Here is a 72089-nt window from a genome sequence, read left to right on the forward strand (position 1 = left end):
CCGATCGCCTTACGACGCTCTTCATTAAACCTGCGAAGGTACTGCCAGACCGGCTTAACTTTGGGGTCAGTATTAAGATGGTGCTCAGTGTATTCTCTCGGTACACCTGGCATATCAGAAGGTTTCCATGCAAAGATGTCCCGATTCTCACGGATGAATTCGATGAGCGCGCTTTCTTATTTGGGATCCAGACCCGCCCCAATAGTGAACTGCTTGGTGGAGTCGCCAGGCGTGAAGTCTATGACCTTGGTGTCGTCCGTCGCCTTAAACTTGAGGGGCGGCTCAGAGTCGATGGTTGGCCTCTTGAGCGGCGTCATGTGTGCCGGGTCAACATTAGCTTGGTGAAACTTGAGCTCTTCGGCCGCGCAAGCTGACTCGGCATAAGCTCCGTCTCGTTCTTCACATTCTTGAGCTATCTTCATGTCTCCGCTGATGGTAATAGGTCCCTTAGGGCCGAGCATCTTGAGTTTGAGATAAATATAACATGGGCGGGCCATGAATCGGGCGTATGCCGGCCTTCCAAACAACGCATGGTATGGGCTCTTGATTTTGACCACCTCGAACATGAGAGACTCGCTCCTGTAATTGGACTCTGTGCCAAAGGCCACGTTAAGTTTAATCCGCCCAATTGGATATGCCGACTTACCGGGGACGATGTCATGGAAGACCGTGGATGATAGCATCAAGTCTTTCTCCAAGAGGTTCATCCGTCGGAAGGTATCAAAGTATAAGATGTTAATGCTACTGCCTCCATCCATGAGGACCTGGGAAAGGGTGTACCCCCCGACTTGGAGAGCCACGACCAAAGCCAAGTCGCCAGGGTTATCTACTCGAGGTGGGTGGTCCTCCCTGCTCGAGGTTATGGGCTGCTCAGACCACTGAAGGTATCGGGGGAGCGTCGGTTCGACCACGCTGAAGGTCCTATGTTTCACCTTATGATCCCGCTTGCAGGTGCTGGTGGTGAACACGTGATATTGTTCGCTGTTCAGTTGCTTAGGGTTATTCTGAAAGCCGCCACGATCTTCCTGTCGCTGGGGATCCCCTTGCGGGGGTGGTTGCTGAAACACTCCTGGCAGGTTGTACTGCTGGTAGTGGACTTGGTATTGCCCAGCGTTGGGCTGTGACCCGCCCTGTGGTCCCGGGTTAGGAAAACCCCCGAACGGGATCTGGCGTGTCCCGGGCATGCTGGGTTGCTCCTGTCGCTGGGCCTGATCACCACCCTGACCTCTTCTGAGTGCCTCGGCCCGGAATTCTTGCATCACGTAGCAATCCTCCCAAGAGTGAGTTGTCGATCCCTCTGCCGTGGCATGTTGCGGACAAGGGCCTTTGAGCATCTCGTGATAGTTGCGCAGTTTCTTCCCACTGAAGCCCCGCTTCTTCTGGCGTGGGTTTCCGTTGTCGGTATTGGTATTAGCGACAAAATCTGTAGGACCTTCATGTTGTCTCCTTTTGTCGTGCCCACCATGGTTGTGGTTGCCCCGGTCTTGAAACTGAGAATGGCAAATTGGTAACTCGCCTTTCCTGGCAGTACTAACCTTGTCGTCGTCCTCTCCAGGATCCTTGGTGTCGTCCGACTCAGCATACCTAGTGAGGGTATCCATCAACTCGCCCATGTCCTGTACTTTTCGCTTAAGCCGCCCCAGCTTCAGTACAAGAGGTTCGTAATGGCAGTTTTTCTCCAGGATCAGCACTGCCTGAGTAGCCGAGATGCCTTCTGATGAATGAATAACTTCCGCGACTCGCCGAGTCCAATGGTGGGCCGACTCATCCGGGCGCTGAACGCAGTGCTGCAGGTCGACAATGGTCATCGGGCGTTTGCAAGTCCCTCTGAAGTTTTTGATGAAGCACTCTTTTAGCTCTGCCCAGGTGTTGATGGAGTTAGGCGGTAGGTTTTTTAACCACGCACGCTCCGTTCCTTCGAGCACCATAGTGAAATACTTGGCGCAAACCGCCTCATTTACGTCGAGCATGTCCATCGCGAGTTCGTAACTCTCGATCCATGATCCTGGTTCGAGATCCGGTGAGTAATAAGGGACCTTCCTGGGTCCTTTGAAGTCCTTTGGCATCCGCTCATTGCGCAGAGCCGGCGCAAGACACGACACTCCAATGTGTTTGCCTCCGGTGTCAAGGAACGCGGGACGTGTCGAGGTGTAAGCCGGGTAAGCCTGACCCACCACGGATGTCGTTTTGATCGGACGAGCAGCTCGCACTGCGTCCACGATGTCTTGGGTTCCTGTGTTGGGAATCCCAAGCGGGTTGTTTTGAGGAAGGCGTCGCGGCCCGCTAGTTACCGCGAGTGAGTCCTCGTGGCGACTTCTTGTGTGGCTCGCCTATGGGAATACTGTGCGTGCTGGACCACGGCCGTCTTTAGCATCTCGATGGAGTTTCTCGCTTCTATCTCGGTCGGGGAGTTTCCATAAATTGGGAGGGACTCCAGGTGGCGAGTTGCCGCGAGCACATTATCCACGGGATTCGAGAAGTGACCTCGTGGCGTCTGGAAATGAGTTGCATGGGCATCCATTAGTTGAGGTGGCGGCGGATTAGGTGGTTGCGCCGGTCCTCCCCTCAGAACAGTTTGTAAAGGTCGATCAGGACCCGCCCCAGGGGTGTGCGGTGTGTAGAAAAGGCAAGTCGGGTGTAAGTCAGTCGGGATGCGTCCGTGGTGTCTCCTTTGGTGTACGGCGTCGGACGCATATTGCTGTCTCTCGGGCCGCCAGCTTTCGGTGTTCAGTCGCTCCGTCTCCGCTGCGATCGCAGCCCACTGCGTCTCTACCCTCGCGGCTTCTGCTTCCATGTCCTGTTGTGCTTTGGCCATCGCCTCCCGCAGCTTCGCTAGCTCGGCGTTGATAGACTCCTGATTCTCGGACGTGACATCGGTCGCCATGAGGCTGGCGACCTCCGCCGCCAACTCCGTCATGGTTTGAGATGGGGTTTTCGACATCCCGCCGATTTCGTTGTTGTCGGCCGGGTTTTGCTGAGGCTGTGCCGACCCTGCCATGTAGATGGCAATTTGTCGGCGGGATCTCTCACGGATCTCGGGGTCCATTGCTAGTGACAGCCCTCCGAGTTGTCCTTCGGGAAGAGGATGGATTGAATCTGTCTCGCCCATGGACAACTCACCGTCAGAATTGACGAGGGTAATCTCCTGGGTCGTCGGTTTGTCTTGTACGTCGTTTCCCTGCGTAAAGCCGACAAAGGCGTGGCGACTTCTGTTCTGTCGTGTGATGGGGAGGACGTATCTGGCTGACTCGACGATGTTGGAGGAGGTGTCCGACTCAGGCACGGGTGTCCCAATCATGCCGATGAAGATGTTGATCTTGCCCAAGGGGACTCTGTAACCAAATTCGACCGAATCGGCTTCTGGCCCCCACAACGAGTTGTCGATGTAGTACCTTGCGCGGCGGCTCTTCGTCATGACACCGACCACGTACTTTCTAACCCTCGTAGGGCTCCCTTCGAGAACTCAACTCCACCGTGCGCTAGCCCCACGGTGGGCGCCAACTGTTGTGGTTTTATCAGGACAGATGTCCTCATGAAAGGACTTGAAGATGGAGCCATCGCACCTTGGTGGCGACTTGAAGGGGGTGAGCGAAAGCGAGACTCGGATTTACCCAGGTTCGGCCCCTCGTGTGGAGGTAAAAGCCTACGTCATGCTTTGTGTGGATTGATGATGTTTCGATTACAAGGAGGGCGTAACTCGCCTGGCCTAGCTCTCGATAATCTCTAACTCGCCTGACCTTTCTCCGGGGCCCGTCTTTATATACAGGTCGAGACCCTAGGGTTTACAAGAGTCCTGGCCAGGCTACCTATCGTAGCTTTCCCTATCTCTAAGTCATCGTGTCTTCCAAGATTGGGACCTCCTGTGGTAGTTTATCACCTGCATAGTTTCTTGAACCGCCATCCGGCTCTCGGGCCAAGGGTCGCACTCCTAATGTTGAGTCGCCCCTTTGATGACCCGGCTCACCAAGGGCGGGTTACCGGCAGGTAATATCCCCAACACTTTCAGTCATCAAGAATGAACACGTTGTAGATATTATTGTTAGCTTCATATTTATAGTTCTACTTTTTGTTGTAGTCTCCTCCTCCTTTGTGCATGTACTATCGTTGGATCGACACGGAATAGCCGGACTGGGTGGTGACCAAGATTCGTGAAAGAGGTCGTCGTGCATGGGATAGTTTGGACTTGGAAGAGCGTCGCGCGAAGGCTGAAGCAGAGGAGAAGGGAGAGTGGGAAGAGTACTGTGTGGAGCAGAGGGCTTTTCTTGATGAGATGATCAGGAAAAACCAAGAAGAGAAACTTCAGCTAGAGGAGGTTTACAAACAGCGGCAGGAGGCCCGTGATGCTGAGAGGGAGAGAAAGAAAGATAGGGCTCGTGTGGCCATGGGAGCAGAAGAAGCTGGTGATGGAAAAGGAAAATATCCACGTTGGACTCAGTAGATTTATTTTATTATATCCTAAAATTGTTGAATCTTAATTTTAGCAAGTTGTATCTTAATTTCAGCAAGTTGTATCAGCATGTTGTATCTTAATTTCAGCAAGTTGTATTTTAATTTCAGCAAGTTGTATTAGCGCGTTGTATCTTAATTTCAGCAAGTTGTATCATCATGTTGTATCTTACTTTGAACATGTTAAGTTTTCCGGCCATATCTTTCCTGCCATTTCAATAGAACATGAAATAGAACATATATGAATATGTTAAGTTTTCAATAGAACATGAAATAGACACATACATGAACATGAAATAGAACATACATAAATATGTCTCATACATGAATATGTCTCATACATGAATATGTCTCATACATGAATATGTGTCAGACATAATTAGATAGTCATATCTCATACATAGATAACTATATCACTCTTGGCGACGGCGATGAATCTTGGGCTTCCTCGGACGCGAACCGGTAGGCGATAAGCGCTCAGCCGGTGGATGAGCCTCACGATGACCACAACCATATACCACCTCGTCCGTCACTGTCTGTGTCTCCTACGTCGATGGTGGTGGTGGAGTGACAAGAACTGTCTCCAACAAATCATGCGTGTTTGCAGCTCGGCCATCGTCGTCGCCGTCATCGGATAAGTACGAACCAGTAAACACAGGTCACTGGACCGAAGCCATGAACATTTGTGACTGGCCGCCCACTGCGGTAAAGTAAAACATGTAAAATTGATTTACGAGCCTACAGTTGTTAAAATAATGTGCAAAGTAGTGTTACCTATGTCCATCTGATTAAGCCAAGAAGATCCCCCAGGTTGTGAATGAGGTGGTTGCTGGAAGAAATAGCTCCCTAGTTGTGAAGGAGGTGTCTGCTGTCAGGGTTGTGAAGGAGGTGTCTGCTGCCAGGAGGAGCTCCCTCCGTGTGAAGTAGGTATCTGCTGCCAGGAGGAGCTCCCTGGTTGTAAAGGAGGTGTCTTCTGCCAAGAGGAGCTCCCTGGGTGTGAATGAGTTGTCCGCTACCAGGAGGAGGTCCCTGGGTGTGAGGTTCGAGGTTCTGAATGGCGCACAGAGGTTCGAGGTTCTGAACGCTGCAGAGAGGGGCGTGGCGGACGATGGGTTGCACGAGTGTTAACAACATCCAAAGATCATCTACATGTAACAATTGTGTAAATCCCGCACAGCTTAGCAAGATGACCCTTCAACCATGTGACCTGCTCTCGCGATGGGATATTTTCTCCTCTCTCAAAGCGTTGTACTAAAGCGGAAACCTCATCTACCGCCTCAGATCTCAATTCTCCCTATGAACTCGGAGTTAACTAATTGTATATGTTGAGATTAATGGAAAAAATAACATGTGAGAAATATAGCACATACCACGTGGTGTCTGGTTCCCACAAGTGAGGCAGTTGGGAACAGATCGCTCGTGAGAGGGGCTTCGATATGATCAGGAGCTGATGATGGAACCAAGTAGATCCTCGTGCTATGCCGGTAACGTTGTAGATACAACCCGAACTTGTCCCAGTCAAAGGCTCGAACTTCATCCCAGATATTTGTCGGCGTAGTAGTCCATTCGTCGACATAAGGGCTAATGCTGTGAAACCAAGAAGCCTGGGACTTGTTTCCTCCTACACGGCTGTACCTGAGATTGAAATGCACATTACATGATTAGTTATATGTCGAATGCAGACATGAGAACTGAAGTATTATTACTTACTTGGCACGTTATCTGGTAACTCTGGAATAACGGGAATGTCAGGCTCTTGGCATAGACCGAACTGTCTCATCACCCTATGAAGAGCCATCTCCTCAACCGTCACGTCGAATACCAACTTGGCCTTGGTCATCCAATAATGTCGATCTCTAGTGCACAATCCAGAAATCCCAAATGGACACCTTTCTGAAATAGCATGATCGGAGTACGGCTCCCATATAACTTGACCCTCGTGCAAACTATCAAACTGCGCCGTGAAGGAGGGGTAGCAACCCCTCACCTGGCTATGCGCAAACTGTCTTTGTGCATGACAACAAACATTACTAAATACTATTGAACAGCGAGAAATAAACATTAGTAATTCATATTGTTACTAGTTATGAAAATACCTCTCTCCGCGCCCAAACAAATCCCATAGTAGGCAAGTCGTCGATAGAAGGCACGTAAGTCCCAACCATGTCTTCATAACCAAAAGGTTTTTCAACGCTGACATAGGGTCAACCAATAGGGAATCTCTCATATGACCAGAGCTGCAACAATAGTGGACATCCAACAATAGCAGATTTTCTAGACTTCAACTAGCAAGCTTTACACAGGCCTCTATACGTAGTCGCTAACACAGCAAAACGAAAACTCCTCTACACAATGTTCTCAGGGCAACGTGCATTGGCTATCTTTCGTGCAATACCGATGAGTTGTGCATCGGCAGTGGTCACGTGGTTCTCCATGAACATCGTCTCGCCGAACAACCACAGAATATATGCCTCTAGGGATCGGTCAATTTGTGCCTATGACAACTCAACGTTGGGATATCCTAAGGAGACAATCTGAAACTGGCTCAACCACCTAAAAAGAGGCCCGTGACGATCGTTGTCTAGCACCATAGTAGTTGGCACCGCAGGCAGAAAACGGGCGTGCATCGATGCTAGCCAACCAGTTTTTGCCGCTAAAGGACCTATGGCAGCACCGACCAGAGGTAATCCCAACAAGTAAGACACATCCTGTAAAGTTGGCGCAATCTCTCCCTAAGAAAAGTGAAATGTATGTGTCTCTGGTCTCCATCTATCTACTAAGCAGGTAAGGAGTGACCTATCGTAAGAGAAACGTGTATCTTGCCTCTTGTGAAACTTCATTGGTTCACCTGCCTCATCCAATTCCGGATGATGAACCCACTCATCCAATGTACTCTCAACCAGTCGTGCCAATGATAAAAGTCCAGCCCAACTTAACCTATAAAATAAATAGAATGTAGCATAGAGTTAGCGGCTATCAAAAGGATGTCAAACATAGTAAGTTATTATACTCTCACATACCTATGAACCCATGAAGGGTGTATCATCCAGTTAGACTTTGGGGTGCGAGTGATCAACACGTCTAAGTTCGTGCCAGATTCCTTAAGTGCGCCTCAGTGCCCTCTATCGATATTACCATTAAGAAACGGATACGAAGTCATATCTGCAATTACAACATTTTCACCTATATTAAAATTAACCTACACTAAATAAAACACTAAAAAAATAGAGCTCTACACTAAAATAATCCTACACTTCAATATACCTACACTAAAATAATCCTATACTAAAAAAACTACAGTAAAATAATCCTACACTAAAAAAATCTACACTAAAATACTCCTACACTAAAATTATCTATGTACACTAAAATGACTACACTACATAAACTTATTTTACGTTCAATAAAAAAAGTAACATAAACTTAAAAAAAATTGTATACCTTTGATGCGTGTGTCCCCTTCTTCTTCCTCTCCACCACACCACCTCCTTAGCATCCACACCTCCACCACCCCACCATGGCTCCTCCAAACGAACAAAAAACTATCAAATGACACAAAATGAAACCGTAGGCCGGTGGAGAAGGGTACGATCTATTGTTTGATCCGGATTGAATCGAAAAACGAGTGGACGATGAAGGAGATCGGAGGGGGGAAATTTCGGCTTTGCAAAGAGAGAAAGAGAATGAGGAGAGGAGGAAGAAAGGAGGGAGAAGGAGGGCTGGTCGGTCTTATCCAGGGGCACTTCGGCCTCGTGGAGGCCGACGGCTGTCTCCGGCCGCCACATGGCCGACGGCACGCACTTTGGCCTCTGGTTAGCCGACCAGCCCACTTCGACCACCACCTGACCGATGGGATACTAGTTTTGCGTTTCATTTTTTTGAACAGGTGCTTTTTTTATTTGTTAGAAATTTGGTAGTAGTTTTGAAAAAAATCTAGATTTTGCGACCGCGCGTCATCGCCCATCTTTTTATCGGTGCTGACTGCTGAGCACGAGACAACGTGTGACTCGTAGACACCATATATACGGACGGCCGAAGGACCCGGCAAATCGTTTCGTTGTCTTTGACCAACCAATGCAAGGGAAGCCAACGGCTGGTCGCCGGTGGAATTTTGGATTTGTGCGGTGCGGGCCGGTTTGTGGAAGATTGCCGGTTGTGGCATGCGACTCGTGACCTTCGGGCCGGTTTGTGCGGTGCGGGTCGGTTTGTGGAAGATTGCCGGTAGTATGAGCAGTGTGGTATGCAAGAAGGAAAGCCATCCATGAGGGTTTGTTTAAAAGTCCGCATGCGACCAATGCATTCATATCCAGATTCATTTCCGATCTAGAACTCCTGAATCCCATCGCGCGGACAACCGTCCAAGCAGAAAGGCATGTCGGGGTAGCTACGATTCGAAAAAGATGCACTGCGCCACCATTAGGGCATGCAAAAATCCATGTGGACGGAGGAGTCCTACGATCAAGGGGCGGATCGGCAACCGCAGTTTGTAGGGATGAATTCGGAAACTATCTCGGCAGCTCTTCGTTGGTGGTCGCGGGTGTCACCATCCTGCTACATTGGAAGTCTTAGCTTGCACAGAAGCTTTGGCCCTGGCGGAGGATCTTCTTCTACACCACTTCACCATCTCATCGGACTCCAAACAAGTAGTGGACGATATTGCTAAGGCGAACCAGGCCGCTATGGGGCAATCATCACAGAGATCAAACGTCGAGCATCTATTTTTCATTGTAGTTTTATTTTTAAAAGCCGAAGTGTTAACGGCGAAGCACATGACTTAGCTAAGTATTCTCGCTCTGTCGGGCCGGGATGTCACGTTTGATTGGCAAACTCCCATGATCCGAATTGAATCCCACCTCATGTGGACTATGATCAATAAAGCTTAGCTTTCTCTAAAAAAAAAGTCCGGTGACCTTCGGACAGTCTTCTTCACTCTGTCCGTCATTGTAGAGGCCGAGGCTCTTCTTCTGATATATACTCCCTCCGTCCCAAAATAACTGTCTCAACTTTATACTAGAGCTTGTACAAAGTTATATTAAACTTAAGACACTTATTTTAGGACGGAGGGAGTACAATTTATTTCCTCCGGAACAGGAAATCAGCTGCTAGTGGTAGGAGCATTTGTGACTGCAGTCGGTACGCGCAACTGTCGTGCGTCCAAATCAATGGTATGTACGTACAAGCAAACGGAGCATCACAATAAGTACATGAAATTTCTCAACAAAAAATATGCTCAAAAGATATGTATTGACATGCAAGAAACGATGGAAGCATAGATGATCCGCCGAGCAGCGACAGGCCGAGTCAGCGGCTGGCTGACTCCACTGGGCGCCACGTACGGATAGACAGGGAGGGAGAGAGAGAGACGCGGCGTACACGGCTCTTGAGGAGATGAGGCCCAGGGGTGCTGCTTTCCTTTGTCGACAACAACAATAACAATCTGCAAACTGCCGATATAAAGGCGTGCTCCTCGGCCGCTTCGCCAACTTTTTCTTTTTCTTTGCGAAATCGCCAACTAATATTGTTGCCGTCACAGCTCTCTTTTTTCCTCCTTTTCTGCATCGAGTTGGCGCCAGAGCTCGCAGCATACTCCCTCTCTTACAACTTAAAAGACACGGTTAAATTTATATGTGTTTTTATAAAAAATAAAATATAGGATACATTACATTAAGATACATTATATTTATTCATAGCAGCTAATTACAATTTCATTATATCATTTCTATATCTATGTGTAATGTGAATAATGTTTTTAGACCATCTTACAACTCATCAATAACCATCTACGTTCAAAAGAATTACTAAGCCCCGTTTTCTATATCATGTAGGAGGGAGTAGGTACACCGAGCCTAGTAGTAGGGAGTAGGTTTTCAAACAAGATTGCATATATATCTTCTATTCTTAAATAGTTGTTACCCACTACTTATATCATCAAGTTATGCATTTAGTCATAAGTATTCATTATCTATTTTTTTCCTTCTCATGCGACCTTGTCACATCATCAAGGCATGCATTTAGTCATAAGTATTTATTTTTCTTCATGTAACCATGTCACATCATCAAGTCATGCATGTGTTCATAAGTTATAGTATGTGCATTAATCTACATATTGTTTCACTAATTTTCTTAAGACATAAGAGGTATATACTTTAGAGCAAATATATGTATATCATGTTACACTTTTTTACGCATCTTTTGTCAGATGCTTTATATGAGTTATCGTTCTTACAATGTAAAACGAGAGCAATCTTAATATTTTTTAGCAATAATTTTTATTTTTCAACACCTATTTATACATTTGTTTATTATACTTTTTACAGCAACGCACGAGTCATCATCTAGTATGTATTTGTTGCGGGGAAATTGTGAACGCATGCTCACTGTTTGCACCGACGCTCCCGCCCATCTGCTCGATTGCGTGTTGCCGAGTGTGGGTCATCGGTCTGGTTGGGTATTTGACCATGTGAGAGGCTGGGGTGGAGTCGCATGCAGACGTGTGTCACAGGCTTTTGTGAGAGGACGGAAGTGCCTGCCTACGCTAGAAAACCGGGGAAGGATGCCGTTCCTCGGTTGCCACGACGCTTGGACACAAACACTGAAGATGCGACCGTCACGGGGCATGGCCTCATGATTCACTGCTCGGCGTCGGCGCTCGCGTTCGACGTTTGGTTGAGCTACGGCGGGCTCGCATCGCAGCAGCAGGATTCCTGTGGCTCAGCGAAAATACAAATATTTATTTACAACTACTCCATGGTTGAAACTGGGATGCGGCTTTTGTTGCAATCCAAGCTCAGGAAGAACCGGGAATGTGAAAACGGCCAGGCAGGCTTTACCTCGCCCCCTGTCCCCACCGCCCCTTCCGGGAAGTTTCCCGCCGAGGACACGCGCGCGTGAGGCCAATGCGAAAGCAGCGCCGACGTGCTGGTTCATCTTCATCGCCACAGCGGCATGCACCGCACATGCAAGTGCTGTGTCGTGTGCCTTGGAGTGGAGGACACACCGTCTCACACACGCAGTAGGAGGGCCGAAGGCACAACCTCAAACCCAGCCACCCAGGTGGAGTACAAAAATCCAGAGCGGCGAGCTTGACTTTTATGACCACGGAGCAGAGAGCCAAGGAAGGAGACGCACCTCACGCACGGGGCTCTCTGCCCCTCCCGCACGTTAAATCATCCGTCAAGTCTCTCTGGCAAGTGGCAACGCGCTGGGCTCTGCCGACGGTGTGCAAGCGCGTAGTGGTCACATGCGGTGTAGTCGGTACGTACTAGTAGTAGTAGTACGTTGCCGTGTTGCTCCCTCCTCGACCGTGGACTCGTGATCGATCGATCGATCTGCATGGGAGACGCGCAAGTGCTTCTTCTTTACTATGCCCTTGTTTGATTTCAAATAAGTCATCAACTTATAAGTTGAAAAATACAAAAAGTGATTTATTTTATCAAACAAACCTAACTTATAAGTCATAAGTTGCTTCACCCAAACTTAAAACTTATAAGTCATTCACTTTTACATAAAAAAATGACTTATAAGTCAGATGACAACCAAACAGACGTGACTTCACTGGTTATAAATCACCTGACTTATTGAAACCAAACAGGGCTATAGCCGGTTTAGTTAATACGTACATGCGCCCTTGTTTGCAGTCTCTGCAAGCTGCAATGCATGGCGCGACAACCCTGCGCTTCTGCAAATGTTCATTGATAAGAGAGACCGGAGGGATGACCGTGGCTCGGATCTCGGCGTCTGTGAGGTCGTTTTCTTTTTCCCTTGGTCTTCCCCGGCAGCATGGGTGTTTCGCACTTGGATACAAGAAAACAGGTTCGGAACTGAAAACCTAAAATTTATGAACCGATTTTATTGTCCGGGGTGGTTACACAATTGGTCCTGAAAACGCAGTCGAATTCCAAGTGACACAGTGGCCATCGCTCACGTTCCCTATTGCAGCTTAGTCCCTACCTTTGTCCAAAGTTGAAAGTGCCGATCGACGCCTGCCTTAACAGAAGGACGAGAAGCCGTCCGTGTACACGGCCTGTTAAAAAGGTGCCAAGAGGAGGAGGAGGAGTTATTATGATGATGACACGGTCATCATCCATCCATTCCTCCTGCTACACGTGATGTTCCCGGTGGGCACCCCCTTGGTGCCTGGGTATAAAGTACAGGCAGCCCTTTCCATATCGTCATCAAATGTATCACACGCGCTACCGAAGGATAAGAGGTAATAACACTAGTAGTGCCTAAACTTGCCATCGATGATCATTTTGGTGCTTGAACTTAAAAAATACATCAAACTGATTCTATAACTTGGTTGTATGGTTCAAATACGGTTCAAATCACGTCCAGATACGTATGTACTGTTAACTAGGCATGCCAGCATGACGTGGGGCCATTTGTAGTGACGGACAGACAAACATCATAATTGTACGACTAAATGACCATCAGGTCTCACCTGTGAGTGAACAACTAAAATTAATAAAAAATAAAGATATCTTGGTATTCGAACAAATGACATGTATGCTATCAATGACCCGGCCTAACCACATGACCAAGGTAATTTTATTGTATACTACATACCGCTTCTGTTTATTTAACTAACTCCACCGTGGAGTTAAATGAGTTGCAATGAGTGTCACCCATTTTCCACATGTTAGTTATTTTTCTTCCTTAAAAATTACAAAAGCATTCAAACTATAATTACAATATTAAGAAAACATTAAATTTAATTTAAAAAATAATGAATTTAAATAATAATAATAATAAATTAATAAAATGTTGTCGGAATTTTTAGAAGGATTTTGATATATAATAAAATAATTTTACAATTTCCAAAAGTTCATACATTTTAAAATGTTCATCTAATTTTCAAAATCTTCATCTTTAAAAATATATCCACGTGCTCTCTATTTGGAACTTCAGTTTTTTCCTTTTTATGTGACCCTTCCACATGTGAACTTTTTTCGTTTTTAGAAATTTTAGAGCATATGTAAAATATTGTAATAGTAATCAAGATAAATCTAGAATCTTATTGTCTTAAAATATTTTTTAACTAGAAAAATGTATGCATATTTTAAAATGTGTTAATTTAAATATAAGAATGTATAAAATCCTTGGGGCACACTAGGCTGTTATATATTTTTTTACACATATTTTAAAATTTATTCTCAATCAAAAATATATTTTTTGACAAACACATTTACTTTATTAAAATACATGAACAATTTTACAACTAGAAATACATTTCCTAAAAGCATGAACACTTTATATACTACATGTGTATATCTTGTAATTTCTAAAATAAAAAACAACTAACAGATGTAAAATGGACTGCACTAACTTTACCTTATTTAATTTCACGGTCTCGTCAGGTAGATAAATTGTGCTAGTGATGATGAATAGACAATAATTTTACCTTTTGAAAGTGGTTACGCAGGTCGTTCATGGAGAACAGTCCACTGGTTCGAATCCTAGACTTACAATTTTTTGTTTATTATAGTTGTGTACTAACAGGTGGGACCCGATGGTCGATGAGACATACTCTTTGTGTCAGTCTATCCGGCACTGCAAGTGGGTCCTGCGCCAAGCTGGCATGTCTAGTCAGCAATACATATGTATCTAGACATGATTTGAACTGTATTTGAACCATATTGCCAAGTTTTAAAACCAATTCGGTGTATTTTTCAAGTTCAGGCAGCAAAATGAACATCCATGACAAGTTTGGGCACCGTTGGTGTTATTACCTCGTAGGATAATTGCTACTTGTTCCTGAGTTGTTTGAATCTTTATCTCTTGCATTGTGCTAATTGTCTTCACGTGCCATCCACAATCTAACAAAGTGCAATAAGTTCACCGTTTCAAACTTCAAAATTACACACCCCGTCTATTTCAAGACTGTTATTTTCTGAAATGGGCGCATACTTGAGGTCATGGGTGCCCATATTTAAGCCGTCCTCACTAATTAATCAACAATGCTTCTTAGGGCGCTCCCAATTCACTGGCTTTTAACTGGAAGTTTTTTAGAGATAATCACCGCAATGCATCGCATATTACATTCAATCGGTTTAGGATCATGTTTGAATCTTAACCTTGTGGCCTAATGGGTTCTTGTAAATTTAAAGTGCGATTATCACCGAGGCCCTAGTAGCTCTGTTGTGTTGTAATATTTGCAAATTTCAAACATATTTAGTTAACTCTAATGTTGTGAGACTTGATTAAGCTATATTCATATTCCTCTTTTCGTCAATATCGTATTACTGTATGATGTCGATTTCTTTTGTAGGTGGCCCACTCTATTATTTGTTTCTGGCTCAGCCACTGCCTCGGAATAGTTTAGGACCTGAGAAGTCCTTTACTCCATTAGGCAAAACAATGGAGGACTGTGCAGCCACCCTGCCGACCCCTCCTCCCCATCCCCAACCCCGCCTCCCTTGTCTCTGCGACAGTGGCGCCCAGCAGCGCAGCGCAAACAGTGGTCGCGCCTGCATGCCGCCAAGACCCGGTGGCTGGCCGCCACCGCCAATGGCCTCTCCCATGCTGCTGGAAACGAGGCATCGGCACGGCAGCACCACCACCCAGAACAAGGGCTGAGAGATGCCATGCGTACCTTCCACAATCCCGCAAAAAGAAAAAGGGAACATGTTGGTGGGCACATACTAAGAACTCGGACACTCGCAGAGATTTGACCTGTCCGAAAACAAATTAGCCACGAGCAGATTCTGAAATTAGCAGTTGCAGAGTCTGTGATGTCAACCAGAGACAGAGACGCAAGACGTTTCAGAATTTTCCCGTTGCACAAATTGGTGGGCCTGGGCAACTGTATGCAGCCCAGGGACAGTGTTTACTTGCTTCAGCCTTCAGCTACCATCCATGCACTTATTCTAACAAAAAAAAAAAGCTACCATCCATGCACCAAAAGGCAGGCAGCAAACCTGTCATCCTGACTAACAGACACTGTCACACACACACACACAGAGCTTATGAACAACGGATTTTCCCTCACAAAAAAATAATATAAACAACAGATTTCATCTATATGTCCTAAACCAACAGATTTCAATGTAACCAGGAATAAGCTGAAAACGAATACTGTACGGCAACCTAGACCAACGTCCCAAGAAATGATGGCCGGAAGCAACAAGCTTAAGGATTATACTCATGGGCTGGGCTAATCAAATGTCCTCAGTCCCATGTGCAAATAAGATGGTTTTCTTGTGGTTTTAACCTTTCTTTGCTTGACTAACTTAGAAAATCTTTTTTCGGTTGTTGAGGAAAACCTAGAAAATCTTTAATACTACCAGGAGACTATTCAAGCATAACAGTAATACATTTGAGAAAGATTAGACGAGCCCTCTTTCTTAGGGCAGATCACACATGCTAATTAGCCTAAATGACTTCCGTTAAGGAAAAATAACCCCTGAATAGTTCTCACTTAAATTCTATGCATCAAAAGGGAGATGGGTCATTCCCGAATAGTTCTCACTAAAATTCTATGCATCAAAGTTTTCAGCGCAATTTGATTTGCATCTCTTCCCCAACAAGCTCGAATATTTCATCGATTCTGAAAATAAAATCAAGAGGTCAGCACCATCACAGTTTCACCAAAACTATATGATACAGCTTATTTTCGAAATTCAAGGTGCAAATTCGGGTATCCTTATAGGTTGTAAAATCCAAAAGCTAAAGCAGATGACATAATTACCTACTCGTCTTGATGTTCACATTAGCAAGCCAAGAGGTTAAATAAACCTGTAAAATAATAATCGAAAAGACACAACCCTTGTTAGAAAGCATGCTGACAGGAGCACAACACATTTGATCTAATTCAAAGATGGCGCTCTCATCCTTCAATTACATGAACCAGCTTAATGCCATCTCCACCAAACAAACAATTAAAGATATAAACACCAGGACAGAGATAGTTGTTTCTAAGTAATAAATGCAACACTATTGCAAAAATTGGATCAATACCCGTAAAACCTCATGGGATGGAGCATGGCCAGGTTGCCATGCCTGCAAGACTCAACCCTCCAATTCTCAGGCAGTGGGAAGCTGTCTCCAGAGCCCAGGCCAATACTCTGAAATTCGTACAATTCCCCGTCATATAGCTCATCCGACCATTCTAAAGAAGGATCTGCACCTCCTTTTGAGTTAATTGACAGGAGGTCCAAGACAATCAGTCTCTACATTAAAAATGATTTCCACTGTCAGGAATTTTCCAAAAGATCAGGAGAAACAGGGATGTAAAAAGAAGCATTTTCTAAGAGCACAAGCTAAAACATAGCAGAATTGTGTGACAACATACCTTCAATTGTAGCTCTGAAACAAACATCTCAACAAGCTCTTTGGCAAGGTTCTCTGAAATCAATTCGTGAATAAAAACAAATAAATATATTAGCTGTATCTTGCTGTATCAGGAAGATCTGATCTTGAGTAGCTATTTCAGAAAGAAATTTTGGATGAATCACTTTGAATATAACAAGATATTTATTCAGTTAACTTGATGTAATGTGGCAGTGCTACACTGAACAACTTCAAATTATTTTCTAACTATATAAAACTCACTTGACTTCCTGACCAAGTTGGATCTATTTCCCAAACTATACAGAATTGATTCGAAGAATGCATTTCTTGTCATGCCAAACACAAATGAAAAGAAAGTCCATCTGTCAATCCTACTATTTCAGAACAAAACTTTCTGAATCTCTTAAAATCAAGTAATGCCATGTCTAAAGGAAGGGAAAATAAAGATTATCGAACTTAATCCAGTTTTGCATTAAAAAATGTGAGTAACCCACCAAATTCTAACATGGACACCCATCTGTATACTGGAGCTCCCCCACCATCCCCTAAATCATTCAAATCATCCTGGCAGTCCGTAAATCGGACTAGTGGGCTGCCAGAAGATACTTTAGAGAAACACCGCATGGCATGAGAAGCTTTAACCAAGTCAGACACGGCATAGACCTATTACAGGGAAATAGGAAGAGCAGAAAAAGTCCGAACAACCATTAATGGCTTACAGGGTCCCGACTAAAAGGACATGAACAAGGATGGCCTTTGTATAAAAGCATTACCATCTCCTTGTAGGCTGATAGAAGCATCTCACGGCATTGCACCTGAACCAAGCAAGAAACATGAAAATGAGGGATCAACAAGAAAATTAAGCCATGCTGCTGAGGAGGATTGGCTGAGTTCCTGGCAACAGCGTAGCTACCTCCTTATGGGCCAATTTGGCGCTCGCCCTGTCGCGGATCCTGGGCATGTCCTTGAGCACTCCTAAATCCATCCCTGGCATGTAACTGACAAAGTGACAAGCCCAAGATGCGGTCAGTAACTAGATACTAAAATATCAAAAACTCAGGCATCGCTGAAACACAGAGCCAGAGAGGGGACAACCCACGGGAGAGGTTGGCGTTGACGAGCGCAGCAGCATGGGAGCAGCCATTGGCGGTGGCGGCCAGCCACCGGGTCTTGGCGGCATGCAGGCGCGACCACTGGTTGCGCAGGTTGCGCTGCGCTGCTGGGCGCCACTGTCGCAGAGACAAGGGAGACGGGGTTGGGGATGGGGAGGAGGGGTCGGCAGGGCGGCGTACTGGGGTGGCTGCACAGTCCTCCATTGTTTTGCCTAATGGAGTAAAGGACATCTCAGGTCCTAAACTATTCTGAGGCGGTGGCTGAGCCAGAAACAAATAATAGAGTGGGCCACCTACAAAAGAAATCGACATCACACAGTAATACGATATTGACCAAAAGAGCAATATGAATAGCTTAATCAAGTCTCACAACATTAGAGTTAACTAAATATATTTGAAATTTGCAAATATTACAACACAACACAACTAGGGCCTCGGTGATAATCGCACTTTAAAATTTACAAGAACCCATTAGGCCACAAGGTTGAGATTCAAACATGATCCTAAACCGATTAAATGTAATATGCGATGCATTACGGTGATTATCTCTAAAAAACTTCCACTACCTACGATAATGTGTTAAAAGCCAGTGAATTGGAGCGCCCTAAGAAGCATGTTTGATTAATTAGTGAGGATGGCTTAAATATGGGCACCCACAACCTCAAGTGTGCGCCCATTTCAGAAAAGAACAGTCTTGAAATAGACGGGGGTGCAATTTAAGTTTGAAACTGTGAACTTATTGCACTTTGTTAGCTTGTGGATGGCAAGTGAAGACAATTAGCACAATGCAAGAGATAAAGGTTCAAACAACTCAGGAACAAGTAGCAATTATCCTACCCGAGCTCGTCATCTAGATGGCCTGCCACTACAAGCAGGGTTAAATCATGAGAGTCTGCAAAGAAATAATCTTAACTAGCACAGGCAAAACCACATCTTTCATCTCCCACGAAACACTACCATTATCCAAAACCGAAACACTACCACAGAACTACAATCTCTAATCTAAACACTAGGACAGAGACTACATCGTCTTGTTACAATCAACGGACAGCTAAATCTCACGACAGATACCTCATGTCCCTCATACGGGCAGCTAAATCTCACGACAGATACCTCATGTCCCTCATACGGGCAGCTAAATCTCACGACAGATACCTCATGTCCCTCATACGGGCAGCAAATCAAGCAAAACTAGGACAGAATGAAGCTACAATGTTTCGATGCTAGCACAAGAATCACTCCCACCTCCTCGCTGAAGCCTAAAAATCACATCTTTCTCCCACATACACCTTCCGAAGAGGGGTACAGCTGAACAAATCTTGAAAGATGCAAAAGAGACGCGAGAGAATCCGCCTGGACCCTGCCGCGGCAGCTCTGAGCTCGGAGCTAAGAGGGAGGGGGCCAGGGGAAAGGTAAGTCCACGACAAAAAAAAAATGAAGGGAACAGCAAAGACCAAGCGTCGCGCATCTGCTGGAGCATCCCCAAATCCCCCCACGTCTCCCTCCCCACTAGCAGACGCCCGGATCCCGGAGCACCGAGCAAAGAGCAGCTCAAGCTAAGCTCCAACCAACGCTCGACCACGAGCACGAGCTAAGCTGAGCTGAGCCCAAGCTCGAATCGACAGAAACCACCGCGGCCGTCACGCGCGAATTACCCACCACGCGCCCCCAAAAACCAGCGGCCAATCGAGCGCGGGAGGCCGCGCGGCCCCGAGATCGACCGCCGGGGAGCTCCCAATTGGGCCACCCACGCAGATCCCCCGAGAGGAAGAAAGAAAAAAAAACTAAAACTCCCCACACCCGAGAGCAATTCCCCCGGCTCCAGCGGCCGCCCCGATTCACGCGCGGCGTACGGGCGAGCGGCGAGCGGCGAAGGCGGAGGCCCCCCGCGAATTCCGGGCCGATTCGTGCGAGACCTACGTTGATCGGCGCGTGCGGCCGTGCGGGCGGGCGGATCGGATCGGTGCGCCCGTCGGCCCTGGGCCGCGGCGCGGCGCGGGGGGTGGAGGCTCCCCGCGGGGGAGCGGACGGCGGGTGTGTGTGTGTGTGTGCCGTCGGCCAAATGGCGAGGGTTTGGAGCTCCGGGGCGGGGCGATCCGGGCCGTCGGCCGGCTGTGGGCCCGGTCCGGGGCGATCCGCGCCGTTGGATCGGGGACGGGGAGCGGGTAACGGCGTTAGGCCTCGGTTGGCAGGATGCTTTTAGAGGAAAATCCCCGAGAGGGGCAGAAACCTCACACAACCTCGGACGCCCATTTGATAAAAGGGTTTGCTTAGCCGAATCCCCTCCGCCCTCCTTCAATCCCTTCCTATCCATGTGTTTCAGGATCCTCCTCGAGAAACTGGTGAAAGCAAAGCTCCGAAGATTTGAGAGGATTGGATGGAAAGAAGGGATACATCAAATCCCCTCAAATCCCTTCAAATCCCCTTCTTCCCAAACCTCCCCAATCCACTTCTACCAAACAAAGCCTCAGCGGAGCGCTATAGGAGCAGCCCCTCCGACGCCCGTGAGCCGTCGTGCCTCGGCCTGTGGCCACGGCGCTCCAGGCTGTCACGCATGGCCCCACAACCACCCTCGGATGCGGCGTGGCACGCCAGTGCCGGCGAGACCCGCATTAGGCCCTCCCGAGTTGCCAGGCCTCGGCAGTGTTGGCGGTCGGGCCTCCTCTCCTTCGGTCGCGAGGAAGGAGAAGACGAGCCAGGGGAGGGACGAGAGAGAGGAGAGAGAGAGACGGGGGGCCGCTCGTCGGAGAGAGAGAGAGAGAGAGAGAGTAGATAGGGCCGGTCCCAGTCGTCAGCGAGAGTTAAGATAGTCAACCCGGGCCCAGCTCCTGTTAAGTGGAAACGTATTTGTACAAATACGCTTTCTGACTTTCAAAGCGTACTTGGGTGCAGTTTCGGAGGTAAACACGCTTTCGGTTCACTGAAAGCGTAAACTCTGAAAAGGTGCCTTCTCCTTTCTCAGCCGCCAACCGAACCTACTGAATTGTGAACGTTCACCCGTTAAGGACTAAAACGGATATATTTTTGTATGTTTATCACTTAACGAATAAACGGGCGTATCTTTGCGACCGTAACTCTGATTGAGGTAAAACCAGCGCCCACGCTTTCGTCTCGTTGAGCCCGTTTCAATAGTACCATTTTCGCATCATCACAGTAGAAATGATTGTTTTGCCATTGCCCTCCGATCGAGCCCTTCGAGAGAGAACCCTTCCGACAAACCCTTCCGTGAGATGGTCGCGCTTCTTCCCGACGTATTCATCAACCCCAGGCAAGCCAACCTCTTATCATGAGCTCCAGACTTGTGTGATGATTTTGCTTGCACTCTGCGTGTTCATCTGTATCACCTGTTAGTCTGCACTTGCATACACCTGTTAGGACATCCGTGTTATATGTTAGCATTACTTCTCATCTAATGCCATGTCTTGTTTACATATTACCATACTAATAATAATATTGTTAATAACATTGACATGTTAGTACTAGGGTCTGATCTCATGCCATGATTATCAACACTATTGTTTGCTATGCTATTGTTCAACACTTATATTTGTCGAGGTAATGGAACGATGATGGATAAGTTGAGTTGAAAATGCAACCTAGTTGGTTGATCTTGAGTCAGCTGTCCAGGCTTACCCGTGCAACCACATTTGCCGGTATAGGACGACCTTGAATTGGTCTGATTGCGTCCTCTTTCACCGGTACCTCCAAAGTGCGAGGGTTATGCACACGCGCTACCCTGATCAGATAGGCAGTGATAACCGTGTGAGCTAGTTGAGTTGTTTTGTGCCGGCGTCCCCGTTTGGGACAGTTTAATTTAGCCACGACGGTGGCAGGTGTCAAGGCAGGACTCCGGGGGAGGATGAATGTCGGTGGTATGATGGAAGAGTCACGGGTCAGACAAGGTTCGTTGGAGCAACACTGGTCCACCCAAATGGGATCACGAGGTCAGTGCTCCATGGTGTGGGTAAAGTGTGCAACCTCTGCACAGTGTAAGAATCTATTCGGTATTGGACAGCCCGACCATACCTCACTAGGTGGTCAACCATAACAATGATAACAATGATGGAAGAACTCATCTGGCATGGACATCAGAGGATGTCGGGAACATGATATGTTAGCCAAGATATGGCTATATGATGAGTGGTCAGATGACCATATGATTTGGAAGGGATTTGGATCCGTTCAGGTTGGATTACGAGTATATCGAGGGTTGTGGGACAACCCGGAAGAGAGTAAGTTGACATTCGGTAATAGTAAGTAATTTAATCACTTGTAGTGATCTTTGCCATGCTAGTTATGTAGATTACATGCTTGATCCATGTTTTCCTGTTAATTCCATGCCATGCTTAGAATAATTCTTGTATAACATAGGGCTAGCTTTGTCATCTGCTTGTTTGGATGATATGTATTTGGTTCTCTCGCGAGTATATTCAAAGTACTCACCTGGCCTTGCACGTGGCCAGTTGCACGAGAAGACTCGTCGTGCTCGATTGTAACCCAGCCAGTCCTGCGAGTTATGGAGCCCAGCCAGAGACGTCATTGCCGCTGAATCAAGATCCCTGTTGCCATTTAGTAAGCTCTGGAATTATGTAATATTGTTGTAAGCAACAGTTTGTAATACTCCATTATATTATAAAGCCATTTTTGCCTGGAATTGTTGTATCATGTATTTGCCGTGCATCCAGTCTTATCCTAGGGACGGGTGTGCGTCGGCCCTCTATCGGGGTGCCACAAGACTTGGTAGCAGAGCCAGGCTGGCTATAGGTTACCCTAGCACCAAGACCACCCCGGGTTCGACCGGTAGTGAGCCAATAGATTTGACCCCTCTCTGGCACCCGACATGGTCACTATTGATCAATAGGCGGCGCAGTCGGAATGGACGTGTCCCTACCCAGTTGTCCGCCCACCCAACCACTCTATATTGCACCATGACCCTACCCAGTTGTCGGCCGTGCCGGCGTATCTTCTACCCGACACGAGAAGGATCCACGCCATCTTGGTGTGTTCCAGCCCGACTGCCGATTTAACCCCTCCCACTGGTGAGCCGCCGCTCTCTCCATCTAGTAAGCCAGATCCTTGCAAGAGAACCCAGGCTAGAATCCCCAAACCAGCAGCCATGGCCAGTTCTTCTAAAACACCCACTTTCCATAGTCGAACCTTGCCTAATGGTTATCCTGGCTTTCCGCCCATCCTTTCGAGTATGCTCACCCGAGCCCTTGGCCGTAGTAAGCCTCCAGTGTATTTGGTGTTCCAATCGGAACCCGTTCCCCATCTTTGTCGATTCTATGCAAAGGTGCATATCAACCTAGGTCGTTGCCGCTGAATCAAGATCTCTGCTGCCATTTAGTTAGCTCTGGAGTTATGTAATATTGTTGTAAGCAACAGTATTGTAATACTCCATTATATTATAAAGCCATTTTTGCCTCGAATTGTTGTATCATGTCTTTGGCGTGCATCCGGTCTTATCCTGGGGACGGGCGTGTGTCGGCCCTCTATCGGGGTGCCACAGTAATGAATCATTTTCCATTCGAAGATCATCATATGACATTCTCAACTTCTCAAGATCAAGCTTCCTTTGAAGAAATTCATAGGATAGCTTCTCATGATCAGCCAAGAGTGTAACATGACGATCTTGAAGACTATCATACCTAGACTGAAGACTTTTAGTATCTTCCGTGAGGATTTGAGTCCGATTCATTTCATCATTCAACATGTCATTGCTTTTGTCTAGCAGTTTCCGAAGCTTTTCAATGGCACTTTGTTGTTAGTAGCAATGTTGGCAAGTTTATAGTAACTGGGTTTTGAAATTCATCAGGTTAACAGTCACTAGAATCAGAGGAGGATGAGTGGCTTGGTACCTTTGAACCTTTTGCCATGAAGCAATAGGTGGGAGCGATGTCATCTTCACTGTCATCAGTGTTGTTGATGTTGTCATTTTCTTCAGAGTTGAAGGTGGACTTGCTGACGAATGTAGTAGCTAGTGCAAGACTTCCCACACCAGATTCAGACTCCACTACATAACCTTCTTCTTCCTCACATTCCTCAAATTCTTCTTCAGAATCCATTTCCTTGTTGATGAGTGCCTGATACGTCTCCGTCGTATCTACTTTTCCGAACTCTTTTGCCCTTGTTTTGGACTTTAATTTGCATGATTTGAATGGAACTAACCCGGACTGACGCTGTTTTCAGCAGAATTGCCATGATGTTGTTTTTGTGCAGAAATAAAAGTTCTCGGAATGACCTAAAAATTTACGGAGAATTTTTCTGGAATTAATGAAAAATACCTGCGCAAAGATCCACCGGAGGGGTGAGCGAGTGGGCCACAAGCCCAGGGGGTGCGGCCACCCCCCTGGTCGTGCCATGAGGGCTTGTGGGGCCCACGAGGGTCCACCGCCTCCAACCTCAGCTCTATATATTCCGTTTCGCCCGGAAAAAAAATCAGAGAGAAGGATTCATCGCGTTTTACGATACGGAGGCGCCGCCACCTCCCGTTCTTCATCTGGAGGGCAGATCTGGAGTCCGTTCTGGGCTCCGGAGAGGGGAAATCGTCGCCATCGTCATCATCAACCTTCCTCCATTGACAATTCCATGACGCTCTTCACCGTTCGTGAGTAATCTCATCGTAGGCTTGCTGGACGGTGATGAGTTGGATGAGATCTATCATGTAATCGAGTTAGTTTTGACGGGGATTGATCCCTAGTATCCACTATGTTCTAAGATTGATGTTGCTACTACTTTGCCATGCTTAATGCTTGTCACTAGGGCCCGAGTGCCATGATTTCAGATCTGAACCTATTATGTTGTCACCAATATTTGTGTGTTTTAGATCATATCTTGCAAGTTCTAGTCACCTACTATGTGTTATGACCCGGCAACCCCGGAGTGACAATAGCCGGAACCACTCCGGGAGATGACCATACTATGAGGAGTTCATGTATTCACCAAGTGTTAATGCGTTGGTCCGGTTCTTTATTAAAAGGAGAACCTTAATATCCTGTAGTTTCCATTAGGACCCCGCTGCCACGGGAGGGATGGACAATAGATGTCATGCAAGTTCTTTTCCCTAAGCACGTATGACTACATACGAAATACATGCCTACATTAGATTGACGAACGGGAGCTAGTTACTTATCTCTCCGTGTTATAGTTGTTACATGATGAATCACATCCGGCATAATCATCCATCACCGATCCACTGCCTAGGAGTCTTTTACTACTGGTCCTTGCTATGTTACTTTGTTGCTACTGCTGTCACTACTGCTGTTACTTGCTACTTTGCTGCTACCTGTTGCAAGACTTTTCTGGAGCCATAGCCGGGGAAGCATTATTCTCAAGAATAGTCCCCTGTAAACGTGCTATTTTCTGGCGACATTGATACAACAAGTTAGGAATAGTCTGCCGTCAACAGACCCTTTTCTGGCACCGTTGCTATCATACCACTTTGCTACTGATACTTTGCTTGGAGACACTAATCTTTCAGGTGTGGCTGAAATTGACAAACTCAGCTGCTAATACTTGAGAATATTCTTTCGCTTCCCCTTGTGTCGAATCAATAAATTTGGGTTGAATACTCTACCCTCGAAAACTGTTGCGATCCCCTACACTTGTGGGTTATCAGTGCCCGAGCCTTTCTGAAGCTGGTCTTCTTGTGCGATGAGGACTTTGAAGATGAAGACTTTGAGGATTTATTATTTTTCTTCGAGTCGTTAGAACTTTCATCCTTGTACTTCTTCTTCTTTGATTCCTTCACCCAGCAAGGACAATCAACAATGTAGTGACCGGATTTCTTGCATTTATGGCATGTTCTCTTCTTGTAGTCTTCGGATGAAGATTCTGATTTCCTCATATCTCTTCTTGAAGACTTTACGAATCGGCCACACTTTGTGAACTTCTGGAATTTCCTCACGAGCATAGCAAGTTCGTGACCAAGTTCTTCAGGGTCACGAAGACTGCAGTGAGACTCTTCTTCTTCAGATGAGGAAACAACTCTTGTCTTCAGTGCACGAGGTCTTGAGTAGTTTGGTCCATACAACTCTCTCTTTTCTTATCGTTGAAATTCATGAGTATTGAGTCTCTCAAGTATATCAGCAGGATCAAGCATCTTGTAGTCTCTTCTCTCTTGAATCATCATAACCAGTGTATCAAACGATGGGTCAAGAAATCGTAGCAGTTTCTTCACCACTTCATGGTCTGTGTTGTCTCTAGCTCCCAGAGCTTGCAGTTCATTTGAGATATCAGTGGGGCGATCAAAGGTATATTGGCAGCTTTCATTGTCAAGTCTCTTGAAACAGTTGAAGAGATTGCGAAGAACATCAACTCGAGAGTCACGTTGTGTTGAGACTCCCTCATTGACTTTGGACATCTTGTCCCACATAAGCTTCGCAGAGCCCAAAGCACTCACTCTGCCATACTAACCTTTTCTCAGATGCCCACAAATGATATTCTTTGCTTGCGAGTCAAGTTGCTTGAACTTCTTCACATTAGCACGAGAGATTGTTGCAGAAACTTGAGGAACACCATTTTCCACAATGTATGAGAGGTCGTTGTCAATTGTTGGAGATGCATTTGCATCTTGGTCTTCGAGTAGGGGAAGTCCTTTACTTTGAAGGTGGGACATCCCGCAGTAACCTTGATCATACCTGCGGTCAACATAACTAAAACTCCAGGCGGTTAAACCAAAATCACACATAACAAGGGTGTACCTTTCTCTGATACCAATTGAAAGTGCGTTAAGTTGACTAGAGGGGGGGGGGTGAATAGGCGATTTTAAAAAATTCATCACTCAGGAAATTCCTAACGAGCAAAGTCCTCACTCATGAATCACGTGCAGCAAAAAAAGTACTCAGACAGAAATGTAAAACAAGTTATAGCAAAGTACTTAGCGTGAATAAAACAGTTCGGTTCGCACATGACACAAGTATTGGATAAGCAGGTGATGAATAACTCAAGTGAAGAATTTGAGGTGAGGAAATTGATGAAAGTCTTCAGTTAAATTCTTCAAACACTATAGGTGAAAGTCTTCAACATGCAATAGATGAAATGAAAGGAGTTGAGGAAATAGAACCAGTTGCTCGATGAAGACAGTGTTTGATGACCCAGTTCCAACTGCTGTGACAGTCGTACATCTAGTTTGGAGCGGCTAGGTATTGAAACCTAATGACACACAGTCTTGAGACACACAGTCCTACCATATTCTCCTTGAGATAAGGACACACAGTCCTCGCCCAACACTCGTGGTAAGTCTTCACGATAGACTTCCAAACCCTCACAAACTCGGTCACCCGGCGATCCACAGTTGACTCGCGGATGCTCTAGACCATGACGCCTAACCGTCTAGAGGATGCACATTCCTCAAAGGTAACGAACCTTAGTTCCACACAGGAACAAACTCTTGAGTGATGCTCAATCACTTGGGTTTTGGGTTTGGTTTGGGTGTTTGGGGTTTTTCCTCACTTGATGATTGTCACTCACACACCTTGAGGAATTGGGTTGCTCTAAATGACAAGTGACAGTTTCTCTTGGAGCAGCCAACCAACTAGTGGTTGTGGGGGGTGGCTATTTACAGCATGCGAGCATCCCAAGATGATATGACATAAATGCCCTTAATGATATGACCGTTGGGTGGATAAGATTTGCGACAGGTGGCGCGCGGCGCGACAACGGTCAGAACTTTCAACTGTGAAAGTCCTCGTGTCTCTCATATTCCTCACTAGAGGATCTGGTAGGTGTAGGTTTTAGTTGATCATCATGAGGAAATTTATTCCATAGTTTTACCTCGACCCCCTTTAACAGTACGGTGTTCCTATGACTCAAGAAAGAAGAAAATGAAATGGAAAGAGTAAATCTCCAAGCTTCAAAGTCTTCAGACCATTTTCTTCACGACACACTGAATTCCCCATCTTCAATATCTTCATGAGAAATATCGATCTGTTTGCAATTTATTTGCGGTCAAAGTCTTCAAGGAATAACCAAAGTCTTCATCCGAAGACATTCATTTTTAGGGGTCGGTATTCATCGAATAACTCAAACTCCTTAGTGACTTATAGAGCCTGTGTACACTCACAAACATATCAGTCTCTTAACCTATAAGTCTTCAACCCACCAAAATCACTAAGGGGCACTAGATTCACTTACAGTTCCTAAGTCATTCTACCCCCTCTAGTCATTACTCTAACAACATGATCATTCAGATTATCATTCATTTCAGCATGCAAATCATTTTGCGACTTAGCAACTTAGTGTAATTGAGTATGAACCATGGAAGCATGTTTACCTAGACCATTAACATCATTAGCAATTCTTAACATTAAGTCACTCAAGCAATCAACCATCATGGCATTTCATTATAGTTGATCCTTAACATACATATAAAATATTCTTGCTTAACAACGGAATTATCAAATTCATCCATGCATTGCTCAACAATTTTATTATAAGGTATATCACTTTCATTAATTCAACTGAGAGAATTTAGCTCTACTACCTGTGTAGGTATGTCAAGTCCATGTACCTTTTCAATAGGTGGTAAAGTCTTAACATCTTTATATTTAATACCTTTTTATTTCATAGATCTCTTGGTTTCTTGCATATATTCTAGACCGAGGAATAGAATATATCTATTCTTTTGGATAGGTTCTGTTGGTGGTTCAGGAAGTGTCCAATCATTAGCATTCTTCAATATATTCTTTAATAATTCTTCAGCTTGTCTGATAGTTTGTTCCCTAAAAACACAACCAGCACAACTATCTAGGTAGTCCCTAGAAGCATCGATTAGTCCATTAGAAAAGATATGAAGTCTTACATTTTTCTTAAGAGGATGATCAACCAAAGATTGAATTATCTGGAGAAGCATCCCCCAAGATCGAGGGAGATTCTGTTTTTCAATTTGCACAAAGTTAAATATTTCGTGTAAAGCAGCTTGTTTTTGATGGACAGGAAAATATTTTTGAGAGAAGTAACATATAATATCCTCGGGACTATGCACCAACCAGGAGCAAGTGTATGAAATCATTTGTTAGCATCACATTTTAGTGAGAAAGGAAAACGTTTAAATACGTAAAAGTAGTGGATTTTTTCCTCATGAGAAAACAGGGAGGAAATATCATGCAACTTGGTAAGGTGCGCCACAACAGTTCAGTTTCATAACCCTGAAAAGGATAAGATTATACCAACGTAATTAACTTAGGATCAATAGAGAATTCATGATACTTATCAGTAACACATATAGGAGAAGTAGCAAATTTAGGATCACATTTCATTTTTTCCATCATAATTTTTTCTTTCAATCTGCATAGCAGTTTTCATAAACATCTCTATCATTACTAGCAAAAAACTCTCTAGCTATCTCCCCATCCACAACATAACCCTCAGGTATGTCAGGCATATCATACCGAGTAGGAGATCTAGGCATAATTGGTGAATCATAGTTTTGAGAAGTTTCGCCATATTCAATTTATATAGATCTAGCAATATGAGCATCAAGTAATTCACCAAATGACACATTTTCAGTTTTATCTATCATAGTAAGAGCATTATCATGAGCCTCATGAAATTTAGAAGTGGCATCATCAAGTACTCGCGACATATCACAACAAACAACAAGTGGTGGTGTCGCAAGCCTACTCAAAACAGAAGGTGAGTCAAGTGCAGAGCTTGATGGGAGTTCCCTACCACCTCGTATTAGAGGGTACGATATTGGTTCTGGTATCTTTCAGATTCTTCATAGTGACAATTGGATATCCTCAAGTGTGTCGGTGTTAAAACCGGCAGATCTTGGATAGGGGGTCCTGAACTGTGGATCTTGGATCGATGGGAACACGAGACACGGGAGCCAATATTTACCCAAGTTCAGGCCCTCTCGATCGAGGTAATACCCTGCGTCCTGCTTTGTTTGTATTTTATGATGAAGTATTGAGTACAGAGTACCTCGAGATCGTATGATAAGGTCTAAAACCCTAGGAATATTGATCTTAACATGCCATATAAGCTAAAACCATCTGGTTTATATAGATATGAGGTGTACCTAGGGTTACACAATGTCGGTTACATTAGGGAGGAAACATGCCGAATCTATCATTAGGACTTGGAGTACATACCTTGACTTAGGAGATTTTTGTCGTGGATACGGCGTCGTCTTACAGTTCGGCCCTCCAATGATAATTATACGGCGGACCATGAGTTAGACCGTGAAGATAAGTAAGCGTCTTGAGGACCCCTTAATAACGGACTCCCTCAGTAACCCCCAAACCGGCCTCCAACATTGTGTTCTTCATTCCTCGCTGTTGAGGACTTCCCTGTTTCATAACAATATATGTGACTTAGCCTCGAAGGCCAACTACTCGAGTGTGAACATCACTTCTGTCTAAAAACTTTTTAGTGAAAGGTCGCAGTCGGTCACGACCACTAACCAGTTAAAAAACTCGATCTGTGGTTCATGGCAGTGTTCTCATTGGCACGTCCCATCAATATAGAGACCGTTCTCTACCTTTTAGGGGATATGGTTTATGATTTGGGCTAAACCACGCGGGCATAAATACACGGTTTATCGGGAAGTGGCGAGGTCCGCGGTGCAACAAAGGGGCTCTTGGTATTATATCGGCTTCTAAAAAGGAAACCTGCCACCATAGCCTCCACACGCCTTCCACATCTCACATTTTCATCGCCTTCCCTAATCCTCTGAGCTCCAAGCTCCCAAGTTTCATCCTCCCTCCAATACTTTCAAACCTTTCACCCAATTTGGCCATGGCCGGCTCGAGTTATAAAGGAAAATGGGAGGTCTCCAGCGTCACCAACAATGACATTTTGGAGTTGAAGCACGCCGGCTACTTATCGAAGAACATTGTTCATCGCGCTCCGAAGAAGGGCCAAGTCATCCCCATGCCCAAACAAGGCAAGAGGGTGGTGTTTATCCTCCACTTCCTCCGAGGCCTCGGCTTCCCTCTCCAACCCTTCGTATGTCGTCTGATGTTTTATTATGGATTGGATTTCCATGATCTCCGTGGAACTCCTTTATGCATAGTTCGGCTTTTATCATTGTCTGCGAGGCCTTTCTGTGGTCAAACCCCACTTCAGCTTGTGATTGAAGGTTTTCAACGTCAAGCCGAAGGTAGTTAGCTGTGAGCAGGTACATTGTGGGGGAGTGATGATTAGCAAGCTCCCCCTGGTACAATGGTCGGATGGTTCTTTCATAGAAACCATCAAGATATGGCGGCAGGAGTGGTTCTACATCACCGAACCACGTGATGCACAGCGGGAAGCACCCCGTGGATTTAGATTTGGACATCCCACATGACTGGTGTCATGGACGGAGAAGACGCTTGATTGGGGGGATGCTACGAAGGTGTAGGCTGATGACCCACAAGTATAGGGGATCAATCGTAGTCCTTTCGATAAGTAAGAGTGTCGAACCCAACGAGGAGCAAAAGGCTGTGATAAACAGTTTTCAGCAAGGTAATAACTGCAAGCACTGAAAGTAGCGGTAACAAGTGATGGTGTAGCAAGGTGAAACGTAGAAAGCGAAAAGTAACAAGTAGTAGAAACGGTGCAGCAAGTGGCCCAATCCCTTTTGTAGCAAGGGACAAGCCTGAACAAAATCTTATAGGAGGAAAAACGCTCCCGAGGACACACGGGAATTTCTGTCATGCTAGTTTCATCATGTTCATGTGATTCACGTTCGTTACTTTGATAGTTTGATATGTGGGTGGACCGGCGCTTGGGTACTGCCCTTACTTGGACAAGCATCCCACTTTTGATTAACCCCTCTCGCAAGCATCCGCAACTACGAAAGAAGAATTAAGACAACGTCTAACCATATCATTAAACTAGTGGATCCAAATCAGCCCCTTACGAAGCAACTCATAGACTGGGTTTAAGCTTTTGTCACTCTAGCAACCCATCATCTACCTACTACTCCCCAATGCCTTCCTCTAGGACCAAATATGGTGAAGTGTTATGTAGTCGACGTTCACATAACACCACTAGAGGAAAAAACAACATACAACATATCAAAATACCGAACAAATACCAAATTCACATGACTATTATCAGGATGACTTATCCCATGTCCTCAGGAACAAAAGTAAATACTCACAAAGCATAATCATAATCATGATCAGAGGTGTAATGAATAGCATCAAGGATCTGAACATAAACCCTTCCACCAAGTAATCCAACTAGCATCAACTACAAAGAGTAATCAACACTACTAGCAACCTTACAAGTACCAATCGGAGTCGCGAGACAGAGATTGGTTACAAGAGATGAACTAGGGATTGGAGAGGAGATGGTGCTGATGAAGATGTTGATGGAGATGACTCCCCTCCGACGAGAGGAGTGTTGGTGATGACGATGGCGACGATTTCCCCCTCCGGGAGGGAAGTTTCCCGAGCAGGATCGTCCTGCCGGAGCTCTAGATTGGATTTGCTCAAGTTCCGCCTCGTGGCGGCGGCGAAACCACGAAAAAGCTCCTCCTTGATTTTTTTCTGGAACGAAACCCTTCATATAGCAAAAGAGGGGGGCAAGTGGGCCGTCAGGGAGCCCACAAGCCCTGTAGCCGCCACCAGGGGGTGGCGGCTACCAGGCTTGTGGGGCCCTGGTAGCTCCCCTCTGGTACTTCTTTCGCCCATTATTTTTTATATATTCCCAAAAAAATCCACGTTGATTTTCAGGGCAATTGGAGTTGTGCAGAATAGAGGACTCAGACTTGCTCCTTTTCGAGTCCAGAATTCCAGCTGCCGGTATTCTCCCTCTTCAAATAAACCTTGCAAAATAAGAGAGAAAAGGCATAAGTATGGTACTACAAGGTAATATAACAACCCATAAAGCTATAAATATCAACATGAAAGCATGATGCAAAATGGACATATCATAGGCCCTGCAAAGGTGCATCTCCATCCTGGTGTGGGGACCCCGACTTACGAGTCGAGATCATCGAATGAACGTGCTCAGTGATCCTAGAGACCAATGCTCACCGAACACATAGATGCTGAATATTAAGAGTCTTATACCCAACATACCAAAATAATACAACACATGACCAACAAGGTCAAGTTCACATAGGCACGACCTACAAGGCCAACTCACATCGATACATCTAATAGCGAAAAATCTTGGGGCTAAGAGGGTGCCCATGCCACGTGCCTACACCAACATGCATTCTGACTGGGAAGCGTCCTAGTTCGCAGGTCCGTCTCCAATGACGTACTCTTCTCCAAACTCCGGTCCTTCCATGTCTGGCCAATAAAATAACCAATGACGACACATAAATCCCGCCACTAGTAATGTGCCTCTTTGCTAGCACCAATCAAAGTAACCAACAAAGCCCCGTCCCATAAAGGGGTATTGTGGTCGTACATATAAGCTTGGGACGGTCGACACATCATAAATCTAATCCCATTTCCGAAACCACTCACACCAAATATACCCGGTGCACTACTTCTTCATAATTGGCCACCTAACTCATCATCACCCTCGGGCATTAGTGGCACCCGACGGGGTTTTCATAAACCTTTCATATTTACCATCACCATGCTCATGCTTCTACTAGGCTTAGCTTTACTTGTCAACATGATATTAGCGTGATCCTCATAGGTGGTAGGATCATGCTCAAATGCAAGTGCTCCGGAGGAGCCATCAGAAACATCGTATCGATGATTTACCGAGTATTCATGATCATATGCAACGGGAATAATTGCTCTACTATCATGCAATATAATATTTGCTCAAACATGGTCAAAGGGCTGCTTTCCTTGATCACCTAAGTATCCGGGGTCTACGGGGTCTTCAAGTCCAACTCCTTCGTCACACGTGGTATCTATCGTCGTAGTAAATAATAAAGTAATAAGTAGCTCACTCAAAAACAGAGCACAAAATCACTTTAAAAATGTTACTCTATTCTGATAAGTCTATATTATCATTTTGGAAATATTTGGCTCTACTTTTGGTGAAAGGACTATTTTAAAAATCATTTGAACAGAAGCAAAAAAATTCAACATGGCCTTTTTATTTATTGTTATACAGAAAACTTGTGTCAAAAATTTGTGCAAATGCTCTATTAAATTCTAGTCATTTTTAGAAGAATTGTGGTGGAAAAATAATTAAATTATACTGGATAACAAATTTTTCAAAAATCCTTTAAAACTGGATTAAACAGAAAAATAAAAAGGGCTATGGTTCAGGCCTGGCTCGGCCTGAGGCTTGGGCTGGCCTAGCCAGCCAGCTAGCCAGCCAGCCAGCCCAGGCGTGCGCGCGACCAGGTTCAAACCTTACGCGCGGGCCCGTGTGGTCAGCGGGAGAGAGGAGAGAGGGGAAGAGGGAAGAGCCACCAACAGGTGTGCCCCACCTGTCGGGGTCATCTTCCACCTGTGGACAGAGAGGAGGGATGGCACGCGGGCGACGCTACCGATGCCCTCGAGCCCTGCTGATGGCAGAAATGGAACCAGTGCACCGTCACCTAACAGCTGGTGGTCGAGGGGTGGATGGGGAGGCCCTGGTTCACCGGCGAAGAGGTGGCTGCAGCGGAGCCGATTCGGGAGGTTGCAGAACTAGGTGCTATGGGAGGGATTAGCTTGGGGAGGTGATGGAGAAGCTCCGTGAGGCTGCTAGGGTCACGGAGAAGGAGAGAGGAGCGTCGAATCTGGCCCGTAGCCCGAGATCGACGGAGCTTTGAAGCGGCGGGGTCTCGGTCGATCTCGAGCACAGGAGCTCGGTGTGCTCAAATGGAGTGGCTAGGGGTAGAATTTAGGCTCTGGAGGAGTGGGGTGAGGGTGCTGGAGCGAGGGGGAAGGCCTATTTATAGGCCCCTAACGGTGCACCAAGCGAGAGGCGTCGGTGGTTTCAACGCAGCTCGCAGGAGGGGTAGTGTGGGCTCGGGGTCGAAACCACGGTATTGCGGATGTCGTTTGGGACCCCTGAGACTCACCGAGAGGGAGAGAGAGCGAGGAGGAGTGCGCATGCGTGGCCGCGCTCTTTTGACCGAGTCTGGCGCGCGCGTGCATGCGTCACTCTGGTCAATAGAGTGTGACGCCCTCGGTTTAATCGTACGCTAAACATACACGCAAATGCGTACGATCAAACCCAAGGACTCACGGGAAGATATCACAACACAACTCTAGACACAAATAAAATAACATCAGCTTCATATTACAAGCCAGGGGCCTCGAGGGCTAGAATACGAAAGCTCGATAAACACACGAGTCAGCGGAAGCAACAATATCTAAGTACAGACATAAAACATGGGGTGCCTTAGAGAAGGCTAGCACAAAAGATACGACGATTGAACGAGGCGAGGCCTCCTTCCTGGGAACCTCCTAACTACTCCTGAGCTTCAGCGGCCTCCACGAAGAAGACACCATCGGGACGGCAGGCGTCGGCGAGAAAAACTCCATCTCCTGGGCTCCATCATCTGGTCGCAGCAAATGGATCAAGGGGACAAGGGGGGAGCAAAGCAGCGGTGAGTACTCATCCAAAGTACTCGCAAGTCTTACATCAGAACTATTCTAAATATGCATCAGTATCAAAGAAGGGGGGGGGCTGTTATATGTGGACTGACTGCAGCAATGCGAGAATAGAGAGAGAAGGCCTAGTCCTATCGAAGACTAGCATCTTCAGGGTCTTGCAGCAATAGACAAGAGTAGAACAGGGGTAACACATTAATAGTCATATTGTTGCAGCAATATTAAAGTGAGGTCGCGCCTAAAGATCCTCCCTCGACTCCCTGCGAGGAAGCAATCCCGAGGCAAACTAATTCCAGTTAAGTAACCACTGTAGTTGTATAAGATTGGGGCACAACTCCAAGTCGTCCTGTAACCGTGGACACGGCTATTCGAATAGTTAATTTTCATCCCTGCAGGGGTGCACCACATGTCCCGTCACGCTCGATAACACTCTGTCTGGACATACTTTTCTGGGTCCTGCCCGGCCTCGGAATATCGACACGTCGCAGCCCCACCTAAGACAAATAAGAGAGGCCAGCCCGCCGGTCTAACTCCTAAGCACAAAGGGTTCGTGGTCCCAGTTCCCCTTCGCGCTCCTGCACGTGGCCTGGGCGGCCGACATCAGTCCTAGCATCCCTTAATCACAAGAGCGATGCATCTCGGGACCACTCGGGCGCGCGCCGCTACATTGCTTGCATCTGAAAAGCTTCGGCTGATACCGCGACGCCGAGTACCCATAATTCTTCCGGCGTAGCCTGTTAGTGCGAAAAGGTCTCCGACCAACCCAGATCAAATACCCAAATCCATTAACATTTTAAATAGGCCAACAACATAGTCTCACGGGAATCCACCCGTCTTACAACTAAATCACCAAAGATCCCAGTAACATGGTCGAGTAACTGTGTGGTTGTAACATCGGGGGGAATCCGAGGTATCACCCTCTTTGGATTCTGAACGATGTACCCGTCAAGGTGGGTTTAGAGGAATCACCCTCGAGGGTCCCACACTTGAGGAGTTGCACGACAGAGGTGTCATCGGGAATGGTGAAAGAGGAATCACCCTCGATAACCACGACCGACTAGCTATACTACAACGATATCATCAGGAGTACTTAGCGAGGTGTCACCCTCGGTACCCGACAGTATCTCTGTAGCGTCGTACAAACGAAGGGGGGTGTATGTGCTGTGTCGGGTCTGGCTCGTCGATCAGGGATCGGGATTTGAAAACAAGCGGGGCAACTGAACTACGGGGTCAGAGGGGATGACTGGTCCACCTATACTAAGCAGATTAAAGGTACATGACTGAAAGTAGCAGTTCATCAAAAATAGGCTATGCATCAGATATAGGAGCTAACTACAACAGTAGCAAAATACTAATGCAAGCAGTAGGAAGAAAGACATAGGCGATATAGGAATGATCAAGGGGTTTTGCTTGCCTTGCTGCTCTACGGCAAAGGACTGATCGGCAGGGTCGTAGATGTACCCGGCAGCAACGTCAGTCTCGGGGTCTACCGGTAAGAAGAGGGGGAAGAAACAATAAATAATAGCAACGGTGCAACACAAAGCATGACATGGCAAGATGCAGGCTAGACATGAGCTAACGCAGCAACATCCGTCATAGACGGGTCGGAAGAATATCTGACGATATTTTTCGGGTCTCGGGCTACTAACGGTCAGACTGGAAATGATGAAAATGTTCCATGTTTGCTATGCTAGGGACGCGTGACACACGAATGGACCGTGTATCCGGGTTCGTCTCGTTCTGCTGATCAACTTTCATGTTGAAAATATTTTGATCTGACTTACGGATTATTTAATATTAAATTTTAAAGTTTTATACAATAATTAGGAATTAAAAACAGATTTAAATAATTTAATAAAAAGCTATTATGACATCAGCATGATGTCATGCTGACATCAACATTTGACTCGTCAACTCACGAGCACGTCCCGAACGTCATAGGCACAAGTTTTAATTAAGATTAAATATTAATTAATCAGATTAATTTAGTGGGGGACCCACGTGTCATATTCTAATTATTCTAATTAATTAATTAACTAATATATCTATTTATTTATTTAATAAAAACATTAACATTATCTTTATTTTTTTAATTATCGCGTGGGGCCTCCGTGTCATGGACAACGGGTGCGTTGGCCCCACCCGTAAGTGGCTTTAGGCCAAATACTCGGTTTTATTCACAGATACATAATCATGCAAATATCGTATTCCTCCAAATACCTATATACGCAAATACATACATCGCATCTCATACATACATACATACGGAAATACAACGTTTATTTTTATTTATATCTCACATCTCACATCTCTCTCACAACTCTGTGTGTTAACACAGAGAAGTCTGTGTGCTAACACAACATGGAAGAACCGCATGTTCAAACCTTCCTAACGGTCACTACCGTCGACGGATCGGAGTCCCGTTTGCCGGAACGGAACCGGGACGGTGGGGGGAACGCGATGGTGGGAGGAGCCCGAGGAGGGGCCCACCAACGTTGGTGAGACGGCCCGGTGAAGCCGGAGTTCGCGGGGAGGCGGAGGTGACGGTGGTGATGGCGCGGTGATGACGGTGGTGCCGGTGAGGACGGTGGTGACGGCGGTGACGGTCGTCGGAGAGGGCCTCCCGGAGTCGTTGCCGGAGAGGTGAGCCCTCCGGTGAAGAAGGGGCCGGCCGGATCCGGCGAGGTGGAGGTCCTCCCTGCCCGGTCCCTCCTGGACCGAGCGGAAGGAAGGGCCGACAAGGGTTGGGGCCGACCGGCGGGGTGGGGGACGCCGGAGCTTGGCCGGCCGGGGAAAGGTGGGGTGGCTCGGTGGGGGGGTGAGGCGAGGTGAGGAGGAGGGGGCCTCGGGGTGGCTCGCCGGTGGGAGGAGCGCAGGGGAGGGGCGAGCTCGATGGGGATTAGGAGGGGGTCGGTGCCGATCTGGGATTGGTGCTGCCGAGAGATGGGCAATCGGGCTGGGGGGTTCATGGGGAGGGAACCCTCGGGTGGATCTGTGCGTGGGGGAACTGGGAGGGAGAGAGGAGACCGAGAGGTGAGGGTGGCCTCTCGTGGGTGTCGTGGGAGGGGGGCGAGAGAATAGGTGGGGGTGGGGCCGAGGTTGTCGGTGGGAAGCAGGGGGCGAGAGGCTGGGTGGTGGCTCTCGCGGGGGGAGCCTCTCGTCGCGGCGGCCGAAGGGAAACGGGAGGAACCTGGCGGTTCGCTAGGGTTTCAGGGGCGTGGGTGGGCCGGCTCGGCTCGGCCACTTTGGCCCAGTCGGCCAGGGGGTTTCCTTTTCTTTTCTTTTTTTGTCTTGTTTTGTTTTGTTATTGTTTTTCTATTGTTTCCTCTTTCTAATTTCCTTTTTTTTCTTTTTAATTTCTTTTCTTTTCTTTCTTTTATTATTATTATTTTTAATACTTTCTTTCTATACATATCTTCCTTTAATAGTTAATATGAATTTATAAATATACTTTTCTTTTGTTTTCAATTTCTGAATCCGGATAGAAATTCAATGCGGGTCAACGACGGTAATTCTCGATGATGTGGCATCATTAGCGGGTGATCACTGTAGCTTAATTATTTACTGTAGCAAAAGTCGAGGATGTCACAATTCTCCCCTACTAACAAAAATTCTCGTCCCGAGAATTAAGAGGTAGAGGGAAAGAGCCCGGGGTATTCATCACGAAGATGATCCTCGCGTTCCCAAGTGGCTTCATCTTCGGAATGATTTGACCACTGTACCTTGAGGAACTTGGTGACTTTGCGACGAGTCTTACGTTCAGCTTGGTCGAGAATGCGGGCCGAATGCTCTTTACAAGAGAGGTATTGTTGCAGCTCAAACATATCATGATCCACTGCTCGAATAGGATCCTTGAAGCAGCGGCGGAGATGAGACACGTGGAGGACATCGTGAACCTGAGAAAGGTTCGCCGACAGTCCAATTGATAAGCCAATTTTCCACGCATGTCGAGAACAGTGAAAGGACCAATATAGTGAGGAGCTAACTTGCCCTTGATCTGAAAACGGTGTGCACCTCTCATTGGTGTGACACGAAGATAAGCCTTTTCGCCAGGTTGATAGACCATATCTTGATGATGACGGTCATACTGACTCTTTTGACGAGACTGAGCAGCCTTCAGATTCTCATGAATAATGCGGACTTGATCTTCGACATGTTGGATAATATCCGGACCGAAGAGTGATCGGTCCACTGAACGGTGGCTCGAGAATTACATACGAGTCAAGTGCAAAGGATACCTTGGAGTCAAATGATGTACAGGAGAGTCAGGTTTCAATCCTGTGGAACTTTGGGTTATGGGTCCACCATGTGGGCCAAGAATAGGTAGAGGGGTGACATATTATATGGTCTTGGTAGCAAAACATGCCAGAGGATAACCTGTCAGTTTGTTGGCAACAACGTTGGTACCAAGGGCGGGAGACGATCAAAACCATTTTCCTGCTCGTTGAAACGAGGCGGACCAATAGGCAAGGTTCTCGTCCACCGGCGGCTACCGAAATGTTATCCACAATAGTAACACGGTCTTACTGACAGAGTTGTACACCCAGGTTTATACCTAAACAAGGAATTAACACTGCTTAGATAAGTTATGCCACAAGAAAGGTCAAAAAGGTCAATGGGAATGAGAATGTGTTCATACACACAAGTATTAAAGTATACCATTCCCCAGGAAAACATAGGGTATGGTATGCATGATAGGTCACCCGGTACATAACCATCTTGATAAAGAGACAAGAAGAATCATGATGTTTACACATACCATACGGTTTGGATAATTGATCTGGAACAATTTAGCATTGCGCTTCCAATGTTCCTGTTGAAATTTGAAGTACCACATCCATGCTTCGGGGTAGCATCGACATGGTCATCAGATAAAGGTTGGACTTTGGGTACACAAAGAATTCATCAAAAACAACTTATTGTCGGGACCCCGATCCTAAGCCATAGGAATCCAGCCTGTAACACATCGCATCTCTTTGTGGTCTCACGCACGGTTAACTCCACGGCTGCAGGCTTACCTTAGCCGGGACCGTTTGCGTCTTTTGACTCACGTATGCGATAGGTGTCGCTAGCAATCCAATGTCAAAGAACCCGGATCGACATGTCTAGTCATAAACCAAAGTGGCAGTTCCGCACAAGGACAGGCATACATGACCCAACAAAGCAGGTGTCGGTCATCAGCGAACGTAGACGAGTCGTAGCAGGCTACAAGGACTCCATTACGTCGCGTGACATTTCCCCAAAGAGGACAGACACAACAGCTAAGAAGGACACATGCCGGTCAACCAATGTGTCCGGAGCAGTAGCGGACTACCAAGGCTCGTTGGATCACAAAGGGGCATTTCCTTGTAAGGAGTGCTACTAAAGTTCACGACTAGGTAATCGAACCCCATACATATCAAGTAAGACACACGTACGCATGGCATACCGATATGTATAGATACATCGATGGCATCACAACATAACCATAAACATACAACCTTTATTTAAGAGGCTCGGAAGAGCCACACATATAATATTACACATTAAGGGTCTCCCGACCCATAATAGCAGTCATACAATACAAGCCAGCGGAAGAGTTATAACCTGTCTGGGTACAGACAGTGCAACTAGAAGGCACATGGCCTGACTATACTACAGAGCCGACGTAGGGCCAGATCGTAGCTGGGACACCAGCTACTCGTCGTCGTCGATGTCTACGAAGAACCCTCCATTAGGGTCATTAGCAGCCTCTGCAATATTTATTAAGCAAACATGAGTACGAAGGTACTCAGCAAGACTTTAGGATGACTAACTACTCATGCAAGGTATCAAGAAGGTATTGTGGGGTTTCATGCGGGAAGCCAGCCTTTGACTCGTGGCTAGACAACTTGCTTTTTGAAATTAGTTTTGACAACTTGATTTCTCGCACACGAGTCCACTAACACCACAACAATACACTATCGTGGAATCATTCCGTCTCCATACGGAAATGCCGTCCACGACACTCACGCTTATCTTGACAATTTTATGAGTAGCCATTGAAGTTATCTATGAACAACATATGTCTCCAAGTAGTCCATATCCGTGGACGCGGCTATTCGAATAGATCATAACCCTACAGGGGTGTACTTCGTCACACACGCTCTCGCCACTTATCGCCATGTGCACGTCATGCACCTCGGCAACCTTCAAGCGGAAGCCCAGCGAGGGAGTCGGCCACGACCGTTAACCACACTAGTACCTAGTCCAGGTTTATCGCCTATCTGAGAGTAACCCGTATGGAAGTCTGGCCGGGGTTTCCGCCACGGCCTCAAACGATGTGCGCAGGGTTCCCAAGCCCACCATCCGGGTGCCACTTGGTACACCGTGCCACTGCCTACCGCATCACGGCCCACCTCTCAGGTCAGCACCATGCACGGCCTCCAGCATTACTATAAACACCAGAAACTACTTGCAACTCCTGGACCGAGTACTACGCGATTAATAGGCCGAGCGGGGTCATATTTCAGGGCCTAGCATGTGGTAGTATCTAGTCTTGGATTACATACACGGAACTCAGTTCCTAAGGACGGTTCCAATGAAACAACCCGCCATGTACTCCTACACAGCCTTTCACCGGTACCTTTACCAAATCAAGTTCAACTCACAACCTTTGCTCACCGAACACATTCCACATTTCTGTTCATCTCCCAGATGACAGACCATACACAACTCTAAGCATAGCATGCATAGCAGGATAAGGCACATCATAGCTCAAGCAACTACCAGGTATGCTAGGTTGCAAGGTTCGGCTATTTACTGTGACAAGGTTAAGTCATGCAAAGGAAGTGGGTCCAACTATCGTGGCAAAAGCAGTTGAAACATTTGATCCTAATGCAATAAATAGGTGCAGGAGCAAGAACATGGGATTTATCGGGATGATCAAAAGGGTTGCTTGCCTTGTTGCTCGGAGGAGGAACGATATTCGTCAGACGGATATTCGGTGGAATCCGGGGGTGCGGAGCCTACCGAAAGAATGGCAACATTCAATAACAATCATATGCACTCAAAATGATGCATGAGCATGGCATGAGAATGCAAGTGAGAAGGTATTATTTTCAATATGTATTAGGTTTAGAGTTGATTTGAATCACATTCGAATAGTAATTCAAACGGGGGTATTCTCGGATACCGGTTTAATTGATTCGACCTGATGCTCAGATCAACTTGGTGTTAACATACATGAATGTCATGTTATGATACTGATTTGTAATTAGGGCTGTGTGTGATCATTGCATATATAATGAAATTTGAATATTTTTGCAAATTCCATTTATAAAGTGATTAAAAGAATTGAATTATTCCTTATTTCACAATTTAGGGTTCTGTAACTTTTTCAAACATAGTTGAAAATAGCATAATCAGAATCCTTGAATTTTTCTGATACTTTTTCATATATAAATTATTTTCATTGGAATTACAGATTAATTTCTATGATTTTTGCAATTTTTAGCAATTTCCTGAATTAGTTTTATACTGGAAATTCTATTTATTGCGTCAGGGTGACGTCAGCAGGTCAGCTGACCTGTTCAGGTCAAACCTGAGAGGGGTCCCCACTGGTCAGCCTCTCTGGGACTAATCCCGCGCTGACCAGCCCTAACTGAGGTTTGACTTGGCCTTGGGTCCACTTGTCAGCGAGTGATTAGGTCACTAATCAGTTGGGTTAGCTTGCCATGTCAACCCCCACAGGCGGCGAGGTCGTCCTCGCCGGCGGGGAGCCTCCGGCGACCACCAGCATGGCGGAGGGGCTCGGAAACGGCGCACAGGGGGCCAAATGCTGCGCGGAGAGTACCAGAGGAACGACATGTCTCCCGCAGCTTCATTTCTGCACCTAGCCGGGGCTGATCTGGCCGGAGATGACGCCGGCGACGAGCTTGGCGGCGGCCAAGGCTCGGGCGTCATCGGGGTCTTTGAATCAGGGGGATCTACGCTCGGTTCTTAGCTGCTACGGCATCTACGCGTCGTCCTGGAGCTGCTGGTGCCCTCGGAAGGACGAGCTGATCATCGGAGGGCTACCGGCGACGAGCGGCAGCGGCGGTCCTCGTCGGGCTCCGGTGAAACTAGGGCTAGAGGAGGGGATCGACGGGGAAAACTTAGGGGAAACGACCGCATGCTCACGGGGAGTGCAGAGCAGAGCTTAGACGGCTCGGGGAAGGCTTGGGGGCGACGAATCGATGGGAGAGGTCCGGCGGCCGGAGGTGGAAGACGACGGCGATGCGGGCGTTGCAGGGCTCGAGGAAGCTTCGGCTTCTGTAGAAACGACCAGGGCGACGAGGCAGAGCTAATGGCGTGCTCTGGGAGGGGATCCTATGGCCAGGGGCACGGGCAGCTCGAGCTTGAGCTCGGCTCTAATGACGGCAACAAGGAGGAGGAGGAGATCCGGGGGGAGGAGGAGAACCGAGGCGGGGAATGGATAGGGGAAGCTCTAGGGAGCTTATCCCAGTCGTCGCCAGCGCCACCGGCGGCCAGGCAGGCACGCAGGTGCGTGGCCGCGCCGGAGGGGGCGGCGGCCACCTCCTGCTGCCTACTGGCGCGAGGGAGGGGACGAGCGGGGAGATGGGCCGGGCCAGGCTTGGGCGACAGGTAAGGTTTCCCATTTTTTTCTGTTTTTGCTTTTCTGTTTTGCTAACTATTGTTTTGCTAATTATTTCAGCTCTAAAACAAAAAGTAAAAACTATTTTAGACCTCCTGAAATATTTGTTATAATATCCCCACTCATTTCCAAGATTTTCAACATTTTTGGAAAATTATAGTTTCTGATTTCAATTTTTAAATTTGAAACCAGTAGCTTTTGCATTTATTTAAAAATGCTTAAAGTGTCAAGAAAATAGTTTTCTCCAATGCTCCTTTACTTTCATGATTTATCAGAAAGTTTGAACATTTCTTGAGGCCATTTTGGGTTCATTGATTTTGAACTAGTTGAAATTTCCTTTAATTGAAATGGTGGCTAGGGTTTTGAGTTTTTCCTTTGCCACTTTGTTGTTTTTGTTGAAACTTCTTGGATGAAAATGCAAACAAGACATGAGCACAATGCTATCTTGCTTAAGGGTTAGGGATGTGACACTTATAAAATAAGCCATATAGTATCCGCATGGAAGATGGTGAATCTTACATATGGGAGGATTTATAACAATAGATCATGCGGCCCGGTGTGCCAAACAAGACATCATCGTACCGGGTTACATAAGACCAAAGTTATAATTATTGGGAAAATGTTCCAACCATCATATTTGTTCGAAATTCAGATCTGATTGGTGATGGGACGCCTCGGACTCAAGATGCCTGAGAAGAAAAGATGATGATGCAGGATTCTCAGGATATGAACTACACACGTAATCCTTGGATCACGAGTTGGCTTGTAAGACATATGAACACAAGGTCAAGACATTCGTGCCCACATAGAATTCTTACGTCAAAATGCAACTGAGTTCTCATTTGGAAACCATCATCGAGGATAACAAGGTTCTATGTGTAAATCTGGATCAGCTCTTATGAAGGAACTCATTTCCCTTGATCAAATCAGTCAGTGGCTTCGCGTGCTAAGAGAAATTATATGAAGTGAAGATAGCAATCCTTCAAAACATATAACACTTCACACATGCGTGAATGACTTGGGATTTCCCGAGAAGAAGCGAAACAAAATTTTCACATATTCACGGCGGAAAGATTGCACGTGAACTTTGGGGAAATACACTTCTGCTATCAAACACATTCTTCATGAGCTAGGCACAAGTATAATCCTTTAAAGAGTTTCATCGTGGAACATGGAGAAGTTGAGGGTGTGGCTGATGGGCTCAGCAACAATCCCTCAAGATCTCGACAGGGATGAATTTCTAAAATTATAATATCAAGCAGATAACATTTGTCAAATCAAATGGTACAATGTCGGATGCTCGAGGGAACAACGACAATTAAACACTGGTCCAAGGGTGCACTCAGAAATACGGACGGAGTAGCACAACCAATGTCAAAAATGATGAGTCAACATCCAAGACACTAAGAATGAATCAATCAGTTGTTAACCTCAAGGCAACATGGTTGCCAGAAGTATTGGAATCGCACATCAGAGTTCACTTGTTGGTATTCCGGTTTGAAACAACACGGGGCCAAGAAATGAATGGCGTTGTCGAGAAGTATCACTATATCAAGAATTCTTAAGAGGTGCAATGATGCTCACAACATTCTTGACAAAAAAGATAGTAATACTCCAAGGTAGAAGATAACATAAGCTGAACTAGCAAGGAACTCAAGGGACAACACAAAACATGAACACATTTGTGTTGGAGGGGAAGCAAAAAGGTTGCCGATGAAAACACAAACCATCGAGGGGCACGGATGGTATTTGTCAACATGCATTCGATTGATACCCTGCAAGAACTCAGAATGTTGATGATGATCAGGACACTGTTGTCGAGAAACTTCATGAAGATGTAATCGTTCAGCGACGACATCAAGCAAGGGAATGATGAAGCAAGAGGTTGTCGGAATCATAGATAAGGCTGCTAGCTTAGAATTGAGATTGCCTTTCAGAACAACCAACAAAATGTTGAAAACTCGATGCAAGCTTAACACACAGTTGGAATTGTGTTCCAGGGATGAAGGGTATAGATAGCATGGTCGAGCTCCAACATGACGATGATGTAGCTCAACAGCTTGGAATGACATGATCGAATACAAACTCGTAAACAAGGAAGATTACGAAAAGTTGTTGAATCGCAATGCGTACTCGATTCAGTTATCGATGTACTTGCGTGTCCAACAACTCAAACACGAGGAAACTGGAATTAAAGAAAATTATCATAGTTCATGAGGAGCTCACAAGAAGTTATATAGCTCCGCGATATCCTTGAGCTACAAGGGGTAATACTCGGAGGTAGATCAACATTAAGGTTGGACCGGGGTATTGATCTGAAGAAGGCAAGTACTTTAACTCGTCTGAGAATGAATCAAGGTAGGCCAACATGGTCGGAACCATGATTGTAAAGTACAAGGGTACATATATCAGATCAAATCATATAATGAATGATTATTGATACGAGAAGTTTCTATGGTAAGATCAACGTCGTTTCCATGGGCATGAACACAAAGTTCAAGGTCGACTCCCACTTCATCAATGCATCACCTCCCATTTATTCCTCGTCTCTGTTCAGGTTGTACCTTTGAAAGAACATTCGGCAAAAACACCAGAAGAGCAAGACTTGTGAAAACTCTTCAGGTCATGTTGATTAAGGAAGGCACAGGTTCAACCCATCGGGGCATCTTAGGAACATATACCACAAACTTCAAGAGTACATAACACATGCTTGAAGAGCATGGCTGACAAACCGTATGGTACAACTTATCAAAGGGAGAAGACACAATTTACCAATGGCAGCATGTGTCAGGGGAAACAATCACAAGAATTTTCGAAAGCAAAGGATGCCGTTGGATAATAACTCAAATGAGTCTGCCAACCCACAAATGATCTGATGTGAGTATCGGTACTCAATCATAGGGGGTTATCGGATTATAGAACATCTGGAAAATAACGATACTCAACTACCAAAGGAATTACGATTTCGAGGTTGGTGTATCATAATCAGATGTTCCGATTAAATTTAAGTAAGTTGATTGAACTTAGGTGGACAACCAACCAAAGTTGATTTGTCGATAACCAGCTCAGTCTTGAAGGACGTTTGAGCCAGAAGAAAATTTATGAGTCACAACAGATGATTGTGTGAATTCACCCCAAGGTAGAATCAATAAGATCATAGGAAAATCACAAAGGATTTTAACGAATGCTGCTAGACATATGGATTTAACCATAATGCAAGCAGGTGAGAAAGGTCAAGAGCAACAGGTTACTGGGGATTCCTAAAGATCGAATAGCAATTCGAAGAACTCTCGAAACCCATGACAACTGATGATGGACGAATCCCCGATAAGATAAATCGTAGCACCTCATAAAACAAGAGCAATTGGAAAGAAAGTATGGATAATATTTATATGTCGTCATCCAGGGGTTGACGGAGGAAGGGAATCGCAGAAGCGATGAACACTAGTTCTCGAGAACAACAAAGAGTATCTTCGTAGTCTTCTAACGGATCAAGAGATCGTGTGGAATACGGGACTCTTCGGGAGGAAATATTTACGAGAACCTAATGTTAGAGTTAGTAAATTCTTTTAACCCGAAAGAGAAGAGAGAGTAGATCCCAGAGTATAGGAAAGGAGTAAAAAGATACTAATACCACCCAATTGAGATGTGGGCCCGTAAGCCACAACATCAGTGTTAGTACAGTTTTTCAAACACTAGACTCAACTTCGGCCAAGGAGTTGGAAAGGGGGCTACCTACAGACAGTCGGCTCTGAAACCAACTTGTGACGCCCTCGGTTTAATCGTACGCTAAACATACATGCAAATGCGTACGATCAAACCCAAGGACTCACGGGAAGATATCACAACACAACTCTAGACACGAATAAAATAACATCAGCTTCATATTACAAGCCAGGGGCCTCGAGGGCTAGAATACGAAAGCTCGATAAACACACGAGTCAGCGGAAGCAACAATATCTAAGTACACACATAAAACATGGGGTGCCTTAGAGAAGGCTAGCACAAAAGATACGACGATCGAACGAGGCGAGGCCTCCTTCCTGGGAACCTCCTAACTACTCCTGATCTTCAGCGGCCTCCACGAAGAAGACACCATCGGGACGGCAGGCGTCGGCGAGAAAAACTCCATCTCCTGGGCTCCATCATCTGGCCGCAGCAAACGGATCAAGGGGACAAGGGGGGAGCAAAGCAGCGGTGAGTACTCATCCAAAGTACTCGCAAGTCTTACATCAGAACTATTCTAAATATGCATCAGTATCAAAGAAGGGGGGGTGTTATATGTGGACTGACTGCAGCAATGCGAGAATAGAGAGAAGGCCTAGTCCTATCGAAGACTAGCATCTTCAGGGTCTTGCAGCAATAGACGAGAGTAGAACAGGGGTAACACATTAATAGTCATATTGTTGCAGCAATATTAAAGTGAGGTCGCGCCTAAAGATCCTCCCTCGACTCCCTGCGAGGAAGCAATCCCGAGGCAAACTAATTCCAGTTAAGTAACCATTGTAGTTGTATAAGATTGGGGCACAACTCCAAGTCGTCCTGTAACCGTGGAGACGGCTATCCGAATAGTTAATTTTCATCCCTGCAGGGGTGCACCACATGTCCCATCACGCTCGATAACACTCTGGCCGGACATACTTTTCTGGGTCCTGCCCGACCTCGGAATATCGACACGTCGCAGCCCCACCTAGGACAAATCAGAGAGGCCAGCCCGCCAGTCTAACTCCTAAGCACAAAGGGTTCGTGGGCCCAGTTCCCCTTCGCGCTCCTGCACGTGGCCTGGGCGGCCGACGTCAGTCCTAGCATCCCTTAATCACAAGAGCGATGCATCTCGGGACCACTCGGGCGCGCGCCGCTACATTGCTTGCATCTGAAAAGCTTCGGCTGATACCGCGACGCCGAGTACCCATAATTCTTCCGGCGTAGCCGGTTAGTGCGAAAAGGTCTCCGACCAACCCAGATCAAATACCCAAATCCATTAACATTTTAAATAGGCCAACAACACAGTCTCACGGGAATCCACCCGTCTTACAACTAAATCACCAAAGATCCCAGTAACATGGTCGAGTAACTGTGTGGTTGTAACATCGGGGGGAATCCGAGGTATCACCCTCTTTGGATTCCGAACGATGTACCCGTCAAGGTGGGTTTAGAGGAATCACCCTCGAGGGACCCACACTTGAGGGGTTGCACGACAGAGGCGTCATCGGGAATGGTGAAAGAGGAATCACCCTCGATAACCACGACCGACTAGCTATGCTACAATGATATCATCAGGAGTACTTAGCGAGGTGTCACCCTCGGTACCCGATAGTATCTATGTAGCGTCGTACAAACGAAGGGGGTGTATGTGCTGTTTTGGGTCTGGCTCGTCGATCAGGGATCGAGATTTGAAAACAAGCGGGGCAACTGAACTACGGGGTCAGAGGGGATGACTGCTCCACCTATACTAAGCAGATTAAAGGTACATGACTGAAAGTAGCAGTTCATCAAAAATAGGCTATGCATCAGATATAGGAGCTAACTACAAGAGTAGCAAAATACTAATGCAAGCAGTAGGAAGAAAGACATAGGCGATATAGGAATGATCAAGGGGTTTTGCTTGCCTTGCTGCTCTACGGCAAAGGACTGATCGGCAGGGTCGTAGATGTACCCGGCAGCAACATCAGTCTCGGGGTCTACCGGTAAGAAGAGGGGGAAGAAAAAATAAATAATAGCAACGGTGCAACACAAAGCATGACATGGCAAGATGCAGGCTAGACATGAGCTAACGCAGCAACATCCGTCATAGACAGGTCGGAAGAATATCTGATGATATTTTCCGGGTCTCGGGCTACTACCGGTCAGACTGGAAATGATGGAAATGTTCCATGTTTGCTATGCTAGGGACGCGTGACACACGAATGGACCGTGTATCCGGGTTCGTCTCGTTCTGCTGATCAACTTTCATGTTGAAAATATTTTGATCTGACTTACGGACTATTTAATATTAAATTTTAAAGTTTTATACAATAATTAGGAATTAAAAACAGATTTAAATAATTTAATAAAAAGCTATTATGACATCAGCATGATGTCATGCTGACATCAACATTTGACTCGTCAACTCACGAGCGGGTCCCGAACGTCATAGGCACAAGTTTTAATTAAGATTAAATATTAATTAATCAGATTAATTTAGTGGGGGACCCATGTGTCATATTCTAATTATTCTAATTAATTAATTAACTAATATATCTATTTATTTATTTAATAAAAACATTGACATTATCTTTATTTTTTTAATTATCGCGTGGGGCCTCCCTGTCATGGACAGCGGGTGCGTTGGCCCCACCGGTAAGTGGCTCTAGGCCAAATACTCGATTTTATTCACACATACATAATCATGCAAATATCGTATTCCTCCAAATACCTATATACGCAAATACATGCATCGCATCTCATACATACATACATACAGAAATACAACGTTTATTTTTATTTATTTCTCACATCTTACATCTCTCTCACAACTCTGTGTGTTAACACAAAGAAGTCTCTCTGCTAACACAACATGGAAGAACCGCATGTTCAAACCTTCTACCGGTCACTACCATCGATGGATCGGAGTCCCGTTTGCCGGAACGGAACCGGGACGGTGGGGGGAACGCGATGGTGGGAGGAGCCCAAGGAGGGGCTCACCAACGTTGATGAGACGGCCCGGTGAAGCCGGAGTTCGCGGGAAGGCGGAGGTGACGGTGGTGATGGCGCGGTGATGACGGTGGTGCCGGTGAGGACGGTGGTGACGGCGGTGACGGTCGTCGGAGAGGGTTTCCCGGAGTCGTTGCCGGAGAGGTGAGCCCTCAAGTGTGTTGGGGAACGTCGCATGGGAAACAAAAATTTTCCTACGCGCACGAAGACCTATCATGGTGATGTCCATCTACGAGAGGGGGTATTCGATCTACGTACCCTTGTAGACCGCACATTAGAAGCGTTAGTGAACGCGGTTGATGTAGTAGAACGTCCTCACGTCCCTCGATCCGCCCCGCGAACCGTCCCGCGATCAGTCCCACGATCTAGTGCCGAACGGCCGGCACCTCCGCGTTCAGCACATGTACAGCTCGACGATGATCTCGGCCTTCTTGATCCAGCAAGAGAGATGGAGAGGTAGATGAGTTCTCCAGCAGCGTGACGGCGCTTCGGAGGTTGGTGGTGATCTAATCTCAGCAGGGCTCCGCCCGAGCTCCGCCCGAGCTCCGCAGAAACGCGATCTAGAGGTAAAACCGTGGAGATATGTGGTCGGGCTGCCGTGGCAAAGTTGTCTCAAATCAGCCCTAAAACCTCCGTATATATAGGGGGAAGAGGGGGAGCCTTGCCTTGGGGTCCAAGGACCCCCAAGGGGTTCGGCCGAGCCAAGGGGGGCAACCCTCCCCTTCCAAACCGAGTCCAACTAGGTTTGGAAGGAGGAGTCCTTCCCCCTTTTTCCCACCTCCTCTTTTTTTTCTCTTTGATTTCCTTCCTATGGCGCATAGGGCCTTCTTGGGCTGTCCCACCAGCCCACTAAGGGCTGGTGCGCCACCCCCAAGGCCTATGGGCTTCCCCGGGGTGGGTTGCCCCCCCGGTGAACACCCGGAACCCATTCGTCATTCTCGGTACATTCCCGGTAACTCCGAAAACCTTCCGGTAATCAAATGAGGTCATCCTATATATCAATCTTCGTTTCCGGACCATTCCGGAAACCCTCGTGACGTCCGTGATCTCATCCGGGACTCCGAACAACATTCGGTAACCAACCATATAACTCAAATACGCATAAAACAACGTCGAACCTTAAGTGTGCAGACCCTGTGGGTTCGAGAACAATGTAGACATGACCCAAGAGACTCCTCGGTCAATATCCAATAGCGGGACCTGGATGCCCATATTGGATCCTACATATTCTACGAAGATCTTATCGTTTGAACCTCTGTGCCAAGGATTCATATAATCCCGTATGTCATTCCCTTTGTCCTTCGGTATGTTACTTGCCCAAGATTCGATCGTCAGTATCCGCATACCTATTTCAATCTCGTTTACCGGCAAGTCTCTTTACTCGTTCCGTAATACAAGATCCCACAACTTACACTAAGTCACATTGCTTGCAAGGCTTGTGTGTGATGTTGTATTACCGAGTGGGCCCCGAGATACCTCTCCATCACACGGAGTGACAAATCCCAGTCTCGATCCATACTAACTCAACGAACACCTTCGGAGATACCTCTAGAGCATCTTTATAGTCACCCAGTTACGTTGCGACGTTTGATACACATAAAGCATTCCTCCGGTGTCAGTGAGTTATATGATCTCATGGTCATAGGAACAAATACTTGACACGTAGAAAACAGTAGCAACAAAATGACACGATCAACATGCTATGTCTATTAGTTTGGGTCTAGCCCATCACGTGATTCTCCTAATGACGTGATCCAGTTATCAAGCAAAAACACCTTGTTCATAATCAGAAGACCCTCACTATCTTTGATCAACTAGCTAGCCAACTAGAGGCTTGCTAGGGACAGTGTTTTGTCTATGTATCCACACATGTATAAAAGTCTTTATAATTATGCCCTAGAGGCAATAATAAATATAGTTATTATTGTAATTCCTGTATCAAGATAATCGTTTATTATCCATGCTATAATTGTATTGAATGAAGACTTATATACATGTGTGGATATATAGACAAAACACTGTCCCTAGCAAGCCTCTAGTTGGCTAGCCAGTTGATCAAAGATGGTCAGTGTCTTCTGATTATGAACAAGGTGTTGTTGCTTGATAACTGGATCACGTCATTAGGAGAATCACGTGATGGACTAGACCCAAACTAATAGACGTAGCATGTTGATCGTGTCATTTTGTTGCTACTGTTTTCTGCGTGTCAAGTATTTGTTCCTATGACCATGAGATCATATAACTCACTGACACCGGAGAAATACTTTGTGTGTATCAAACGTCGCAACGTAACTGGGTGACTATAAAGATGCTCTACAGGTATCTACCGAAATCTAGATTGGGATTTGTCACTCCGTGTGACGGAGAGGTATCTCGGGGCACACTCGGTAATACAACATCACACACAAGCCTTGCAAGAAATGTGACTTAGTGTAAGTTACGGGATCTTGTATTACGGAACGAGTAAAGAGACTTGCCGGTAAACGAGATTGAAATAGGTATGCGGATACTGACGATCGAATCTCGGGCAAGTAACATACCGAAGGATAAAGGGAATGACATACGGGATTATATGAATCCTTGGCATTGAGGTTCAAACGATAAGATCTTCGTAGAATATGTAGGATCCAATATGGGCATCCAGGTCCCGCTATTGGATATTGACCGAGGAGTCTCTCGGGTCATGTCTACATAGTTCTCGAACCCGCAGGGTCTGCACACTTAAGGTTCGACGTTGTTTTATGCGTATTTGAGTTATATGGTTGGTTACCGAATGTTTTTTTGGAGTCCCGGATGAGATCACGGACGTCACGAGGGTTTCCGGAATGGTCCGGAAATGAAGATTGATATATAGGATGACCTCATTTGATTACCGGAAGGTTTTCGGAGGTACCGAGAATGTACCGGGAATGACGAATGGGTTCCGGGTGTTCACCGGGGGGGGGGGGGGGCAACCCACGTCGGGGAAGCCCATAGGCCTTGGGGGTGGCGCACCAGCCCTTAGTGGGCTGGTGGGACAGCCCAAGAAGGCCCTATGCGCCATAGGAAGAAAATCAAAGAGAAAAAAAAGAGGAGGTGGGAAAAGGGGGAAGGACTCCTCCTTCCAAACCTAGTTGGACTCGGTTTGGAAGGGGAGGGTTGCCCCCCTTGGCTCGGCCGACCCCGTTGGGAGTCCTTGGACCCCAAGGCAAGGCTCCCCGTCCCCCCCTATATATACGGAGGTTTTAGGGCTGATTTGAGACAACTTTGCCACGGCAGCTCGACCACATATCTCCACGGTTTTACCTCTAGATCGCGTTTCTGCGGAGCTCGGGCGGAGCCCTGCTGAGATAAGATGATCACCAACCTCCGGAGCGTCATCATGCTGCCGGAGAACTCATCTACCTCTCCGTCTCTCTTGCTGGATCAAGAAGGCCGAGATCATCGTCGAGCTGTACGTGTGCTGAACGCGGAGGTGCCGTCCGTTCGGCACTAGATCGCGGGACGGTTCGCGGGGCGGATCGAGGGACGTGAGGACGTTCCACTACATCAACCGCGTTTCTTAACGCTTCTGCTGTGTGGTCTACAAGGGTTCGTAGATCGAATATGTAGGATCCAATATGGGCATCCAGGTCCCGCTATTGGATATTGACCGAGGAGTCTCTCGGGTCATGTCTACATAGTTCTCGAACCCGCACGGTTTGCACACTTAAGGTTCGACGTTGTTTTATGCGTATTTGAGTTATATGGTTGGTTCCCGAATGTTGTTCGGAGTCCCAGATGAGATCACAGATGTCACGAGGGTTTCCGGAATGGTCCGGAAACGAAGATTGATATATAGGATGACCTCATTTGGTTACCGGAAGGTTTTCGTGCATTACCGGAAAAGTTTCGGGCTCATCGGTAGTGTACTGGGAGTGCCGGGAGGGGTGCCGGGGACCATCAAGAGGGGTGTCACGCCCCAAGGGGTCTCATGGGCTGTGGGAAGAGAAAAACCAGCCCCTAGTGGGCTGGATTAAGTTCCCACTAAGGCCCATAAGGTTTGAGAAGGAAAAAACACAAGGTGGAAAGAGTTTCCAAGTGGGAAGGTGGAATCCTACTCCAAGTAGGATTGGAGTAGGACTCCTCCACCTCCAATTTCGGCCAAACCTTTAGGTTTTGAGGCTGCCTCCTCCCCTCCCTCCCTCCTATATATAGTGGGGTTTTAGGGCTGATTTGAGACAACTTTTGCCACGGCAGCCTGACCACATACCTCCACGGTTTTACCTCTAGATCGCGTTTCTGCGGAGCTCGGGCGGAGCCCTGATGAGATTAGATCACCACCAACCTCCGGAGCGCCGTCACGCTGCCGGAGAACTCATCTACCTCTCTGTCTCTCTTGCTGGATCAAGAAGGCTGAGATCATCGTCGAGCTGTACGTGTGCTGAACGCGGAGGTGCCGTCCGTTCGGCACTAGATCGTGGGACTGATCGAGGGACGGTTCGCGGGGCGGATCGAGGGACGTGAGGACGTTCCACTACATCAAACGCGTTTCTTAACACTTCTGCTATGCGGTCTACAAGGGTACGTAGATCGAATATCCCTTCTCGTAGATGGACATCACCATGATAGGTCTTCGTGCGCGTAGGAAATTTTTTGTTTCCCATGCGACGTTCCCCGACAGTGGCATCATGAGCCAGGTTCATGCGAAGATGTCTTCTCGAGTAGAACACAAAAGTTTTTGTGGGCGGTGATGTGCGTTTTGCTGCCCTCCTTAGTCTTTTCTTGATTCCGCGGTATTGTTGGATTGAAGCGGCTTGGACCGACATTACTCGTACGCTTACGAGAGACTGGTTTCATCGCTACGAGTAACCCCGTTGATCAAAGATGACTGGCAAGTGTCAGTTTCTCCAACTTTAGTTGAATTGGATTTGACCGAGGAGGTCCTTGGATGAGGTTAAATAGCAACTCATATATCTCCGTTGTGGTGTTTGCGTAAGTAAGATGCGATCCTACTAGATACCCATGGTCACCACGTAAAACATGAAACAACAAAATTAGAGGACGTCTAACTTGTTTTTGCAGGGTATGCTTGTGATGTGATATGGCCAACAATGTTATGTGATATATTGGATGTATGAGATGATCATGTTGTAATAGATAATATCGACTTGCACGTCGATGGTACGGCAACCGGCAGGAGCCATAGGGTTGTCTTTATACTAACGTTTGTGCTTGCAGATGCGTTTACTATTTTGCTAGGATGTAGCTTTAGTAGTAATAGCATGAGTAGCACGACAACCCCGATGGTGATACATTGATGGAGATCATGGTGTGGCGCCGGTGACAAGAAGATCGTGCCGGTGCTTTGGTGATAGATATCAAGGAGCACGTGATGATGGCCATATCATGTCACTTATGAATTGCATGTGATGTTAATCCTTTTATGCACCTTATTTTGCTTAGAACGACGGTAGCATTATGAGGTGATCTCTCACTAAAATTTCAAGACGAAATTGTGTTCTCCCCGACTGTGCACCGTTGCTACAGTTCATCGTTTCGAGACACCACGTGATGATCGGGTGTCATAGACTCAACGTTCACATACAACGGGTGCAAAACAGTTGCGCACGCGGAACACTCGGGTTAAGCTTGACGAGCCTAGCATGTACAGACATGGCCTCGGAACACATGAGACCAAAAGGTCGATCATGAATCATATAGATGATATGATTAGCATAGGGATGCCTACCACTGAAACTATACTCAACTCACGTGATGATCGGACTTGAGCTAGTGTAAGTGGATCATGAACCACTCAAATGACTAGAGAAATGTACTTTTTGAGTGAGAGTTTAGTGATTAATTTGATTAAGTTAAACTCTAATTATGTTGAACATAGTCTACGTCCACTTTGAATATATTTGTGTTGTAGATCATGGCTCACGCGACAGTCACCCTGAATTTTAATACGTTCCTAGAGAAAGCTAAGTTGAAAGATGATGGAAGCAACTTTGTAGACTGGGCTCGTAATCTTAAGCTAATCTTACAAGCTCGGAAGAAGGATTATGTCCTTAATGCTGCGCTAGGAGATGAACCACCCGCTACGGCTGACCAGGATGTTAAGAACGCTTGGTTAGGACGTAAGGAGGACTACTCAGTAGTTCAATGTGCAGTCTTGTATGGCTTAGAACCGGGACTTCAACGTCACTTTGAGCGTCATGGAGCATTTGAGATGTTCCAGGAGTTGAAGTTTATCTTTCATAAGAATGCCCGGATCGAGAGGTATGAGACCTCCAATAAATTCTATGCTTGCAAGATGGAGGAGAACTCGTCTGTCAGTGAACATGTGCTCAAAATGTCTGGGTGCTCAAACCGTCTAGCTGAGCTGGGGATTGAACTCCCGCAAGAGGCTATCACTGATAGAATCCTTCAATCACTGCCGCCAAGCTATAAAGGATTTGTGTTGAACTACAACATGCAAGGGATGAACAAGTCTCCCGGCGAGTTGTTTGCGATGCTGAAAGTCTCAGAGTCTGAACTCCGTAAAGAGCATCAAGTGTTGATGGTGAATAAGACCACTAGTTTCAAGAGAAACGGCACAGGCAAGAAGGGTAATTCAAAGAAGAGCGGCAAGCCTGTTGCCAATCCGACGAAGAAACCCAAAGCTGGACCTAAGCCTAAAACAGAGTGTTACTATTGCAAGGGTATGGGTCACTGGAAGTGCAATTGCCCCAAGTATCTGGCTGATAAGAAGGCGGCCAAAGAAAAATCAGGTATATTTGATATACATGTTATTGATGTGTACTTAAACCGCTCTCGTAGTAGTGCCTGGTTATTCGATACCGGTTCTGTTGCTCATATTTGAACCTCGAAACAGGAACTGCGGAATAGACGAAGGCTGGCGAAAGATGAAGTGACGATGCGCGTAGGAAATGGTTCCAAGGTTGATGCAATCGCCGTCGGCACAGTTTCACTTCAGTTACCATCAGGATTGGTTATGAACTTGAATCATTGTTATTTAGTGCCTGCGTTGAGCATGAACATTATACCTGGATCTTGTTTATTGCGAGACGGTTACTCTTATAAGTCAGAGAATAATGGTTGTTCTATTTCTATGAGTAACATATTTTATGGTCATGCACCCAATGTGAGAGGATTGTTCATATAGAATCTTGATAGTGATACACACATACATAACAGTGAGACCAAAAGAGTTAGAGTTAACAATGATAGCGCCATATTTTTGTGGCAGTGCCGCTTAGGTCATATTGGTGTAAAGCGCATGAAGAAACTCCATGTCGATGGACTTTTGGAGTCACTTGACTTTGATTCACTTGACACGTGCGAACCATGCCTCATGGGCAAGATGACTAAAACTCCGTTCTTCGGAACAATGGAGCTTGCAAGTGACTTGTTGGAAATCATACATACCGATGTGTGCGGTCCAATGAGCGTGGAGGCACGCGGCGAATATCGTTATTTTCTCACCTTCACTGACGATTTGAGTAGATATGGTTATGTCTACTTAATGAAGCACAAGTCTGAAACATTTGAAAAGTTCAAGCAATTTCAGAGTGAAGTTGAAAATCATCGTAACAAGAAGATCAAGTTCCTACGGTCTGATCGTGGGGGTGAATATCTGAGTTTCGAGTTTGGTGCTCACTTAAGACAATGTGGAATTGTTTCACAGTTGACACCGCCTGGAACACCACAGCGTAATGGTGTGTCCGAACGTCGTAATCGTATTTTATTAGAGATGGTGCGATCTATGATGTCTCTTACCGATTTGCCGTTATCATTTTGGGGTTATGCATTAGAAACAGCTGCATTCACTTTAAATAGGGCACCATCAAAATCCGTTGAGACGACACCATACGAACTGTGGTGTGGCAAAAGGCCAAAGTTGTCGTTTCTTAAAGTTTGGGGATGTGATGCTTATGTCAAAAAGCTTCAGCCTGAAAAGGTGGAACCCAAAGCGAAAAAGTGCATCTTCATAGGTTACCCAAAAGAGACAGTTGGGTACACCTTCTATCTCAAATCCGAGGGCGAAGTGTTTGTTGCTAAAAGCGGAGCTTTTCTCGAGAAGGAGTTTCTCTCGAGAGAATTGAGTGGGAGGAAGATAGAACTTGATGAGGTTGTCGAACCTCTCATCCCTCTAGATGGTGGCGCAGGGCAAGGGGAAACCTCTGTCGTTGCGACGCCGAGGAGGAAGTTAATGATGATGATCATGAAACTCCGGTTCAAGTTTCTGTCGAACCACGCAGGTCGACGAGACCACGTCCTGCTCCAGAGTGGTACGGTAATCCCGTCATGTCAATCATGTTGTTAGACAACAATGAGCCTGCAAATTATGAAGAAGCAATGGTGGGCCCAGATTCCAACAAATGGCTAGAAGCCATGAAGTCCGAGATAGGATCCATGTATGAGAACAAAGTGTGGACTTTAGAAGTACTACCTCAGGGCCGCAAGGCTATTCAGAACAAATGGATTTTTAAGAGGAAGACGGACGCTGACGGCAATGTGACCGTTTATAAAGCTCGACTCCTGGCAAAGGGTTTTTCACAAGTTCAAAGAGTTGACTACGATGAGACATTCTCACCCGTAGCGATGCTTAAGTCCGTCAGAATCATGTTAGCAATAGCTGCGTTTTTCGATTACGAAATCTGGCAGATGGATGTCAAAACGACGTTCCTTAACGGTTTCCTTAAGGAAGAGTTGTACATGATGCAACCCGAAGGTTTTGTCGATCCTAAGAATGCTAACAAAGTGTGCAAGCTCCAGCGATCCATTTATGGACTGGTGCAAGCATCTCGGAGTTGGAACAAACGCTTTGATGAGGTGATCAAAGCATTTGGGTTTATACAAGTGGTTGGAGAATCTTGTATTTACAAGAAAGTGAGTGGGAGCTCTGTGGCGTTTCTAATATTATATGTGGATGACATATTGCTAATTGGAAACAACGTAGAGTTTTTGGATGTTGGAATTATGGCCTAGAGGCAATAATAAATATAGTTATTATTATAATTCCTGTATCATGATAATCGTTTATTATCCATGCTATAATTGTATTGGATGAAGACTCATTTACATGTGTGGATACATAGACAAAACACTGTCCCTAGCAAGCCTCTAATTGGCTAGCCAGTTGATCAAAGATAGTCAGTGTCTTCTGATTATGAACAAGGTGTTGTTGCTTGATAACTGGATCACGTCATTAGGAGAATCACGTGATGGACTAGACCCAAACTAATAGACGTAGCATGTTGATCGTGTCATTTTGTTCCTACTGTTTTCTGCGTGTCAAGTATTTGTTCCTATGACCATGAGATCATATAACTCACTAACACCGGAGGAATACATTGTGTGTATCAAACGTCGCAACGTAACTGGGTGACTATAAAGATGCTATACAGGTATCTCCGAAGGTGTTCGTTGAGTTAGTATGGATCAAGACTGGGATTTGTCACTCCTTGTGACGGAGAGGTATCTCGGGGCCCACTCGGTAATACAACATCACACACAAGCCTTGCAAGCAATGTAACTTAGTGTAAGTTGCGGGATCTTGTATTACGGAACGAGTAAAGAGACTTGCCGGTAAACGAGATTGAAATAGGTATGGGGATACTGACGATCGAATCTCGGGCAAGTAACATACCGAAGGACAAAGGGAATGACATACGGGATTATATGAATCCTTGGCACTGAGGTTCAAACGATAAGATCTTCGTAGAATATGTAGGATCCAATATGGGCATCCAGGTCCCACTATTGGATATTGACCGAGGAGTCTCTCGGGTCATGTCTACATAGTTCTCGAACCCGCAGGGTCTGCACACTTAAGGTTTGACGTTGTTTTATGCGTATTTGAGTTATATGGTTGGTTACCGAATGTTGTTCGGAGTCCCGGATGAGATCACGGACATCATGAGGGTTTCCGGAATGGTCCGGAAACGAAGATTGATATATAGGATGACCTCATTTGATTACCGGAAGGTTTTCGGAGTTACCGGGAATGTACCGGGAATGACGAATGGGTTCCGGGAGTTCACCGGGGGGGGGGGGGGGGGGGGGCAACCCACCCCGGGGAAGCCCATAGGCCTTGAGGGTGGCGCACCAGCCCTTAGTGGGCTGGTGGGACAGCCCAAAAGGGCCCTATGCGCATTGGAAGAAAAATCAAAGAGAAAGAAAAAAAAGAGGAGGTGGGAAGGGAAGGAAGGACTCCCACCCACCAAACCAAGTCCAACTCGGTTTGCGGGGGGGGGGGGGGAGACCTTCCCCCCTTGGCTCGGCCGAACCCCTTGGGGCTCCTTGAGCCCCAAGGCAAGGCCCCCCTCTCCCACCTATATATACAGAGGTTTTAGGGCTGATTTGAGACGACTTTTCCACGGCAGCCCGACCACATACCTCCACGGTTTTTCCTCTAGATCGCGTTTCTGCGGAGCTCGGGCGGAGCCCTGCTGAGACGAGATCATCACCAACCTCCGGAGCACCGTCACGCTGCCGGAGAACTCTTCTACCTCTCCGTCTCTCTTGCTGGATCAAGAAGGCCGAGATCATCGTCGAGCTGTACGTGTGCTGAACGCGGAGGTACCGTCCGTTCGGTACTAGATCGTGGGACTGATCGCGGGATTGTTCGCGGGGCGGATCGAGGGACGTGAGGACGTTCCACTACATCAACCGCGTTCACTAACGCTTCTGCTGTACGGTCTACAAGGGTACGTAGATCACTCATCCCCTCTCGTAGATGGACATCACCATGATAGGTCTTCGTGCGCGTAGGAATTTTTTTGTTTCCCGTGCGACGTTCCCAACAGTGGCATCATGAGCTAAGTTCATGCGTAGATGTCTTCTCGAGTAGAACACAAAAGTTTTTGTGGGCGGTGATGTGCGTTTTGCTGCCCTCCTTAGTCTTTTCTTGATTCCGCGGTATTGTTGGATTGAAGCGGCTTGGACCGACATTACTCGTACGCTTACGAGAGACTGGTTTCATCCCTACGAGTAACCCCGTCGCTCAAAGATGACTGGCAAGTGTCGGTTTCTCCAACTTTAGTTGAATCGGATTTGCCCGAGGAGGTCCGTGGATGAGGTTAAATAGCAACTCATATATCTCCGTTGTGGTGTTTGCGTAAGTAAGATGCGATCCTACTAGATACCCGTGGTCACCACGTAAAACATGCAACAACAAAATTAGAGGACGTCTAACTTGTTTTTGCAGGGTATGCTTGTGATGTGATATGGCCAACGATGTGATGTGATATATTGGATGTATGAGATGATCATGTTGTAATAGATAATATCGACTTGCACGTCGATGGTACGGCAACCGGCAGGAGCCATAGGGTTGTCTTTATACTAACATTTGTCTTGCAGATGCGTTTACTATTTTGCTAGGATGTAGCTTTAGTAGTAATAGCATGAGTAGCACGACAACACCGATGGCGGCACGTTGATGGAGATCATGGTGTGGCGCTGGTGACAAAAAGATCGTGCCGGTGCTTTGGTGATGGAGATCAAGAAGCACGTGATGATGGCCATATCATGTCACTTATGAATTGCATGTGATGTTAATCCTTTTATGCACCTTATTTTGCTTAGAATGACGGTAGCATTATGAGGTGATCTCTCACTAAAATTTCAAGACGAAATTGTGTTCTCCCCGACTGTGCACTGTTGCTACAGTTCGTCGTTTCGAGACACCACGTGATGATCGGGTGTGATAGACTCAACGTTCACATACAACGGGTGCAAAACAGTTGCGCACGCGGAACACTCGGGTTAAGCTTGACGAGCCTAGCATGTGCAGACATGGCCTCGGAACACATGAGACCGAAAGGTCGATCATGAATCATATAGATGATATGATTAGCATAGGGATGCTTACCCCTGAAACTATACACAACTCACGTGATGATCGGACTTGAGCTAGTGTAAGTGGATCATGAAACACTCAAATGACTAGAGAGATGTACTTTTTGAGTGGGAGTTTAGCGAATAATTTGATTAAGTTAAACTCTAATTATCTTGAATATAGTCTAAGTCCACTTTGAATATATTTGTGTTGTAGATCATGGCTCACGCGACAGTCATCCTGAATTTTAATACGTTCCTAGAGAAAGCTAAGTTGAAAGATGATGGAAGCAACTTTGTAGACTGGGCTCGTAATCTTAAGCTAATCTTACAAGCTGGGAAGAAGGATTATGTCCTTAATGCTGCGCTAGGAGATGAACCACCCGCTACGGCTGACCAGGATGTTAAGAACGCTTGGTTAGCACGTAAGGAGGACTACTCAGTAGTTCAATGTGCAGTCTTGTATGGCTTAGAACCGGGACTTCAACGTCGCTTTGACCGTCATGGAGCATTTGAGATGTTCCAGGAGTTGAAGTTTATCTTTGAGAAGAACGCCCGGATCGAGAGGTATGAGACCTCCAATAAATTCTATGCTTGCAAGATGGAGGAGAACTCGTCTGTCAGTGAACATGTGCTCAACATGTGTGGGTACTCAAACCGTCTGGCTGAGCTGGGGATTGAACTCCCGCAAGAGGCTATCACTGACAGAATCCTTCGATCACTGCCGCCAAGCTATAAAGGCTTTGTGTTGAACTACAACATGCAAGGGATGAACAAGTCTCCCGGCGAGTTGTTTGCGATGCTGAAAGTCGCAGAGTCTGAACTCCGTAAAGAGCATCAAGTGTTGATGGTGAATAAGACCACTAGTTTCTAGAGAAACGGCAAAGGCAAGAAGGGTAATTCAAAGAAGAGCGGCAAGCCTATTGCCAATCCGACGAAGAAACCCAAAGTTGGGCCTAAGCCTGAAACAGAGTGTTACTATTGCAAGGGTATGGGTCACTGGAATCGCAATTGCCCCAAGTATCTGGCTGATAAGAAGGCGGCCAAAGAAAAATCAGGTATATTTGATATACATGTTATTGATGTGTACTTAACCAGCTCTCGTAGTAGTGCCTGGGTATTCGATACCGGTTCTGTCGCTCATATTTGCAACTCGAAACAGGAACTGCGGAATAGACGAAGGCTGGCGAAAGATGAAGTGACGATGCACGTAGGAAATGGTTCCAAGGTTGAAGCAATCGCCGTCGGCACAGTTTCACTTCAGTTACCATCAGGATTAGTTATGAACTTGAATCATTGTTATTTAGTGCCTACGTTGAGCATGAACATTATATCTGGATCTTGTTTATTGCGAGACGGTTACTCTTTTAAGTCAGAGAATAATGGTTGTTCTATTTCTATGAGTAACATCTTTTATGGTCATGCACCCAATGTGAGAGGATTGTTCATATTGAATCTTGATAGTGATACACACATACATAACATTGAGACCAAAAGAGTTAGAGTTAACAATGATAGAGCCATATTTTTGTGGCACTGCCTCTTAGGTCATATTTGTGTAAAGCGCATGAAGAAATTCCATGCCGATGGACTTTTGGAGTCACTTGAATTTGAATCACTTGACACCTGCGAACCATGCCTCATGGGCAAGATGACTAAGACTCCGTTCTCCGGAACAATGGAGCGTGCAAGTGACTTGTTGGAAATCATACATACCGATGTGTGTGGTCCGATGAGCGTGGAGGCACGCGGCGGATATCGTTATTTTCTCACCTTCACTGACAATTTAAGTAGATATGGTTATTTCTACTTGATGAAGCACAAGTCTGAAACATTTGAAAAGTTCAAGCAATTTCAGAGTGAAGTTGAAAATCATCGTAACAAGAAGATCAAGTTCCTACGGTCTGATCGTGGGGGTGAATATCTGAGTTTCGAGTTTGGTGCTCACTTAAGACAATGTGGAATTGTTTCACAGTTGACACCGCCTGGAACACCACAGCGTAATGGTGTGTCCGAACGTCGTAATCGTACTTTATTAGAGATGGTGCGATCTATGATGTCTCTTACCGATTTGCCGTTATCGTTTTGGGGTTATGCATTAGAAACAGCTGCATTCACTTTAAATAGGGCACCATCAAAATCCGTTGAGACGACACCATACGAACTATGGTATGGCAAAAGGCCAAAGTTGTCGTTTCTTAAGGTTTGGGGATGTGACGCTTATGTCAAAAAGCTTCAGCCTGAAAAACTGGAACCCAAAGCGGAAAAGTGTGTCTTCATAGGTTACCCAAAAGAGACAGTTGGGTACACCTTCTATCTCAAATCCGAGGGCGAAGTGTTTGTTGCTAAAAACGGAGCTTTTCTCGAGAAGGAGTTTCTCTCGAGAGAATTGAGTGGGAGGAAGATAGAACTTGATGAGGTTGTCGAACCTCTCATCCCTCTAGATGGTGGCGCAGGGCAAGGGGAAACCTCTGACGTTGCGATGCCGGTTGAGGAGGAAGTTAATGATGATGATCATGAAACTCCGGTTCAAGTTTCTGTCGAACCACGCAGGTCGACGAGACCACGTGCTGCTCCAGAGTGGTATGATGATCCCGTCATGTCAATCATGTTGTTAGACAACAATGAACCTGCAAATTATGAAGAAGCAATGGTGGGCCCAGATTCCAACAAATGGCTAGAAGCCATGAAGTCCGAGATAGGATCCATGTATGAGAACAAAGTGTGGACTTTGGAGGTACTGCCTGAGGGCCGCAAGGCTATTCAGAACAAATGGATTTTTAAGAGGAAGACGGACGCTGACAGCAATGTGACCGTTTATAAAGCTCGACTTGTGGCAAAGGGTTTTTCACAAGTTCAAGGAGTTGACTACGATGAGACATTCTCACCCGTAGCGATGCTTAAGTCCGTCAGAATCATGTTAGCAATAGCTGCGTTTTTCGATTATGAAATCTGGCAGATGGATGTCAAAACGGCGTTTCTTAACGGTTTCCTTAAGGAAGAGTTGTATATGATGCAACCCGAAGGTTTTGTCGATCCTAAGAATGCTAACAAAGTGTGCAAGCTCCAGCGATCCATTTATGGACTGGTGCAAGCATCTCAGAGTTGGAACAAATGCTTGGTGAGGTGATCAAAGCATATGGGTTTATACAAGTGGTTGGAGAATCTTGTATTTACAAGAAAGTGAGTGGGAGCTCTATGGCGATTCTAATATTATATGTGGATGACATATTGCTGATTGGAAACAACGTAGAGTTTTTGGAGAGCATAAAGGATTACTTGAATAAAAGTTTCTCTATGAAGGACCTAGGAGAAGCTGCTTACATTCTAGGCATTAAGATCTACAGGGATAGATCAAAACGCCTGATAGGACTTTCACAAAGCACATACCTTTATAAGGTTTTGAAGAGGTTCAAAATGGAACAATCCAAGAAAGGGTTCTTGCCAGTTTTACAAGGTACGAGATTGAGTAAGACTCAGTGCCCAGCAACTGATGAGGATAGAGAGCATATGAGCACCGTCCCCTATGCTTCAGCCATAGGTTCTATCATGTATGCAATGCTGTGCACTAGACCGGACGTTAGCCTGGCCATAAGTATGGCAGGTAGGTTCGAGAGTAATCCAGGAGTGGATCATTGGACGGCGGTCAAGAATATCCTGAAGTACCTGAAAAGGACTAAGGAGATGTTTCTCGTGTATGGAGGTGACGAAGAGCTCGTCGTAAAAGGTTACTACGATGCAAGCTTTGACACAGATCCGGACGACTCTAAGTCGCAAACCGGATACGTATTTATTCTTAATGGGGGTGCGGTAAGCTGGTGCAGTTCCAAGCAGAGCGCCGTAGCAGATTCTACATGTGAAGCGGAGTACGTGGCTGCCTCGGAGGCGGCTAAGGAGGGTGTCTGGATGAAGCAGTTCATGACGGATCTTGGAGTGGTGCCAAGCGCACTGAATCCAATAACCTTGTTCTGTGACAACACGGGTGCCATTGCCCTAGCAAAGGAACCACGGTTTCACAAGAAATCCAGACACATCAAACGACGCTTCAACCTCATCCGCGACTACGTCGAAGGGGAGGACGTAAATATATGCAAAGTGCACAGGATCTGAATGTAGCAGACCCGCTGACTAAACCTCTTCCACGGGCAAAGCATAATCAAGACCAGAACTGTATGGGTGTTAGATTTATTACAATGTAATGCGCATGATGATGTGAGGGCTAGATTATTGACTCTAGTGCAAGTGGGAGACTGTTGGAATTATGCCCTAGAGGCAATAATAAATATAGTTATTATTATAATTCCTGTATCAAGATAATCGTTTATTATCCATGCTATAATTGTATTGAGTGAAGACTTATATACATGTGTGGATATATAGACAAAACACTGTCCCTAGCAAGCCTCTAGTTGGCTAGCCAGTTGATCAAAGATGGTCAGTATCTTCTGATTATGAACAAGGTGTTGTTGTTTGATAACTGGATCACGTCATTAGGAGAATCACATGATGGACTAGACCCAAACTAATAGACGAAGCATGTTGATCGTGTCATTTTGTTCCTACTGTTTTCTGCGTGTCAAGTATTTGTTCCTATGACCATGAGATCATATAACTCACTGACACCGGAGGAATACTTTGTGTGTATCAAACATCGCAACGTAACTGGGTGACTATAAAGATGCTCTACAGGTATCTCCGAAGGTGTTCGTTGAGTTAGTATGGATCTAGACTGGGATTTGTCACTCCGTGTGACGGAGAGGTATCTCGGGGCCCACTCGGTAATACAACATCAGACACAAGCCTTGCAAGCAATGTGACTTAGTGTAAGTTACGGGATCTTGTATTACGGAACGAGTAGAGAGACTTGCCGGTAAACGAGATTGAAATAGGTATGCGGATACTGACGATCGAATCTCGGGCAAGTAACATACCGAAGGACAAAGGGAATGACATACGGGATTATATGAATCCTTGGCACTGAGGTTCAAACGATAAGATCTTCGTAGAATATGTAGGATCCAATATGGGCATCCAGTTCCCGCTATTGCATATTGACCAAGGAGTCTCTCGGGTCATGTCTACATAGTTCTTGAACCCGCAGGGTCTGCACACTTAAGGTTCGACGTTGTTTTATGCGTATTTGAGTTATATGGTTGGTTACCGAATGTTGTTCGGAGTCCCGGATGAGATCACGGACGTCACGAGGGTTTCCGGAATGGTCCGGAAACGAAGATTGATATATAGGATGACCTCATTTGATTACCGGAAGGTTTTCGGAGTTACCGGGAATGTACTGGGAATGACGAATGCGTTCCGGGTGTTCACCGGGGGGGGGGGGCAACCCACCCCGGGGAAGCCCATAGGCCTTGGGGGTGGCGCACCAGCCCTTAGTGGGCTGGTGGGACAGCCCAAGAAGGCCCTATGCGCCATAGGAAGAAAATCAAAGAGAAAAGAAAAAAAAGAGGAGGTGGGAAAAGGGGGAAGGACTCCTCCTTCCAAACCTAGTTGGACTCGGTTTGGAAGGGGAGGGTTGCCCCCCTTGGCTCGGCCGACCCCCTTGGGAGTCCTTGGACCCCAAGGCAAGGCTCGCCCTCCTCCCCCTATATATACGGAGGTTTTAGGGCTGATTTGAGACAACTTTGCCACGACAGCCCGACCACATATCTCCACGGTTTTTCCTCTAGATCGCGTTTCTGCGGAGCTCGGGCGTAGCCCTGCTGAGATAAGATCATCACCAACCTCCGGAGCGCCGTCACGCTGCCGGAGAAATCATCTACCTCTCCGTCTCTCTTGCTGGATCAAGAAGGCCGAGATCATCGTCGAGCTGTACGTGTGCTGAACGCGGAGGTGCCGTCCGTTCGGCACTAGATCGTGGGACTGATCGCGGGACGGTTCGCGGGGCGGATCGAGGGACGTGAGGACGTTCCACTACATCAACCGCGTTTCTTAACGCTTCTGCTATGCGGTCTACAAGGGTACGTAGATCGAATATCCCCTCTCGTAGATGGACATCACCATGATAGGTCTTTGTGCGCGTAGGAAATTTTTTGTTTCCCATGCGATGTTCCCCAACAGTGGCATCATGAGCTAGGTTCATGTGTAGATGTCTTCTCGAGTAGAACACAAAAGTTTTTGTGGGTGGTGATGCGCGTTTTGCTACCCTCCTTAGTCGTTTCTTGATTCCGCGGTATTGTTGGATTGAAGCGGCTTGGACCGACATTACTCGTACGCTTACGAGAGACTGGTTTCATCGCTACGAGTAACCCCGTTTCTCAAAGATGACTGGCAAGTGTCGGTTTCTCGAACTTTACTTGAATCGGATTTGACCGAGGAGGTCCTTGGATGAGGTTAAATAGCAACTCATATATCTCCGTTGTGGTGTTTGCGTAAGTAAGAGTCGATCCTACTAGATACCCATGGTCACCACGTAAAACATGCAACAACAAAATTAGAGGACGTCTAACTTGTTTTTGCAGGGTATGCTTGTGATGTGATATGGCCAACGATGTGATGTGATATATTGGATGTATGAGATGATCATGTTGTAATAGATAATATCGACTTACATGTCGATGGTACGGCAACCGGCAGGAGCCATAGGGTTGTCTTTATACTAACGTTTGTGCTTGCAGATGCGTTTACTATTTTGCTATGATGTAGCTTTAGTAGTAATAGCATGAGTAGCACGACAACCCCGATGGCGACACGTTGATGGAGATCATGGTGTGGCGCCGGTGACAAGAAGATCGTGCCGGTGCTTTGGTGATGGAGATCAAGGAGCACGTGATGATGGCCATATCATGTCACTTATGAATTGCATGTGATGTTAATCCTTTTATGCACCTTATTTTGCTTAGAACGACGGTAGCATTATGAGCTGATCTCTCACTAAAATTTCAAGACGAAATTGTGTTCTGCCCGACTGTGCACTGTTGCTACAGTTCGTCGTTTCGAGACACCACGTGATGATCGGGTGTGATAGACTCAACGTTCACATACAACGGGTGCAAAACAGTTGCGCACGCGGAACACTCGGGTTAAGCTTGACGAGCCTAGCATGTGCAGACATGGCCTCGGAACACATGAGACCGAAAGGTCGATCATGAATCATATAGATGATATGATTAGCATAGGGATGCTTACCACTGAAACTATACTCAACTCACGTGATGATCGGACTTGAGCTAGTGTAAGTGGATCATGAACCACTCAAATGACTAGAGAGATGTACTTTTTGAGTGGGAGTTTAGCGAGTAATTTGATTAAGTTAAACTCTAATTATCTTGAACATAGTCTAAGTGCACTTTGAATATATTTGTGTTGTAGATCATGGCTCACGCGACAGTCACCCTGAATTTTAATACATTCCTAGAGAAAGATAAGTTGAAAGATGATGGAAGCAACTTTGTAGACTGGGCTCGTAATCTTAAGCTAATCTTACAAGCTGGGAAGAAGGATTATGTCCTTAATGCTGCGCTAGGAGATGAACCACCTGCTACGGCTGACCAGGATGTTAAGAACGCTTGGTTAGCACGTAAGGAGGACTACTTAGTAGTTCAATGTGCAGTCTTGTATGGCTTAGAACCGGGACTTCAACGTCGCTTTGACCGTCATGGAGCATTTGAGATGTTCCAGGAGTTGAAGTTTATCTTTGAGAAGAACGCCCGGATCGAGAGGTATGAGACCTCCGATACATTCTATGCTTGCAAGATGGAGGAGAACTCGTCTGTCAGTGAACATGTGCTCAACATGTGTGGGTACTCAAACCGTCTAGCTGAGCTGGGGATTGAACTCCCGCAAGAGGCTATCACTGACAGAATCCTTCGATCACTGCCGCCAAGCTATAAAGGCTTTGTGTTGAACTACAACATGCAAGGGATGAACAAGTCTCCTGGCGACTTGTTTGCGATGCTGAAAGTCGCAGAGTCTGAACTCCGTAAAGAGCATCAAGTGTTGATGGTGAATAAGACCACTAGTTTCAAGAGAAACGGCAAAGGCAAGAATGGTAATTCAAAGAAGAGCGGCAAGCCCGTTGCCAATCCGACGAAGAAACCCAAAGCTAGACCTAAGCCTGAAACAGAGTGTTACTATTGCAAGGGTATGGGTCACTGGAAGCGCAATTGCCCCAAGTATCTGGCTGATAAGAAGGCGGCCAAAGAAAAATCAGGTATATTTGATATACATGTTATTGATGTGTACTTAACCGGCTCTCGTAGTAGTGCCTGGGTATTCGATACCGGTTCTGTCGCTCATATTTGCAACTCGAAACAGGAACTGCGGAATAGACGAAGGCTGGCGAAAGATGAAGTGACGATGCACGTAGGAAATGGTTCCAAGGTTGATGCAATCGCCGTCGGCACAGTTTCACTTCAGTTACCATCAGGATTAGTTATGAACTTGAAACATTGTTATTTAGTGCCTACGTTGAGCATGAACATTATATCTGGATCTTGTTTATTGCGAGACGGTTACTCTTTTAAGTCAGAGAATAATGGTTGTTCTATTTCTATGAGTAACATCTTTTATGGTCATGCACCCAATGTGAGAGGATTGTTCATATTGAATCTTGATAGTGATACACACATACATAACATTGAGACCAAAAGAGTTAGAGTTAACAATGATAGCGCCATATTTTTGTGGCACTGCCGCTTAGGTCATATTGGTGTAAAGCGCATGAAGAAACTCCATGCCGATGGACTTTTGGAGTCATTTGACTTTGATTCACTTGACACGTGCGAACCATGCCTCATGGGCAAGATGACTAAAACTCCGTTCTCCAGAACAAAGGAGCTTGCAAGTGATTTGTTGGAAATCATACATACCGATGTGTGCGGTCCAATGAGCGTGGAGGCACGCGGTGGATATCGTTATTTTCTCACCTTCACTGACGATTTGAGTAGATATGGTTATGTCTACTTAATGAAGCACAAGTCTGAAACATTTGAAAAGTTCAAGCAATTTCAGAGTGAAGTTGAAAATCATCGTAACAAGAAGATCAAGTTCCTACGGTCTGATCGTGGGGGTGAATATCTGAGTTTCGAGTTTGGTGCTCACTTAAGACAATGTGGAATTGTTTCACAGTTGACACCGCCTGGAAAACCACAGCGTAATGGTGTGTCCGAACGTTGTAATCGTACTTTATTAGAGATGGTGCGATCTATGATGTCTCTTACCGATTTGCCGTTATCATTTTGGGGTTATGCATTAGAAACAGCTGCATTCACTTTAAATAGGGCACCATCAAAATCCGTTGAGACGACATCATACGAACTGTGGTGTGGCAAAAGGCCAAAGTCGTCGTTTCTTAAAGTTTGGGGATGTGATGCTTATGTCAAAAAGCTTCAGCCTGAAAAGCTGGAACCCAAAGCGGAAAAGTGCATCTTCATAGGTTACCCAAAAGAGACAGTTGGGTACACCTTCTATCTCAAATCCGAGGGCGAAGTGTTTGTTGCTAAAAACGGAGCTTTTCTCGAGAAGGAGTTTCTCTCGAGAGAATTGAGTGGGAGGAAGATAGAACTTGATGAGGTTGTCGAACCTCTCATCCCTCTAGATGGTGGCGCAGGGCAAGGGGAAACCTCTGTCGTTGCGACGCCGGTTGAGGAGGAAGTTAATGATGATGATCATGAAACTCCGGTTCAAGTTTCTGTCGAACCACGCAGGTCGACGAGACCA

The 72089-nt window shown here is 46.2% G+C and overlaps 1 pseudogene; it reads right to left on the reverse strand.

Moving 5' to 3' along the window:
* Positions 1-15717: 15717 nt before the first annotated feature.
* On the reverse strand, positions 15718-20573 carry LOC123444168 (annotated as a pseudogene).
* Positions 20574-72089: the final 51516 nt, after the last annotated feature.

The sequence above is a fragment of the Hordeum vulgare genome, chromosome 3H (genome assembly GCF_904849725.1).
Source record: "Hordeum vulgare subsp. vulgare chromosome 3H, MorexV3_pseudomolecules_assembly, whole genome shotgun sequence".
Taxonomy (NCBI): Eukaryota; Viridiplantae; Streptophyta; class Magnoliopsida; order Poales; family Poaceae; genus Hordeum; species Hordeum vulgare.